The following is a 72089-nucleotide window of genomic DNA, read 5'->3' as shown; positions in this document are numbered from 1 at the left end:
AGCCCTGAAGTTCACCACGGTTTGCGATCTGGTCCTTCCCTCAGCGACGTCGTTTTAAGGGTTTGGGTAAATTGCCCTTTTGGCCCCCGTATGTTATTCGCGTATTCAAATAGGTGCCCCTTTTTATATTTCCTTTCGAATTGGCCCCAAAATTCTGTTTTAGTTTCAAATCTGGTCCCTTCTTTGAGATTTAATCTGATTTTTATATTATTTTTACTCTATTTTTATTTTTAGCATTATTTTAACTGTTATTATTATTATTATTATCATATTCATTAACATATTATTATTATTTTTGCTATACTATTGTTATTATTATATATATACATACCTTTTATTATTTTTATGTATATTTTAAATATTATTATCGTTATTATTATCACCTATATGGTTATTATTATTACTATTAATATATATTACTGCATATGTACGTATATACATTTTCTATATGTATAGTATTATTTTAATTACTTTATTTTAATATTACTATCATATTATATTTACTTTTGCATTTTAACATTATTATTATTATCACTATTATCACTATATATTAGTGTACATTTTATATGTACATATACACATTTATATATGTAGTTTTCTATATATATATATATTATTACTTTAATTTAATACTTTTATTGCTTTTTCTTTTGTATTTCTATTATTATTAGATAGTAGTATGTATTTTCATTATATATGTATATGTATGTATATATGTTATATAGCATTATTAATAGCTTAATATTATTATTTTAGGTATTTGTATGTCACATATGTTTTCATTAAATATATATACATTATATTCCCTATTACGCACATATCTTAATATTATATTACGTACATTTTACATACATGTATATATTTTTATGTATACCTGTCTATACTTTTAATATACTACACATATTTTTATGTATATATATGTCATTAATATCGCATTTTATATATTTTAATACTACGTACACATTTTATTTCTATTATTACGTATAAGTTTTAATACATATATTTATATATTTATATATCGTTATTATTAGTCTTTTTATTATTATTACTATTTTTAATAAATATTATGTATATATTTGTAATCTGGTATTATATGTTTTACATACATATGCTCCCTACTACTTCATATTCACATTATTACTATCATGTTTAAATACCATGCATTATTATCGTTTCGCACTATTGTTATTTACATTATTATTATTTTCGTTTTCGTTTTCGTTATCATTGTCATTTTTATTTTTGCCATGTTTAACATTTGTTTATATTTGCATACTATTAGCCTTGATATTACTTCACCTTTTACGGTTGCTCATGTTATTGTTTTGACACCGTCGCACTATTATTATATTCTTATACATGTCAATGCTATATTTTGCTTTTACATTTTACTATAAATCGCGTTCCTTTTTGCTCAATATATTAAAACAATTCTTTCATAAAAGCAATATCCGTTATTAGGTAATTCGAGATAATCGCGCCCTAACTTACTGGGTTTCGACTTTTCTCATTTAACCTAAATAACGGAATATTCTTTTTAAATCACGATACAAGTCTTAAAAATGCTTATTTTCGGAGATACGAAGCGTGGTGCCCTAACTTACCGGGTATGACACTTTGAAACTTCGAAATAAGATCTTTTACAAGTAAAGGCAATGTTCGGTGTTCGTGAATTCGAGGAAACGTGCCCTAACTTACTGGGTCTCGATCTTCCTCGTTCACCCTAACTAACCGAATATCCTTTAAAAGAGGTCAAAATATATTTATTTTAAATACAAGGCAAGCTCATTCTCAAAAGTTTGAGATGCCGTATCCTAACTCACTGGATATAACATGTCGTTGCCTTGAGACGAGAATGTCTTTGACATTTCAATGTTCACTTTACAAAAAAGGATCGTATCTTAAATTCTTTCAAGTCTTCAATCTTCGACACTAAGACACTAATTAATCAACTAGGTACCAGTTTTGGGCGTATCGAAGGTGCTAATCCTTCCTCGTGCGTAACCGACTCCCGAACCTATTTTCTTGATTTGCGTAGACCAAAATTGTTGTTTAAATAAATCAAGCTATTTATTTAAAACAACCACTTTAACGAGGTGACCCGATCACACCTAGTCAAAAATGATCGGTGGCTACTCCCGTTTTTTTGTTTTCATTTTCAAAAACCAAGTCGATTCCTGTTTTACCAAAAAATGGTTACGACATGAAATATGTAGGAGATTTGAGAGTGTAATGTTTTTTTTTTAGAATTCCACATTTTTTTGGTTAAGCCCTTTGAATTTTATTTATGAAGTATTACATGTTAATGAGCTTGTAAGAGACAAAATGAGGGAATGGGCTCGCGCACACAATAACGTCTAAAGAAGCGTAGTCGAGTGCAAATCGATCGACATCCTTCTTACGCGCACCTACGATAGTACCCTCACTTTGAACCCCTTCAATACAATTCGCCCACCTACAATAGTTCCCTTACTCTGTGTAGCGACGTAAAATTTTTTAACTTGGTCGCTAATTGTGGCGATTTAGTGAAAACTTGAAAGCTGAAGTTTGATTTGACATAAATGAAAAAGGGAGTCGCCACTGATCCTTTTATAGGTGTGATCGGACACCTAATGAATTTATTTTTTTGAAAAAAGAAGGCCGAGTTTAGGTCTACGTCAAAATCCAGAGAAAAAATTAGGGTTCGAGAGTCGGTTATGCGCGAGGAAGGTATTAGCACCGTCGCGACGCCCAAAATTGGTATATTATAAAACACGTGTTGTCTTGATTTTCAAAAATACGAGTTCAATATAACATTTAGCCGTGATCCGATTGAAACATAAGAATTTTCAATTTTTGAGTTTTGAGAAGGACATACCGTTTTAACACGAGTCACTTGATATTCACCCAACATAGCGATGAAATCGATGACATAGTGTTTATATCGGTACGTTGCCTTGCGCATTGAAATAAATAAAAACACGAATAAACATTTTAAAATAATGAACAACGAGGTAATATATATAAATGGGCAGGAATCGAAAGATAATAGTTGGGAATACATCAAGGCACATAATACATACGACAATAATATTAAAGACAATGATAATGCACGCGATATTAAATGTAACAATAGTATCAAATACGAGATATAAAACAATGAATAAATATATAATAATAATGATATTAACAATATGTATGCCAAAATATATATACATATATAAATAGTAATAGTGTCAGAATATACTATATATGATAGTAAAAACATAACTTGTAATGTTAAAATATATACATAATATAAAATAAATATTGAAAAATGTATGCACATAATAAATATATACACCAATATAATAATATAAATAAAAGGAACAAACAATACAAAATATTGAAATGAAATGATGAAAACTACTATATATACATATACATCTATAAAATAATAGTATTAATAACAATAATAAGGATTATAAAAATACATACATGAGATAGCGTGAGAAATATACACATAAATTAGTATATAAAACTAACTAATAGAGTATAGACATATACATATATAATATAAAAATGTATGTACATAATATATAAAAGGGAATATATGCGTAAATATATATACATAAGATCGTATAAAAATATATAACAATGATACTAAAGTGTATATGTAATATATATGAAAACATAACATAATATTAGAAATATACATGCATAATATGGGATTATTTACATAATATAAAAATATATATAATGTAGTATTAAAATATATGCACAATATGTACATATTAAAGATAAAAAGAACTATTGATACTACTTCACAAATATATATACATATACTAAAATATACATAATAATATATAAAATATAATATTAAAACACATGTATATGATATATGAAAATATATATAATATAATATTAATAAAAATACATATATATGTAATACATATTAAAAGAATACATATAATATACATATATTTCAAAAAGATAATAATAATATTAAAAGAGTAACTATTAATTATGTTACATAAAGTATATATATATATATATATATATATATATATATATATATATATATATATATATATAATAATGGTGTTAGGAATATACTATAATAGTAGAAAGATACATAACTAATAATATTAATGCATGTTCATAATAATAAAATACGGTATTAAAAGCTTATATACATAATAGTATATATACATACATATAATATAGTGGTAAGATAGTTATGTAATACATACATAATAATAAAAATATATACTTAACATAGTATAAAATTTGTATATATACAATATATATATTATGAATAACAGTATTATTAAAAACTATAAATGTATAAAAGTGTATATATATGTGAATATTAATTGAAATTAAAATAATGTTAATTATCGTAGGAATATATTAATAATGATAAGAATAATAGTAATAATATAATAATAATAAATATAAAAACAGAATGATGAAATTAATTATTAAAGTATCAAAAATACAAAAAAAGGGACTAAATTGAAAACAAAATATAAAGCACGGGATAGATTCTAAAATAAAAACAAAAGAGAAGGACTTATTTGAACACAGGCAAAACTAAGGGGGATCAATAGCGCAAAATTTCAAATTTTCCAAAACGCTGCGCAACACGGGGGACCAAATTACAAAACACGACGTATTCTTAGGCCAAATTAAAAATTCTTTGAAACCTAATTGCAAAACCCCTGAAAAGAGGAAGGGCTAAAAGCGCAATTATCCCTTCCGTTTAAAAAAACACTCGGATCCTAGATGGTCGGGTCGGGTCGGTCTGACCCAGGGCAAAACGACGTCGTTTTGTGCCCTGGGTTTTAATTCCAAAACGACGCCGTTTTTAAGGGCTATAAATAGCCTAAAAATAAGAAAAAAAATTATTCTGAGCTGGGAAAGAAAAAAAAGAGGGAGAGTGAGTGCATGGGGCGATTTTCGGTAGGGAGTCTGGTCACCGGTCCGTCATTGGACCACCGTCGGCGTCGGCGCCGGCCACCATACACGGTGGCCGGAAATGTAATTTTTTTATTATATTTTTTTGCTTAATAATATAGTATATATATATTTGAATATATTAGAATATAGAAGGAAAAAAGAAAAGCAAAAGAAGAAAAACAGATTCGGTAATAGGAAAGAAAATAGATTTTAATCACCTCTTTTGATGCCGATCTTGATTTGAACAATCTTTTTTATTGATCTATTGTTGTTCTTTTTTTTTTAAACTAATGCATGTGTTGTATTTTTTCTTCCTCAATTGTTGAAAAAAAAGACCCCCCCCACTTTTTACAAATTTCATTCGGATTTATAGCCTATTTGGTCACATTGTCTGCTTTCCTTCTTGTTGTCATTGCGTGTCCTTCTTGTTTTGCGGTGGAGCGGTGGTGGATGTAGCGACGGCATGGGGTGTTGCGATGGGACGTTGTCGTTGGCCGGGCAAGTGGGGGCTGATTAGGGTTAGGGTGGTTAGGGTATTGGGTATGGGTTAGTGGGCTAGGTTGGTTTAGGCTAGTGGGTATGGGTTAGTGGGCTTCTGAATTGGGTTTAAATGAGTTAAGGGGTTTAGGGCATTGTTATGTATTTGGGCCCGGGTCATTTATAAAGTAAATGGGTCAGGGGTATTGGGTTTAATTTGTAAAGGTTTAACATCGAGCCCGGACAATTTGGGCTTATACACTCTGAACCCCTCCAATATTACCCTCATAAAAGGGAATCCAGTTCCATGATATACACCAATTAACCACACAACACATAACATTTATAGTTAGAAATGTGTTCACATCAAAGGTGGGGATGGAATTAACAATATGGCAGGCAATATTGGGACCAACTGACTTTATCAACAATGACAATAAATATGAACAATAATTTCAATCCCTCTCCACGTTAATTTTCAACGAATTTGAAGATTCGAAAATGGAGTCTCGGTTAGGGTTTCCAATAGGAAGAAAAAGTTTTATATTTAATTATAAATATTTAATAGTTATATTTATATATTTAAAATATAGTTTATATGTTGTAATTAAATTTTGTAAATAATTAATATTAAATGCTTAAAATATTCAAAATTTATATTTCTTATATTAAAATATTAATGAGTTATAATAAATTATTTTTATATTCTTGCTAAAATATCATAATATTAATTAATTTAAACTTTATTTAAATGCGTATTTGTTAATTTATAATATCATGTCTAAGATAGAAATTTTATTTCTCAAAAATACTTTTGGTAACAATATTAAACGCTTAAATCTTAAATTAAAATTTCCAAAAGTACTTTTGATCACAACGCTTTTGTTTAAAAGCACTTTTCAAAAGCAATGTTAAATTAGCCCTAATTAGATTTTTAGTAAGTAATATCTGAAAATGATAAATTAACATGGCATTACACATAAGATAATATGCTTGACACATCAGATTTTGAAAATAATAAAACTTTACTTAATTAATTTAATAATTACTGTTTGTATAAAACTGAAATTTTAACATTTGAAATCTACATGAATTAAATCCATAAGTTTTTGCTAAGTATGAGTAGTAATAGCAGAAATTAACTTAAAATTAATATTAATATCAATTCATCACTGAATTATACAAAATCGACGTATTTAATACGTTTATGTTTTATTTTAATTTTTAAAAATAAAATTTGAATTTACAACTCATAGCCCTTTTGTGCTATATATATAAGCATCACTATCTCAAAGATTTGAATGCAAAACTCTTTATTGCTTGTTTAAATTGACATTTATACGTTAATGGCTACTTGCTTTTTATCATCATATTGGTTAAAGCAACAGTTCATCATTGTTGTCTTTCTTTTTACCGTAATATCCAGCATCAGTTAACCGGTGAATGGATGTTTCACATCGATTTTCAGCTTCGGGGATTCCATGTCGGATACCGGCAACTCAATTGAGATTTCAGTTTTGGAAACCGGCAAGCTTCCTCACGGTGCTTTTCCTCCAAATGGCCGCACCTTCTTCCACCGTCCAACTGGCCGCGCTTGCGATGGCCGCTTGGTTATCGATTTCCTTGGTACATGTTTTTTCTCTTCTTCTTTTTCTTTGATTTTCTTTACTTACCAGCTCTTGAATCTTGTCCAAGTCACCCAATCGAACCGCTTGGTTATCGATTTCCTTGGTACATGTTTTTTCTCTTCTTCTTCTTCTTCTTTTTTTTTTTTTTTTCTTTACTTACCAGCTCTTGAATCTTGTCCAAGTCACACAATCGAAGGTAGGGAGAGTGAGTGCATGGGGCGATTTTCGGTAGGGAGTCTGGTCACCGGTCCGTCATCGGACCACCGTCGGGCTTGGCCTGGCGCGCCGGCCACCATACACGGTGGCCGGAAATGTAATTTTTTTATTATATTTTTTTGCTTAATAATATAGTATATATATATTTGAATATATTAGAATATAGAAGGAAAAAAGAAAAGCAAAAGAAGAAAAACAGATTCGGTAATAGGAAAGAAAATAGATTTTAATCACCTCTCTTGATGCCGATCTTGATTTGAACAATCTTTTTTATTGATCTATTGTTGTTCTTTTTTTTTAAAACTAATGCATGTGTTGTATTTTTTCTTCCTCAATTGTTGAAAAAAAAGACCCCCCCCACTTTTTACAAATTTCATTCGGCTTTATAGCCTATTTGGTCACATTGTCTGTTTCCTTCTTGTTGCTGTTGCGTGTCCTTCTTGTTTTGCAGGTGGAGCAGGTGGTGGATGTAGCAGACGGCATGGGGTGTTGCGATGGGACGTTGTCGGCGCTGAGGGCAAGTGGGGGCTGATTAGGGTTAGGGTGGTTAGGGTATTGGGTATGGGTTAGTGGGCTAGGTTGGTTTAGGCTAGTGGGTATGGGTTAGTGGGCTTCTGAATTGGGTTTAAATGAGTTAAGGGGTTTAGGGCATTGTTATGTATTTGGGCCCGGGTCATTTATAAAGTAAATGGGTCAGGGGTATTGGGTTTAATTTGTAAAGGTTTAACATTGAGCCAGGACAATTTGGGCTTATACACTCTGAACCCCTCCAATATTACCCTCATAAAAGGGAATCCAGTTCCATGTCAGTTGTCTCATGTCTGATGCCAAGAGTAGGGTCCTTAATCACCAATGGCCCGCCTTGTGCAAGAAGAGAAAAATATTGAGCCACATCTTCATTTTCAATTGCCAATAAATATGAATGTCCAAATATAAATGGTCATTACCCACCTTTTTTATATGGCATAATAATTTTTTATTTCGATTTCATAGAAAAATATTTTAACTATTTATATAATTTTTTTGCTTTTTTAACTCTTAAACTTATATTTTTGTCCAATTACCTTAAAATAAATGAAAAAATTAACATTTATTAATTTTACATGTGGATGTCCATGTAAATATTTAGTTAAATTTTAAAAATTTAAAATATTATATATATTTTATACTTTTAAATAACTTTAATAATTTTTAATTTTTTGAATTTTTAAAATTAAAAATTTAATTAAATTTTAATATGCCATTCACGTGACAATTCATATCTATTTAAAAATGTTAATTTTTCTATTCATTTTATGTGATTTGCTAAAAACCCAAGTTTAAGAATTTAAAAAAATTAAATAAAGCGTTAAAATTATTTTTTATAAAGCTGGAATACTAAATAAGTATTATTTTTACATTACCCACTTGACCCATGTTTTGGAATTTCACCATTAATATTAGATGGATAAAGTCTACATGGGTATACATGGTTTGTTTTCTTGGACTCGTATCCATATTATCATAATTATTAAATTAAATTATTAAATCTAATTAATAATTTTAAAACTTATGTTTACATATAAATATATTAATAAATATATAATTTAGATATATTTATATGTATGTATATTATAAAATTTACTTTGATCAAAATAATATATAATTTATTAAGAACAAATAAATTAAACTCTATATATGTGAAAATTTTGTTAGGTTCTCCTTTAGTCTCAAAATCCGCCATTGCGATTGCGATATCAAATGCATATTTATATATCCATTAATATATTTGATAATATTTGTCTATGGTTTTGCAGCTGAAGCTTTGGGATTGCCATTTCTTCCACCATATTATCGATATAAAAATGGAACATCAGATAAATTTGAAAGTGGTGTGAATTTTGCAGTTGGGGGTGCTGGTGCACTCAATTCTTCATTTCCTGGAATCTATAATCCCAACACCAACGTATCTTTAGTAGATGAAGTGAATTCCTTCATACAGTTTCTTAATTTACGTACAGATTTCAAACAGCTCCTACGGAACTCCTTGATTGTGATGGGAGAAATTGGGGGAAATGATTACACTCATGCCTTCAAGCAAGGAAAAAGCATTGAGGATGTTCGAAACTTTGTTCTTCCTATTGTTGATTCTATAACTTCATCAATCAATGTAAGAATCACCAGTTTTTTAAGGCAATTCTTGATCGGTACTGTGTTTCAGATTGTTATAACATTTGAATGTGATATGTAGGAGTTGATCGAGTTAGGTGCAGTGACATTTCTGGTCCCTGGAAACTTCCCAATTGGATGCTTTGCCTCTTATTTGACACTGTTTCAAGGTTCAGACAAGGATCAATATGATCCCTTAACTGGTTGTCTAACATGGTTGAACCAATTCTCTCAACACCACAATCAATTACTTCGAAAAGAACTGGAAAAAATCCGAAACCTTCATCCCGACACCAACATTGTTTATGCCGATTATTACAGCACTACATTGAGGATTTACAATTCTCCAAACAAATTTGGTAGGGTTTGGTTTGATCACTTTCTTTGAAACAAGAAACATAATCTGTCATCAACTTTAATCGATTTTTTCTCGAATGGTTCCAGGGTTTAAAGAAACATTGAAGGCTTGCTGTGGAACTGGAGGTCTTTACAATTACAATCTTTCGAGAACTTGTGGTTATCCGCCATTAAGACGATGTTGCAATGACCCTTCTTCGTATATGAGCTGGGATGGAATCCATTATACAGAAGCAGTCAACAGATTGATTGCCAATGTTGTATTTGAGGAATTGATGAACAGCATTCATAGTTTAAATAACTTGTGTCCTGCATCAACTATAAACGAATTGAGAATGATATATCCAAAGTCAGAGATGTAAATCGTAAGGAGTCTTCGGCTCGTATTTGGTGTAACTCGACTAAGTAATATAGATGTATCCAAATAAACTTAGAAATATGTTCGTAAACTATCCCAGCTTTGAGTGTTCATTCTTATCCTCTCTCCAAACAGAAACTCTTCCATCCCTTGTGCCTTTAGCTAGGTGGTTCTTAATCTGTTATTCCTACTCCTTGTTTTCTTCCAATAACAGAAGTGCTTGTTTAGATCTTGGAAATACCCTATCCATGAAATATTCTAGATAGTGTCAGTCACACCTTAAGAAGTAAAACCATCTTCTAAATTTGATCTTTCATCCAACCTTTTAAAATAGTTTCATGAACTTGTTGTTCAAACTTATGAGGTATTAAAATTGATTAATTTAATTTTGAGTTCATTTAACACTCATAATATCTTTTGATTTTATTTGTCATGCTTGATTTATTTTTAGTTTCGATAATTTTTTTAATATTAATTTGAGTTGTATTGACAATAAATATAACATTTTGTATCTGATCAATTTTTGGGTCAAATATAAAGTGTTACACTAAACCCTCTAAACTAATTTCTTCACTCACTAAGTCATCTTTCCTAGTAAAATTGGCCCACCTATTACAGTACCCTCACTCTGAACCCCTTCTTTACTACCCTCATTAGCTCCTGTTATATCCTCCAATGTAAGGCAACATCGAGGACAACTTTCTCACTAACATGTCTAAAATTCCTCTGATAATGTTGTCATCATGTATAAGGATTAAATATTTAGTATAAATTTCAACATTCGAGACCTTACAGTAGACAAATGGTTTAGCACTATAGTCATCTAGCAATTTGACATTTTCAACTATATCCCAGTGACAGAAAAGGTGGTGTGTTCACATGAAAGGTGGGGATGAAATTAGCAATATGACAAACAACATTGGTACTGAATATATTTATTAGCAATATGATTGACAACAATCGGACCGACTGACTTTATCAACAATGACAATAAATATGTTCATAAATTCCAATTACTCCTTTCCACGTAATGGGACCAATTATAGAGGTGCTTTTAAGAACCCCAACACAGCGTGACCCACGTAAAAGAAAAGAACAATTCAATCACGTTGGAAAATAAGCATTAAAGACAACCTCACAAATTTAGTTGGCTTAATTCATTATTTCACTTTGTGAGATATGTTAATATCTAAATTTTACTGATTGATATTGACATTGTTATTAATGTAAAAGGATATGGGTTCGAGTACGCTAAAATATATTGTCCTCTTATTTATAAATTGAGAAGAAACTATAAATAATTCTAAATATTATGTTGGACCTACATAACCTATACTTCTACATATAAAAGTAATGCCCAAATGCATCTTACACTTTCACACTTGTGTTCTATTTTTCTTTGTCTTTTGTGTTGTTTTTCCCTAGAAATGGTCAAAATTTAACTTTTAGCTTCTATACTATATACTAATTCAAGTTATAATTTTTATACTTTAATTTTAACATATTTTGATTCAGTTGTTTTTATAGTGTCATTAGTTAGTCTAAGTCGTTAATATTATTAACTAATTCAATTAAAATTTTGACATCAATATTTCTTAAGAACACTGCTCTATCAAAAAAAATCATTTTATGATAATTAGTTTGATTCTCAACATTTTGACTAGCTAATGCCATTATAATAGTATAGATACCAAATTTTACCAAACAAAAATATAAGAGCAAAATCTCAAAATTAAACATAATAAAGGGATCAAAACCAAAATATAATTGAAGACAATTTATACCTAACACAAATTATACCAAATAAAAATATAAGGACTAAATCTCAAACCCATAAATAGTAGAGAGATCCGGACCCTAATATGACCTAAAATAATGTATACCTACCACATTTATAATATCCGACACCATTCTGTTGTAGGCCAATTTTAGCCCATTTACATCAAAACCCAATTTAGCCTTACCTAACCCACCAAAATTAAACCCAAAACCCAAAATCTTAACTATCCAAAGCCCAATTTACATCAAAACCCCAATGGCCCAAACCCTAAGCCCAAATCAAAATAAAAAAACCTAGCCCACAACTTAAACTTTTCTCAACTAGCTACTCCTTTTCCACCACCAACTCCACTAGCCACTCTTTTTCCACCACCAACTCCACTAGCCACACCTTCTCCACCACCACTTGTACCTACAAATGAAGACATAAACAATAAAAATATTTTGTAAATGGCTATATAAGCCTTCTCATATTTTGTATATGAAGGGGGATTTTTTTTGGAGAGTTTTGGGAGAAAGTTATTGTAAAGGATTTTGGAGAGGTTTCTTTTAAAGTAATTAAGGAGAAGAGTTATTGTGAAGGCTAGTTTTTGGAGAAGCTAGTTTTTTTGAAGATTAATCAAAGATCAAAGCAAAAGAGGTTTCTTTGTCTATTCTCATTTTAAGTTCTTTGTTTACTTATTGTTTTCCTTTCAATCTTATTTTGTTTTTTATACGAAAGTAAAAAAAATAAAAGGAGGAAGCTTACCCATTTTTACCGAAAAAGTTTTTTGAGGTCCCATTGTCGTGTCTTGGTGGCTGGCGTGCATGTCCGTGACAGGACAATGGCCGATCTTGTGGTAGAAAATCATCCACCCTCTCCTCTCTCTCCTTTTTGTTATTATTATATTTCTTAATATTATATTATATATATTCTTTTAATATATTAGGTATATTTTAAATTCTATATTACGTATATATATATATTTTATACTATTTTATGTATATATCTTTAATATTATATGATTTATATATATATATATATATATATATTTTTTTTACATGTTATCTTATGTATATATCTTAACTATATTATGTATGTATTTTTAACACTATATTATGTACATATTTTAATATTATCACGTATTTATTTTTTTATATATGTATATATTGATGTAGTATTATTAATAGTATTGATTTTTAAACATCATTATTATTTCTAATATATATATTATGTACATTTTTTTTATTTCTATTTTATTTTTTATTTGTCAATATTAATTATTATTATTCTAATATTTTGATATTTTAATATTTTATATTTTATATATTTTATTATTCACATCATTATTCGCATTTTTTGACAATAATATTCTTGGATTTTTTTTACTATCATTTTAAAAACTTTTTACATTTTAATTTTAAGAATAAGGCAATGTACCGATTTTAACATTAAGTCATCGATTTCATCGCTATGTTGGGTGAAATTAATCGGCTCGTGTTAAAAACGGGACGTCCTTCTAAAAAACAAAAAAACTTGCAACTTCTCATTTCCTTCAATCGGATCACACTTAAATGTCAAATTGAATTCGTATTTTTGAAAATCAAGACAACATGTGTTTAATAAGATACCAATTTTGGGCGTCGCGAGGGTGCTAATACCTTCCTCGCGCGTAACCGACTCCCGAACCCTAAATTTTCTCTGGATTTTAACATGGACCTAAACTTAGCCTTTTATTTGTTTTAATAGGAGATCTAATAGGTGTCCGATCACACCTAGGAAAAAGGATCGGTGGCGACTCCCTGTTTATTTCAAAAATCAAACGTCAAATTTCAAAAAAAAATTCAATAAATCGCCACAATTAGCGACCAAGCAAAACTAAATTTTTTTACGTCGCTACAGCTGGCGACTCCACTGGGGACCCTTTTTGAGAGTCGAGTCGAATTAAACTCGCGTTGTCAAAATTTTCAAAGTTCCTTGTTCAAATTAACATTTAGTCGTGATCCTCAAATTTTTTGTTTTCAAAAAATCATGCATTTGCATCGTGTTGTATATATTCTAACTTGTTTTATCCGGTTGTTTTTCAACTTTAAATTTTTGTGATTTTAGTTTTGGTTTAGTTTTTTTAAATAAAACGTAAAGGTTTGCAAGTTTCTCCCCACACACCGTGCACGTACATTTTGTTGCATAACATGAGCTCTATACCCGGCTCAGTCCCCGTTAAGTGAAAGTAAACGCCACGCCTTCGTGAGTTAACTCGTTCCGCATACAGAGCTAGTGAATACTTTTGGCTTACATATGACTTATGCTTTCGTGAGTTAACTTGTCCCTCCGCATAGGCATAAGTAAATGTAATCCCTCGAATTGATCTCGTAAGCCTATGATGGGCCATGACCGAGGCTCTGTACTAATCTTAGTAGATGACAGTGTAGACGATTCGAGTACCTATCTAGAACCAAAATTGCATATAGTGAACCATACGAGCCACCCAACTAGAGCCATGCCGAACCTCCGCTCGTTTAGTAGTCACCGAAATAAGTACACGGGAAAAGCACATCTTACCTTCTATTTCTTTTACATTTATGCTTTCTAAGCAAGGGAATCGAGTCCACTGGACCAAGTAGCTTAATTTGTTAGATTTTCCACAGTTTTTCTCTGTTTATATGTGTTGCGCTAACCAAAGTCGTTTGTCTGTATTTCTATTTTTCATCATGCATCGAAGGCATCTTGTTAGGAAGGTGTTGATTAGAGATTGGTTGCCAAAAATGGGTTTCTAATGGAGGAGTCAATTATACGAGTGACCGAAACGTTGTGTAATAGACTCCTTTGATTAAGGAAATGCCTAAATAGGGGCTATCTTGAAATTAACACCAATTTCTTGCATTTCTTTTATGACTAACATCATTTGACATTCATGCATTCATTTATGCATTCATTCATTCATTGCATATTCCATACTCGTTCACGAGGTTAAAACATACAATTAAGCTAGTTGTGCATATCATACGGAAACCGAGGACATTCCACGGAAAGCGCCTAGCCTTTAAGAGAAGAGTTCAACGACTCATTGATGCGGTATCCTATGATTCGATAGTGCCGAGAATGCAACTGGGAACCCATTCCCTAACCATACCGAAAGGGATGTGAGCATAGTGGGGAAAGTGGACGAATGGAAAGTCGGAAGATGTGTTTGAAATAAGGACGCCTCTGCGAGAAAATCTGGAGGTCTTGGTTAAGAAAGGATTACTTTGTCACCCGATAGAATTCTCGGAGAAGAAGGTCAAAGTTTTGCAATTTCCATGGATTGTGGGACACGACATTCGATCGTGTGAGGAATTTAAAAGGTTGCTTCAAGACCGGATGGATAATAAAGAGATTAAGGTTTTAACAAAAGGAAGAGACTAATGAAAGAGAAGTATCGCCTCGATAACCAATCATCGAGTCCCCTTATAGCGCTGATCGACTGTTAGTAATTTATTACGATGCGACGAAAGAGCCGTGAAACCAAAATGATAATCAATACTGTCTCCTTTCCTTTACAAGGACAATAAAGCAGTACCATGGAAATATGACGTTCATATTGTCACACCTGAAGATGAAAAACCCAAAGCCATGACTGGAAGCATCGGGGAAGTAGGTCATTTCACTCGTAGTGGAAGATGTTATTCGAATGAGATAAAGAATAACAGTGACTTAAAACAGAAAGGAAAAGCACCGATGCACGTGATCGATGATGAGCATGAAACTGCGCTTGAACAAGAAGCTAAAAATCCTGTGGACGAGGAGGAAGCACAGGAATTCTTAAAATTTATCAAGAAAAGTGAGTACAATGTGGTAGAACAATTGAGTAAGCAGCCAGCGCGAATCTCGGTATTATCTCTGCTGTTGAATTTAGAACCACACAGGAACGCTCTGCTGAAAGTGTTAAATCAAGCTTATGTGGCAAACAATGTATCCGTTGAAAAACTGGATAGATGGATGAACAACTTGAATGCGGATAATTTCATTTCTTTTAGTGATGATGAAATACCGCCCAATGGTAGAGGCTCAGTGAAAGCATTGCATATCACAACCCGTTGTAAGGGCTATATAATACCGAATGTGCTCATCGACAATGGATCGGCACTCAATGTCATGCCTTTGGCCACACTTTCCAGGATGCCGATGGATTTGTCCTATCTAAAGCCTTGCCATTCTGAAAGGGCATTCGATGGAACAAGACGAAGTTATGGGAAAAAATCGAGATCCCTCTAGAAGTGGGTCCCTACATATACGATGTTGAGTTTCAAGTCATGGACATTACACCATCATACAATTTTCTATTGGGAAGACCTTGGATCCATTCTGCTGGAGCAGTCCCATCATCACTCCATCAAAAGGTGAAATTTATCATGGATGGTCGTTTGGTCATTTGTCGAGGAGAAGAAGACATTGTAGCATCTATTTCGCGACGCACCATATATTGAAGTGAGTAAAGACGCTATGGAATGTTCCTTCCGATCTCTTAAATTTGTCAATGCCACATTCGTCGCCGAGGGAAACAGAATTCCCGGGCCAAAATTGTCAAGAAATACCAGGATGGGTGTCAAACTGACTGTAGGAAGGGGAGCTCGAGGGAGAAAAGGTTTAGGGAGATATTTGCAAAGAATAGTCAGGGCTCTAAATCCAGTGCACCACAAGGCCCGATACGGTTTGGGGTTCCAGCCGGACATGCGTCAAAGAAGAAAACAGTGGGAAAAAGATCAGGAGAGAAGGATTGCGAGAACTTTGGGCCGAGAAGTAGAATAGGAGCCCATAACATACCCTCCTTTGTCAAAAACATTTACATCTGTGGGAATGATATACCCTGGACAGGATAATATACAAAGCACGCTGTTATTAATTGAAAGGGGTCTTCAGAATGTCAGTATAAATGTTATTGACAAAGGAAGTGAGGCTATTAAAGATGTTTCAACGATACGCCATTGTCCTCCGGGTTTTATGTTGAACAATTGGACTGCCGATGACCTTCTTGTAGTTTATAAGTCTTCAGAGTAATGCTCAAACATTAACATTCTATTGTGTCCTTAGATATAATATAATTCTTTTGTAAGAGCTTGCATTCACTCTTTATCATTTAAATGAATATCAATGAAGATGCATTTTATCACGATCTTTCGCATTATCACTAATTTCATAATCATCTCCTCATTTCATAGCCTATCTATACATTTGCCTCATACCATGCCATAACATTTCGTTTGTTGGTTCCAATACTTGGATGCCCTCTATAGTTTCCTTTTCCATTCAACTTTCGGTGCTCGGATATTGACGACATGAATAAGCCCGTTCTGAATCTTGAAATTGATTTTGAGAAGGTCATTTGCTTAAGAGAATTTGAAGTCAAGAAAATGTCAAGATTATGTCTCGTCTCTGAATTGTTAAGAATGGTGGAACAAGAGGATAAACAGATTTTGCCTTATGAAGAATCATGGAAATAATAAATTTGGGCAATCAAGAGAGGAAACAAGAAGTGAAGATTGGGACTTCTATTTCAAAGAGTACCAGGCATAGTTTGATCACTTTACTCCGTGAGTACAAAGATGTTTTCGCATGGTCATATCAGGACATGCCAGGGCTAGATGAAGATTTAGTGGTCCATAAGCTCCCATTAAAGCGAATGCAAGCCCATCCAAAGAAAAATTAAGATGGATGAGACCAAATCTTTGTTGAAAATAAAGAGGAAGTCAAGAAGCAATTTGACGCGGCTTCCTACAACCCTCCAAATATCCGAATGGGTGGCTAACATAGTCCGGTACCAAAGAAAGATGGCAAAGTACGAATGTGCGTGGATTACCGTGACTGAATCGAGCAAGCCCAAAAGATAATTTTCCTTGCCACATATTGACACGTTGGTGGACAACACAAAAAACATTCATTGTTTTCTTTCATGGATGGATTCTCGGGGTATAATCGGATCAAGATGGCCCCGAGGATATGGAGAAAACTACCTTCATAACAATGTGGGGCGCTCGCTACAAGGTGATGCCATTCGGTTAAAGAATCTTTGGGGCAACATATCGTAGAGCTATGGTAACGTTATTCCATGACATGATGCATAAAGAAATAGAGGTCTACGTCGACGACATGATTGCTAAATCCCGAGGGGAAGAAGAGCATGTAGTGAACCTCAGAAAGTTGTTCGAAAGGCTGAGAAAGTTTCAGCTAAAGCTTAATCCAGCCAAATGTACATTTGGGGCTACCTCGGGAAAGTTGCTAGGCTTCATTGTCAGTGAAAGAGGTATAGAAGTTGATCCAGATAAAATAAAAGCCATCCAAGAATTACCACCTCCGTGTACGCAAAAGGAAGTTAGAGGATTTTTAGGGAGATTAAACTACATCGCCCGATTTATCGCTCAACTTACCAACCAATACGACCTAATCTTTCGGCTTCTTCGAAAACATAACCCGGGAGAATGGAACGAGGAATGCCAGGTGGCTTTTGATAAGATAAAACAATATTTATCCAGTCCTCCAGTGCTAGTACCGCCAACTCCTAGAAGACCATTGATAATGTATTTGACTGTGTTCGAAAGTTTAATGGATTACGTACTGGGGCAACACGACGAGTCAGGAAAGAAAGAAAAAGTGATCTACTACCTCAGCAAAAAGTTCACTGAATATGAGGCAAAATATTCGTCCATTGAGAAATATTGTTGTGCTCTGGTTTGGGTAGCTTGGAGACTCAGACAATATATGTTGTATCACACGACATGGCTAATTTCAAAGCTGGACCCAATAAAATACATGATGGAATCGCCGGCACTATCAGGAATAATGGCACGATGGCAAATCCTCCTTTCGAAATATGACATTGCCTATGTAAGTCAGAAGTCGATAAAAGGGAGCGCAATAGCTGATTTCTTAGTAACTCGAACGACAGAGGAATATGAGCCTTTAAGATTCGATTTTCCAGACGAAGACTTAATGTGCATCACAAAAATAGAATCCGAGTCATCAAAAGAGAAGTCATGGAAGATGTGCTTTGATGGTGCGTCAAATGCTTTAGGGCATGGAATTGGAGCAATCCTGGTATCACCAGACGGGAATCATTATCCGCTTCTCGCAAGACCGAACTTCTTCGTACCAATAATATCGCAGAATATGAGGCTCAGATCATGGGGCTTCGTGCACTATCAAACGAAACATCGAGATCTTGGAGGTGTACGGGGACTCAGCCCTAGTGATTTACCAAATCCATGGAGAGTGGGAAGTGAGGGACTCAAAATTGATTAAGTACAGCGATTTAGTGGCTGGATTGATCAATGAATTCAAAGAAATAACTTTTCACTACTTCCCACGAGAAGAGAACCAATCTGGTGATGCCACAGCCACTTTGGCTTCAATGTTCAAAGCAAGTAGAGAAGCGAAATAATGCCCTCAAAATGAGCATATACGAGGTCCCCATTAATTGTTGTAGCATTGAGAAAGAAGTAGACGGACGGCCTTGGTTCCATGATATCTTAGAATATATCAAGAATCAAAGGTATCTCGAACAAGCGAATTAGAACGATAAAAGAACAATTAGAAGAATGGCAGCGGGATTTGTTTTTGATGGGGATATCCTGTATAAAAGAGGAAAAGATCGATGCTTTTGAGATGTGTGGATGATGTTGAAGCGAAAAATACTTGAAGAGGTCCATGAGGAATTTGCGAACGCATGCCAATGGTTTCAATATGGCGAAAAGATCATGAGACTCGGTTATTATTGGTGACAATGGAAAGTGATCGCATCAATTTTGCCGAAAATGCCACAAATGTCAAATCTACAACGATAAAATTCATGTAGCCCCTTCACCCCTTCATGTCATGACTTCTCCGTGGCCTTTTTCTATGTGGGGCATGGATGTCATAGGGCCAATTTCTCCAAAAGCTTCAAATGGACATCAATTCATTTTTGTGGTTATTGATTACTTCACAAAATGGATTGAAGCCGCTTCATTTGCCAATGTGACGAAGACTGCAGTGTGCAAGTTTTTAAAAAAGGAAATCATTTGCCGATATGGTTTGCCTGAAAGAATCATTTCAGATAATGCCATGAATCTGAACAATAAGATGATGGAAGAAGTGTGCAAGAAATTCCAAATAAAGCATCATAACTCCTCACCCTATCGCCCAAAGATGAACGGGGCTGTGGAAGCAGCCAACAAAAATATTAAGAGGATCATTGGGAAAATGACTGAGACATATAAAGATTGGCACGAGAAACTACCATTTGCTTTGTATGCATATCACACATCTGTGCGAACATCTACAGGAGCAACTCCTTTCTCTCTGGTTTATAGAATGGAAGCTGTGCTACCTATTGAGGTTGAGATCCCCTCTCTGCGAGTCTTAATGGAATCAAAGTTAGAAGAAGCAGAATGGGTACAAGCTCGATATGATCAACTGAACCTCATTGAAGAAAAACGTCTCAGGGCAATTTGTAATGGACAAATGTACCAGAAAAGAATGATCACAGCCCATGACAAGAAGGTACGGCCAAGAGAATTTCATGAAGGAGAACTCGTGCTGAGGAAAATTCTCCCAATACAAAAAGACCTGCGAGGAAAATGGGCACCAAATTAGGAAGGACCATATGTCGTAAAGAAGGCATTCTCAGGAGGAGCTTTGATCCTTACCGAGATGATGGGAAAGAGTTGTCGAATCCAGTGAACTCAGATGCTGTGAAGAAATATTATGCTTAAGATGAAAACCCGAAAAGGGTATCCTAAAAAAAAAAAAGGGATCAAGGCGAAAACCCGAAAAGGCGTCTTGATTAGTACAAAAGATTAGGATGAAAACCCGAGAGGCGTCCTAATGAAACAAACTGGCGGTCGAACGATAGGTCAAGCGGTGAGGCTCTGATTTGAAGCATTTCTGAAAGCTCGAAATCTTCTACGCAAGAAGTCGCGCTCGAAAAGATTTTTGATTGAGGAACGAGGAAGAGTTCATGTGTTGAATATCTAGAGCATTTGTATCCATTGAATACGATCCTTTCTTTCTTTTTGACATTTTTTACTCTCATTGTTTAACTTGCTTTGTTTGCCACATTTGAAATAGATGAATATGAAATATCATTTTTGTCCCTATCTGACCTTTTTCATGCATCTCATTATGGGTTCATTTACATGATAAATAGTGAAATGACATACTCTAAACAAAAGAAATGTTAAGCATTACCCGGGTAAGAATTTGATAAGTACAAGAGCCTCAATGCAAAGACAAAGCTCAACCAGGGGCCAAAGAGTGATATCTGAGAAATACAGATTATTCATGAAGCTTGAAGACGGGTACATAGCCTGAAGAGAAAGTCAAGAATCAAAGCAATGAACACAGATCATCAAAAATCGTGACGAAAAAGGGATATATGACAAACATGCCTAAAGCTCATATCATAATCATGTAGGCATAAATGCATTTAAGACAAACATGTGCATATCATGATAACATCATACATGGCATATACAGGTACTCCAGCAGAGCAAGAAATCTTGAATGAAAGTCGACCGAATCAAAGGAAAAGACACCGAGTTCTACCTAAGGACGTGTTTTGGTATTTTGATGTTTTAATTCATACTTTTCAAGGAAATCAACTCATATTAAGAGAGATGAGTTGAGCTTCAAGACACGTTGAGGTATTTTTAATTTTGTTTTCAAAATCAACTCATATTATGAGAAGTGAGTTGAGCCTCGGGGCACACCGAGGTATTTTTAGTTTATGTTTTAAATTGACTCATATTGCGAAAGGTGAGTTAAGCCTTTTAATTTTTGTTTTTCAAAATCAACTCATATTGCTAGAGGTGAGTTGAGCCTCGGGGCACGCTGAGGTATTTTCAATTTTTGTGTTTTAATTTCAACTCATATTGCGAGAGGTGAGTTGAACCTTTTAATTTCTACTTTTTCAAAATCAGCTCATATTACAAGAGGTGAGTTGAGCCTCAGGTCACGCTGAGGTATTTTCAATTTCTGTTTTCGATTTACGTTGTTTAAGAATCAACTCATATTGCGAGAGGTGGGTTGAACCTTTTAATTTCTACTTTTTCAAAGTCAACTCATATTGCGAGAGGTGAGTTGAGCCTCAGGTCACGCTAAGGTATTTTCAATTTCTGTTTTCAATTTACGTTGTTCAAGAATCAACTCATATTGTGAGAAGTGGGTTGAACCTTTTAATTTCTACTTTTTCAAAATCAGCTCATATTGCGAGAGGTGAGTTGAACCTCGAGTCACGCCGAGGTATTTTCAATTCTGCTTTCAATTTATGTTGTTCAAGAATCAACTCATATTATGCGAGAGGTGGGTTGAACTTTTTAATTTCTACTTTTCAAAATCAGCTCATATTAAGAGGGTGAGTTGAGCCTCGGTTCACATGCCGAGGTATTTTTAATTTCTATCTTTCAAAAAAATTCAACTCATATTGCGAGAAATGAGTTGAGCCTCAAGACACGTTGAGGTAATTTCAATTTCTTTTCAAAATTCAACTCATATTGCGAGAAATGAGTTGAGCCTCAAGACACGTTGAGGTAATTTCAATTTCTGCTCAAAATGAGTTGAGCCTCAAGACACGCTGAGGTAATTTCAATTTCTTTTCAAAATTCAACTCATATTGCGAGAAATTAGTTGAGCCTCAAGACATGCCGAGGTATTTTCAATTTCTTTTTTCAAAAAAAATCAACTCATATTGTGAGAAATGAGTTGAGCCTCAAGACATCTTGAGGTATTTTCAATTTCTTTTTCAAAAAATCAACTCATATTGCTAGAGGTGAGTTGAGCCTCGTGACACGCCGAGGTAATTTCAATTCTGTTGTCAAAAAATCAACTCAGATTGAGAGGCGAGTTGAGCCTCGAGTCACACGCCGAGGTATTTTCAATTTCCATTTTCAATTTCGCCTTTCAAAAAAAAAATCAACTCATATTGCGAGAGGTGAGTTGAGCCTTGGCTCACGCTAATGAGCTATTTTCAATTCGTCTTTCAAAAAATCAACTCATATTGCGAGAGGTGAGTTGAGCTTGAGATCACACACTGAGGTATTTTTTCAATTTATATTTTTCAAAAAATCAACTCACATTGTGAAATGTGAGTTGAGCCTCGAGTCACATGTCGAGGTATTTTCAAAATATGTTTTTGATTCTGTTTTCAAAAATCAACTCATATTATGCAGAAGTGAGTTGAGCCTTGGCTCACGTCTTTGAGCTATTTTCAATTTTTTTCTTCAAAAAATTCAACTCATATTGCGAGAGGTGAGTTGAGCTTTTAATTTCTACGAGAGTTGAGTTGAGTCTTTTAATTTCATTTTTCAAAAATCAACTCATATTGCGAGAGGTGAGTTGAACCTTCATCACATATCAAGGTATTTTCAAAATCGCTTTTCAAGTTAAGTTTCAAAAAATCAACTCATATTGCGAGAGGTGAGTTGAGCCTTTGCTCACGTGCTGAGCTATTTTCAATTTCTGCTTTTCAAAAATCAATTCATATTGCGAGAGGTGAGTTGAGTCTCGGGCCACACACTGAGGTCTTTTCAAATTCATTTTTAATTTCGCTTCTCAATTTCATTTTTTCAATTTATATTTTTCAAAAATCAACTCATATTGCGAGATGTGAGTTGAGCCTTGGGTTCACATGTCGAGGTATTTTCAAAATCTACTTTTGCGAGAGGTGAGTTGAGCCTTTTAATTTCTGTTTTTCAAAACTCAACTCATATTGCGAGAAGTGAGTTGAGCCTTGGCTCACGTGCTGAGCTATTTTCAATTTCTGTTTTTAATGTCTAGTTTTACAGAGTCAATTTATATTGCGAGAAATGAGTTGAGCTCAGGATCACATGCCGAGTAAAGAATCAATATTAGAGCTGATTGAAGACACCAGATTTTGTCTCCCTGAAGTTGCAGTGGAGTTAATCGAGGATATCAGATCTTGCCTTTCTAAAGTGGCAGAAGAGAAGACCCAAAACCTTATCTCACTGAAGCGATAGAAGAGCATATTGAATTACATTGGAACAGATTGAAGCTACAAGGCATATCTCCGAATTTGCAGTGGATTGAACCAAAGCTACAAGATGCGATGGACTGGAAAGAGACTACCTGGATGAGAAGAGCACCAAAGAAGTCCATACTTAGCAAGACCGGGCAAAATTGGCCTTTCTTTATATCTTTGCTCTATCTCGTTACACGATAATAAGCAAAGAGGGGCAGTTGTTGTAGGCCAATTTTAGCCCATTTACATCAAAACCCAATTTAGCCTTACCTAACCCACCAAAATTAAACCCAAAACCCAAAATCTTAACTATCCAAAGCCCAATTTACATCAAAACCCCAATGGCCCAAACCCTAAGCCCAAATCAAAATAAAAAAACCTAGCCCACAACTTAAACTTTTCTCAACTAGCTACTCCTTTTCCACCACCAACTCCACTAGCCACTCTTTTTCCACCACCAACTCCACTAGCCACACCTTCTCCACCACCACTTGTACCTACAAATGAAGACATAAACAATAAAAAATATTTTGTAAATGGCTATATAAGCCTTCTCATATTTTGTATATGAAGGGGGGGATTTTTTTTTTGGAGAGTTTTTGGGAGAGAAAGTTATTGTAAAGGATTTTTGGAGAGGTTTCTTTTTAAAGTAATTAAGGAGAAGAGTTATTGTGAAGGCTAGTTTTGGAGAAGCTAGTTTTTTTGAAGATTAATCAAAGATCAAAGCAAAAGAGGTTTCTTTGTCTATTCTCATTTTAAGTTCTTTGTTTACTTATTGTTTTCCTTTCAATCTTATTTTGTTTTTTATACGAAAGTAAAAAAAATAAAAGGAGGAAGCTTACCCATTTTTACCGAAAAAGTTTTTTGAGGTCCCATTGTCGTGTGCTGGTATGGCGTGGCATGTCCCATGACAGATTAATGGCGATCTTGTGGTGAAAATCATCCACCCTCTCCTCTCTCTCTTTTTTGTTATTATTATATTTCTTAATATTATATTATATATATTCTTTTAATATATTAGGTATATTTTAAATTCTATATTACGTATATATATATATTTTATACTATTTTATGTATATATCTTTAATATTATATGATTTATATATATATATATATATTTTTTTTTTTTACATGTTATCTTATGTATATATCTTAACTATATTATGTATGTATTTTTAACACTATATTATGTACATATTTTAATATTATCACGTATTTATTTTTTTTATATATGTATATATTGATGTAGTATTATTAATAGTATTGATTTTTAAACATCATTATTATTTCTAATATATATATTATGTACATTTTTTATTTCTATTTTATTTTTATTTGTCAATATTAATTATTATTATTCTAATATTTTGATATTTTAATATTTTATATTTTATATATTTTATTATTCACATCATTATTCGCATTTTTTTGACAATAATATTCTTGGATTTTTTTACTATCATTTTAAAACTTTTTACATTTTAATTTTAAGAATAAGGCAATGTACCGATTTTAACATTAAGTCATCGATTTCATCGCTATGTTGGGTGAAATTAATCGGCTCGTGTTAAAAACGGACGCCCTTCTAAAAACAAAAAACTTGCAACTTCTCATTTCCTTCAATCGGATCACACTTAAATGTCAAATTGAATTCGTATTTTTGAAAATCAAGACAACATGTGTTTAATAAGATACCAATTTTGGGCGTCGCGAGGGTGCTAATACCTTCCTCGCGTGTAACCGACTCCCGAACCCTAAATTTTCTCTGGATTTTAACATAGACCTAAACTTAGCCTTTTATTTGTTTTAATAGGAGATCTAATAGGTGTCCGATCACACCTAGGAAAAAGGATCGGTGGCGACCCTGTTTATTTCAAAAATCAAACGTCAAATTTCAAAAAAAAATTCAATAAATCGCCACAATTAGCGACCAAGCAAAACTAAATTTTTTTTACGTCGCTACACATTCAAACTACTCTTTATGAATTTATATGTTGAAGATTACATTTATTATTCGATAATGAATAAGCTCAACAATATTCACTACCCAAATTCACTTTGATTTTGATACAAATTCATTACCAATGGTCATAAAAATAGCACTTTCCTTGTTTATGTTTTATCTGTTATCTACAATGCCTATAAAACAAGAGAAATATCTTTTGAAATATCTACAAATACTTAAAATTTCAAAAAAAAAAAAAAAGAAAAAGAAAAAAGAAGAAGAATAGAAACCTTAAAATTTTGGTTTGCAAAAATTCAAATAATCTTCCACATATTCTTTAAAAAAGGTAAACTAGAATCCCATGTATCGGCCATTGGTGAGGTTTTCAATGGAAGCTTGTTGGGTGTTTTGATGATTTCGTTTCGCTATGTTGAATTGTGAATTTGATAGGACTCAATAAAAGATTATGATTAATATCGTTTTCGACATCATGTTGAAGCAAGACGGCTCATGATGACTTTCAATTTTTGAATGATATTGATGGTGTTGGCCTAAGAATTGTAGTTCATTGAGGAGCATAGTCAACCGAAAACATTTTTCCATGGATCCACCTTCCCCTAGGGGGATGAAGTTCAATGTCGTAAGTCTTGTAATGGATGTTGAAGCGGGTTGTCGTGGGTTTTGAGAGACGATAAAGGAGCGGCCTACGTGATGTGTATTGGGCCGATAGAAGTTACGAAATTGGGAATGGCTGAGGTAAGAGCCACAAAAACAATCGTGAAGATATTTTATAGTAAGGGATGGCATGAAAAAGTTCCTCCAGTTATTGAGTTTGACTTGTGTGCTATTCTAAAGTGGTTGTTAGTTTGGAGTTATAAAACGTGGATATCTTGGAATCTAGTCATTGGTGTTTTTAATAAACTATTGCAGGCTCAACTTATAATTTTACTTCGTCAAGGAAAAGGTATGGCAAAAGGAAGTTTTAGGAGGCCTGGTGGCAATTTTTGTGATTGTTTGAGATGTAGTTGGTTGCTTCATGTCGGGTTGTTCTTTAGTGTGCAAGGCTTTTATGGGTGTTTTGTAATCGGGTTGTCTTTGAAAGAGGTTGGATTTCTCCAATGTCTTTCATTTTTTGTTATCTTTGTATTGATTGAGCAAAAAAGAAAAAGAAAAAGAAAAAAAAAAGAAGAGTCGAATTACAATGACATGTAACATGCCACGTCTACTTTATGCCGGCGTACTGGGAGCAAATTTTAATAACATAAATGGATAAAAATTTTTATAGAAGGATCAGTTTGTTCTTTGATTTAATATACATGGACTAATTTACCTTTTTTTGAATAAAGAAAATAAAATACAATCGGACTCTTAGTACAAGGACCTCTATAATAAATTTACCACAAAAGCACCAAATTCAAAAATAAAATAACTCCCATAAATAAACAAACAAAAAGAATAAGAAAAAAAAAATGGATTTGACACCTTACCAGCTGAAGAAGACACACAAATTTCACATCTTACATCCATCTTCCACTTGGATTTTAGCATTTGATGTCTGTTTTCACTGGTTTTTAGCATAAGAAGACTCACTAAAACAAATCCCTTCTCAATTAAAGTGTTACTTTGCCAGGTGAAAAAGAAACTCAAAGAAGCTTTATGGGATTTCACTAATGTTGTTCGTCCTAACATATCGGATTCTGCTATTGAATTTTTTTTATTTACTTTTCTTTCATACGAGTGTCCAAGGTCTTAGTGAACAAGCTGGTGTATCATAAGCACATAATCGGGATGTTCTCAAAAACGTATGAAATGCTTATTTGTTTAGTACAACAATGCAATGGAAGTGCTAGTATGCAACAACCACTATGGCTTGACATTAGGAAGTTGTGCAAATAAAATAACAAACAACACCAATGATTTGTTTATGCAGCTCGATTTCTTTACGTCTACGGGGCCTAACTGTTAGGAATCGACCCGATTAAGCAACGAACAAGAAAATAGCGGAATAATTTGAGAAATTGAACACACAAATTTAACGTGGAAAAGCCTCTCCAAAGAGGATAAAAAACCACAGGCAAAGATAATTTTACTATAATGACAAAAGAATGAAGAGTACAAAAGATGGAGATCAAGACTAAACCTCGAAAACCTGAAAACAAAGAACCCTCAAAACGTAAACACAAAATTCTCTAAATGTGTTATGAGTTCTAATCTCTAATGGGTGTATTTTCTAATGTTGTAAAAGAGCCTATTTATAGGCTAAATTCATAGATCAAATAATAATAAAATAATCTAAACTAATTAGTGTTTGATTGAAACAAGTAAACAGAGTTTAATTGAAAGATTATTTTTCAAATTTGACTGAAAATAGGAGTCATATTTAACAAATCTCCACCTTGACTCATATTTCCACAACGCCATCTTTGCCAAAGCCCATCACGAGCCTATCTTGAACTATGCAAGGAATTAACTGAGTCGAATTTGTGCTTAGAAACTGGAAGACTTCTAGCTTTCGACTTGTACACTGCCAAATCAAAACTAACCCGGGTCTGATTTTCACGAACACAGTGCCCTAACTTTTTAAAACCTACATCCAAAAGAGAACCTCTCTTCAACGAAATAGTCCTACCTTTTTCCCTCATATGACCAAGTTGCCTCCGCTCCAAACAAGTTGACTTCAACTCCGTAACGGACAAGGGATGTCCTATTTCACCGGTCACTGTATAACCTTCCAAAATATAAAGACTGCCGGTTCTTTTACCTTTTAACAAAATGAGAACTGCACGAGATCTTTTAATGCCGCTTGACTCAATGTTGATTTTGCATCCTTTCAAGTCTAAAATGATTAAGGAGATGAGATTCTTTCGTAAATCAGGTACATACCTGACATCTTAGAGTGTCCTAATTGTCCCATCGTGCATTTTAATTTTAACAGTACCAATACCAATTACCTTACTAGATGAATTGTTTCCCATGCGCACAACTCCACCTTCAATAGAATTGTATGTGGAGAACCATTCCCTATTGGGACACATGTGGAAAGAACATCCTGAATCTAGGATCCACTCGGACGTGAGCTTGGTGTTATCGCTTGTTGACACTAACAAGAAATCATCACCGTCTTCATCGGCCAAATTAGCACAAGCTACATCTTCTTCGTTACTCTCAGTAGCTTTTTTATTTCGCAGTTTATAACAATCTACTTTTACGTGACCTAACTTTTTACAATAGCGACACCTTTTATCTCATTTCTTTGATGCTACCAAAATGGAAGCTTGCCTATCTGTCTTGCTATTCAAATGAAGCTCATTGTTGAGTTTTTCTCTACTCAAAAAATGACCCTTCACATCTTCGAACGAGAGTTTATCTCTGCCATAAATCAGGGTCTCCCTGAAAGACTTGTATGAAGGGGGTAAAGAGCACAATAATAGCATAGCCTGATCTTCATCGTCAATATGAACCTCAACATCCTTTAAATTATTTAAAAGAGTAATAAATTGACTGATGTGATCTCTAAGAAGCTCACCTTCGTTCATGCGAAACGTAAATAGACGTTGTTTCAACACTAAACGATTAGCTAGAGACTTAGTCGCATAAAGAGTTTCTAACCTTTTCCACAAAGCGGATGACGTCTTCTCCATCAATACCTCCTACAATATCGTATTCGTGAGGCACAATTAGATTGCAGACAAAGCCTTTTCATCAAGCTCTTCACATTCTGTTTTATTTAGATTATCAGGCTTTTTCCCAGTAACAACCTTTTTCAAACCGGATTGAACTAGAATTGCCACCATCCGAACTTGCCACAGATTGAAATTTGTCTCACTATCAAACTTCTCAATTTCAAACCTTGTTGTTGCCATCTCTGAACGGGCTGATATATGAAAATTGAACTAGCTCTGATACCACTTGTTAGGAATCGACCCGATTAAGCAACGACCAAGAAAATAGCGGAATAATTTGAGAAATTAAACACACAAATTTAACGTGGAAAAACCCCTACAAAGAGGATAAAAAACCACGGGCAAAGATAATTTTATTATAATGGCAAAAGAATAAATAGTACAAAAGATGGAGATTAAGACTAAACCCCGAAAACCCGAAAACAAAAAACCTTCAAAACGTAAACACAAAATTCTCTAAATGTGTTATGAGTTCTAATCTCTAATGGGTGTATTTTCGAATGTTGTAAAAGAGCCTATTTATAGGCTAAATTCATAGATCAAATAATAATAAAATAATCTAAACTAATCAGTGTTTGATTGAAACAAGTAAATAGAGTTTAATTGAAAGACTATTTTTCAAATTTGACTAAAAATAGGAGCCATATTTAACACTAACTCAGTGAGAAATTTCACTATCTTTAGTTAATAGTACAACAAGTTACTCACACTCTATCACTCTCTAATTATAGAGACATCACCCTTGTACCTCAAAATCCTCTTCTTGAGAACTTGGGCAATAAACACTCCACAATGTTTACAATAATAGGTTGCACTTTTTCACAAAAACGTTTCTCGATAAACAAATTAAAATGCACTCAATAAGCTTTCATAAAAAACCTAGACAAGCCTTAAAGCATATATCAATTTAGGCTTGCTACATAGATCACTCGAATCCAATCTAATCTTCAATTGTCAAGAATTAATTTTTCATAGATGGACCATAATATCTTCAATAAAATAACACATAACCAGGTCCAAAGATTTTCTTATTAAATTATCAAATCAAATAAAACAAGGATCAAAAGTACCTCAGTGACAGTCTGCAGTTGGCACTGCCAAGTGGCAGTCTACTACTCTTAGCTCAATCTATCTTAACAAAATGATTATCTTCTTGTGGAAAATTCTTAATGAAGCCCTATCATGTAAAGTGACCATCAATAGAAGAATTAACAATGTGGACACTACGTGTGTCCTATGATGAATGGGAGGATGAAAAACACCTTTTTTTGGGAATGCTCTTTTGCTAGAGCAGTGTGGTTCGGGTCGAAACATTGTATTCGAACCTTGGACATCAACTTGCAATCAATAAAGAATTGGTTAATCCAATTAGACATAGCCAGATTGGGGAGCCTTGAAATGAAGGAAAATTTTGTTGAGACGTTCATTTTGCTTTAGAAAATATAAACTCACGGGAACAAAGTAATGTATGAGGGCATCAAATCAAACCCGATAGCAGTAATTAAGGAGGCGTAAGTGTACAGACAACAAATTCACGAAGTGTTAAAAGATTACGAAAGTAATCCACCTCAGAGAGGGAGCAGAGAAGTAGGTGCAGAATCCCAGCAAATCAATAGACATCACCTTATTACAGTTGGTTGTCCTAGAAGAGATGATAACATTGCATGGGCCTTGCATATTAGGAATCCAAGAATGCTCTATTGGAATTAAGGATAGGCTTATTGAGAGTATCATCAGAAAGAAAACCATATCAGTGCATTAGGAGCAGAATCCAATCCTGGATGACATTCACTTAGTGAGAGAATTAAGATCGACTTAATACAGGAACTAGGTGGCATTCTCAAAAGCTTGGCGTTTGAGAAATAATGTTTAGAAATATTGTAGTTCTTTCCTTACATCCAACTTTTTTATTAGTTTTGATACCTCAATATTTTGATATAGTAATGTTTATTAAGAAAAGTTTTATTACTAAGTTATTTAGTGTCTAAACATTTTTAAGACTTGGAAAGTATTAAAAATATGTTCTAAATGTGTTTCAGCTTATTTAAACATTTTTGAGTCAATACTAAAGTATTTCAAAATGTTTAAAATACTTTTAAGGCATTTTAATAATTAAGTGTCGATATTAGGTATCTAGGTACCGATACATTGCAAATTAGTAGCTCTATAACTCATTTGGAGGGCAAAGTGTCGAGACTTTACATGAATCGATACTTGACTAAAAAGTATTGAGACTTGGCTTTGTAACAGCTATGAATTACTACATTTATGAGAGGTACTGATATCCTTTAAGTCGACTTAGGTTGCAGTCACACTTTTTCAACCCGAAATTAATACTTGCAAATATTCTAATTCACCCCCAATGACTTCAAACATCCAAAAACTTATTCTTTACACATCCGTGTTAAACACACACCAAGACATATCCAAACTAGACCTGCTCATGGGTTGGGCCACTCGCCCAAGCTCGAAGGTCCACTCGAAAAATAGGAGGGTTTGGATAAAAATACAAGACCTGAAAAAAAGGCTTAGGTAAAATTTAGGGCTCGTTTTCTATATGGGGCAGGCATTGTGCAAAAAATTGTCTGAGCCCGACCCGAATATATTATGTTATAAAAACATTATATTAATTATATATGTTAAATAATATTTGTCGAAACCATTTTTTTGAAAACGGGAATCGACTTTGATTGAGAATGAAAATTAAAACGGGAGTCGCCACCGATCTTTATTAGGTGTGATCAGATCACCCTTGCTTTAATAAAACTTTTTAGTTTATTAAAACGATGTTTTTGGTCTACAAAACTCGAGAGAATGGGTTCGGGAGTCGGTTACGTGCGAGGAAAGATTAGCACCCTCGACACGCCCAAAAATTGGTACCAAATTAATTAGTTAGTGTCTTAATGTCGAAAGTTGAAAATCAGGAATGAATTTAAAATACGATCCTTCTTTATTAACTTCGATTTAAAAAAAACACTTGAATTAGCTCAAAACAATTGTTAAAGATTTCCTTATCTCGAGATATCAGAGTATCACATCCCGTAAGTTAGGATACAATACCATGAACTCCCGAGCGCAAGGTCGTCTTTAATTTTAATTGGAATTCCGTGTATTTTAAACTCAAAAGGATATTTAGCTATTTAGAATCAACGAGAGAATTGAAACCCCGTAAGTTAAGGCACAATTCTTCGATGCTCTAAAACGCGAAACATTGCCTTATTTTGAAATTTTTGTTTTTGAATAGTAGCGAATACGGTATTTAAACGACGATGTTATTTGTTTAGGTTAAAATAAAGCGATTTATTGGATAAATGCAACGAGGCTTGATTCATGAGGTGATCATATGAAAATATAGTAATGAATATAAGACAAATATACATGGACACTACATTATACAAATGAATAACAATAATGCAAACTTGCTAAATAAACGAATCAAAATTCACATAATGACAATAATCACACAAGGTACATCATTTAAATATTAACATTAACAATTAAAGACAAATGAATTTAATAAAATTTAAAAGGTATAAAGCAAATAAAATGAATGAGATGTAAAACAATTTTAAAATGATAATAAATGAGATTAAAATAATGTGAAAAAGGAGATTTAAAATCGATAATATACAAAACAATTTAAAATAGAGGATATATATATATATATATATATATAATAAATAGTATTATATGGAAAAAATCTAAAATGAACAATAATAAAACAATTTAAAACAAATAAGAGAGTTTAAAATAAGTTGTATAAGAAAATTTTAAATAAATATAAGACAAGTTTAAAATAATATATATAAAGAAATTTAAAATAAATATTAAGAGGCTCAAAATAATAATATGTAAAAAGAAATTTAAAATCAATAATATATAAAATTTTTAAAGTAAATAACATATAAAGCAGTTTAAATTAAATATTATACATGAAAATTTAGAATAGAACATATATAAAATAATCTAAAGTAAAGAATATATTAAAATAAATAATATGTGGGAAATTAAAAAATGAATTTTAAACTATTAGAATAGTGTAACCAAATAAAAAGAAACTTAAAATAGATAATACAAATATAACAGTTTAAAACAAATAACGATAAAAATATTTCAAAATAAGTAATATGTATAGGAGTTAAAACAAATAATATATGTAAAATATATTTAAAATCTATAACAATTTACAATACATAAGACGTAAAAGGATTACAATAACTAATAATAAAATGATCTAATATAAATAATGTAAGATAAACAAACTTAAAATAACTAACAATAAAATAGCTCCTAAAAAGTTGAAATAATAAATAAATGAACAAATTAAATAGATTTGGACTAAGTTGAAATTTAATCAAAATTTAATATGCAAATTATAAATAAAAAATAGGCCACTAAGGACCGAAGTGAAACGCGCATAAAGAACGAGGGGCTGATTGGGAAAATATTCCCAGCCCTCTATGCACAGTGTTTCATCTATCCAGGCCAAGGATCAAATCAAAAATAAAATAAAATAAAAGGGTGAGATTTAAAAAAAAAGAAACAAAGCAATATGGGATTAAATGAAAAGAACAGAAAAGGCGGAGAGACCAAATCGGGTATTTCCCCCTTTTAAAGAAACGCGCGGACCCCCTAGAGCGGGTCAGGTCGCGCACGGGCATGGTCCAAACGACGCCGTTTCGGCGTTGATGTTCCAGGTGCAAAACGGCACCGTTTCGCTTTATTACTTAAGTAAAAAAAAAATTCATTTTGTTTCATTTTCTCTCAAAAATTTCAGAACACCCCCTTTTCTCCTCATGCTTCTTCTCTGCTAGGGTTAGAGAACCCATCACTGCCGCCGCCGTCATGCCACCGTAGATGGAGATCGGGGTCGCGCGATAAGGGGTGTAACAGCCCAAAATTGGGTCTAGTCGGAACAGTGGTTTCGGGACCACAAACCCGACGAGAAAAATTTTTATTTTTATTATATTTTTATAGTCTATAAATTTATGAAAATATTTCGTAAAAATTTCATTCAAAAATTTTGACGTTTGAGCACTCAATTTAGTCAAAAAGGACTAAATTGTAAAAAGTGCAAAAGTTGAGTTCTTTATTTATGAGGTGCCTAATTGTTATGAGTTTTAAATTGAAAGTCCTTATGTGATAATTATTCCTTTAATAAGTTAGTGAATGGATATTTGTTTGGTATTTTTGAAATTTGGTTGAAATAAAAAGGGTAATTTTGTAAATTAATTAAAATAACCTAATAAGACAAAAATGATAAAAGCTATCATTTTTTTTCCATTCTTTCTTCTTCAACCATGGGAAAGAACCGAAAATGGCAGCCATGGATGAGCTCCATTCGGCCAAGCTTCTATGGCTTATATAGGTACGGTTTTTGTCCCGTTTTTAATGATTTTCGTATTTTTGAGATCCCCGAAGCTTAAATTTTCTATTTCTACCAATTGATTGAAGAGTAATTAGAGTTTAAAATTTTACCCATTCATGATATGGTTGTGTTTTGATGATTTATCTTGGATAATGAATGTTTGATGTGTTAAATATGAGTTTTATTCAATGAATTTCGGTAAAAATGTCAAAAAGGGGTTAAATTGTAAAAGTAATAAATTGGTCATAAGTGTGTGAATTAGTGAAAATTTGGAGTTTCCATAGAAGAGAAAATGTTCAGCATGTCTTAAACCTTATAGAATTGAATAAAAAATTATTTTACGAGCCTAGGGGTAAAAGTAATTTTTAAAAGTTAGGGGCATAATTGTAAATTTTCCAAATTTTGATATATGAATTGAATTGGTTAGTGTGTTGATAAAATGTGTTAAATAAGTGTTATTTGACATGTTAGATCAAGAAAACATGAAATTTTGGATTAAGATCGGGGAAGAACAAAGTCGTGTGCTAAGTCGGAAAGTTAGCCGTTTGAAGATTTGAGGTAAGTTGGTATGATAATAATATGCAATAATGTTATTGCCTTGATATTAAATGAGATGTAATTTTATATGTAAGTAATACATCAATTTTACTTGTATTATGATATTTTATAATAATATTGGAAATATGTTTGTTGATAATTACTTGATTGGTGAAATTGTTGGAAAAGAGAGAGAAATCCCGGTTGAACCTTCGGAAAGATTGAATGATACAAATGGTACGTAGCTAGGTCACATGTATGGTGCTGAGTGCACATCATGTGTACAAGAAAGTTACGAGACATTATAATGTAGCTAGGTCGCATGGGTGATACTATGTGTACACCATGTAGACAAGAGAGCTACGGGATATATGTAGCTAGGTCGCATGCGTGGTTCCAGGTGAAGGACACCATGTAGACAAGAGAGCTACGAGATAAACTGGCTAGGTCACATGGGTGGTACTAAGTGTTCACCATGTGTACAAGAGAGTCGAACTATATGATGGGTGGAGCTATGTGCTGAAACCACCAAGTATCGAGTATTGATCCGAAGTGTTCAACAGGAAACTTACTATGTACTGCTTTGTGAGTTTGTCAGGAATAAGTGCAGGAACTTGGTTATGTGAATGATGTGTTCATTAAGTGATTGGGATGTGGCAAGGTTATAAACAAGTAAGTTCGTACGTATTAAGTATTATTATATTGAGCATTTAATGCGTTGGAATCATATAAATGGAATATTTATGAGTATTTTAATGATTAATGATTTATCGACCAAACGAAAGGCACTTAGTGTGCGAAGTATTGAGGATGGCACTTAGTGTGCAAGACATCCGAAATGACACAGTTATGAAGTATTGATGATGACACTTAGTGTGCGAAACATCCGAAATGACACTTAGTGTGCGAAGTATCGAGGATGACACTTAGTGTGCGAAACATCCGGTATAGCACTTAGCGTGCAAGACATTGATTGTGCAGCGACATTTCGTGTAAGTATGATTTTGTTATGGATCGGTACAGGTATGTACATGTATGTATGAGCTTGTTAATAAGCATTATTATAATTGAGATTTAATGCTGTATAATTGAATTGTTGATGATTATGATTGTACGAAAGTATTTTATGAAAATTTGGCATTGGAAATTCCTGTTGAACCTTAGGAATAAATTAGGATACAAAGGGCATGTCATTAAAGTTACATTGATTTGGCTTCAGGCCATGATATTGGCACTTAGTGTGCGAGATTCCCGAGTATCCAATTTTTATTCCAAATAGTTCAACGGGTATATCGAAAATATGAATGAGTAATTTAGCCTTGACAGAATTGAGTTACTGCAGTAGTGTAACTTTGAAAATACACTAAAAATAGTGGAAAATGAGTTAGAGGCAGAATAAAATATGGGATTAAAGCTTAATGAGTCTATATTCACATGAAAGAAACAGGAGAAGAAAAAGAATTCATATTGTGTGATATTTGAATTCTTGTGAAACAGGGTCTGAATGAATTCGAGATCCCCTATTCTGACTTTAGAAATTCACCAAAAATTTTAAAAAAATTATTAAGAGTCATACCTTACATTAATGGATTCCTTATTGAGTCTATTTTTATGGGAAATAAACGGCATGGTCGTTGGAATTCTGTACAGGAAGAAATTCGGTTCGTAGTGTACAGGGGTCAGAGTGGTCATACCCTGAAACAGGGGAGATTTTAACTAATAAACTGTACTAATTGACCCAACCAAAAATTCTAGAAAAAAATTTGTAAGTAGACATATGAGTATAGTTTCAAGAGAAATAGACGAGAACATTATTCAAGTCTTGTACTATGATATAATTGAACTTTAGTACAGAAGGGTCGGAACTGTCAGACAATGAATCAGGGGTAACTTTGAGGAATAAACTGTACTATTTGGCTTAACCAAAAATTCTGGAAATTTTATGGAAGAAAGGAAAATAAGTTTAGTTTCATGGAAAATTAATAGAACTTAATTCGGAGTTTCGTAGCTCCAGATATAAATAATTTAGTGACTATGATTCAGGAAAACAGCCTTAGCTGATCCTGTGTAAAAAGATGAAATCATGTGATTAATGATTCTATTTTCTTGAGCATATTTATTGAGGAATGGGATAATATTGTTAATTAAATTGCTTATTATTATTAATATTCCAACTTACTAAGCTTTTAAGCTTACACCATTTTCCCATTTCTCTTAGTGTTGTCAGGTTGGCTCGGGGTTGGAGATCGTCGGAAGTATCATCACACTATTAGTTTATCAAATTAGAATAATGGTAATTCTTATTTATTGTCAAATAAGTGGCATGTATAGATAATAAGTTATTGATATTAGGTAATATTATGATTTAGCCAAATGTATAGGCTCATTTTGCTTCATTGTATATAGCCATAAGATTTGGCTCATAATGGTTAAAGTTATGTAAACCTATTTTATGTATGCATAGATAAATATCTTGGTGTGGCTAAGTTAAGAACACAAAAAGGGCTTGGAAAATAGCATATGATACACATGGGCTTGAGACACGGCCGTGTGTCTCAGCCGTGTGAAGAACACGGCGACCACACGGGTGTGTAGTCTAACCGTGTGAGCAAGTCATAGCTAGCTAATTTTTACACGGGGTCTAGACACGGGCGTGTGACCCTGCTTTGGTAAAAAAAAAGTTACTAAGTGTCTAAAAGATTTCGGTTTGTTTCCAAACCAATTTCAATGATTGTTTTGGGCCTTGTAGGCTCTTTTAAGGGACAAATTATATATGTTTGAAAAGTTTAAAATTTGATGAAATTTTATGTCTTAGTTTTAAATGATTACAAGTACTTAAGTCCGGTAATACCTCGGATCCTGTTCCGGCGTCAGATACGGGTAAGGGGTGTTACAAGGGGTTTTTAACATTGATTTTCAAAGCGCCCGAAGGCCATGTTCTTTTAACCCCAAAAGCATGAGAGAAGGGACCCCCGTTTTCCCTTTTGGAAATCGATTCCAACGACGAAGCAAGGGCTCCGACGTCGCGACTTCGAGGTTCAGGTGAGTCCTCTTTCTTTCCTCTTAGTTTTTTTGTTTCAAAACTGATTTAAAAAGAAAAAAATAAATGATATAAAAAATAAAGAAACGAAAATAAAAAGACGAGAGAATCAAGTTCAACCTTTTTTTTTTGATTGCTTAGATCGTGTCCTTTACAATATTTAGTGTTTGTGGCTATATAGCCGAATACAAAAATGCTTTAGTCTATTCCTTACTACTGTTTTGCTTTGTTTCTGCTTTTTGCTTTCTTTTTGTTTCTGTTTTTGCAGGCTTAGAGGGTCAACGAGGGTGAAAACATGCTGTTTTGGTGCAAGGAAGTAGCCATCGGGCGGAGGGTACGCTGACGGAGGCACGTGGGATGCGGGGCAACTGAGGCTGCGGCGCTGGAGTGGATAGGAACCCTAGGGTTTCCTGAAAATTTCAAATATTTTGGCCAATCGGGCCTTGTGATGTTGGGCTTGTGTTTGGGTTAAATTTTTTGTAAATGGGCTGTTTATTATTTTTTGGGTTTTTATTTAGTGGGCCGCGCGAATTTGGGCCTATACAATATTTATATATATTTATATTAAATCACTAATCTAATAACAATTAAATCCATTACTCAAAACCTTAGAAAAAACTAAACAACCCAACTCAAAATATAAAATTTTAAAAATTATATTTAATACAATAAAATATTTATTATATTTATTTGTGTTTTTAATATTATAGAACATTTGTTATATTTATAGTAGTGTTTTTTACCATAAATACTAATCTAAAAATCAACTATGAGTAGGTTGGATCGGGCCTGATATTATTTCTTAAATTGGATCGGACTTGGACAAAAAAAGTAAATCCATTTTCGGGCCAGGTCGAACCCTAACTTGAAAATTTGGTTTAGATACATTGCATGAAACTAGATTAGTTCAACCTAAACCCGGCACATGAACACCTCTAACTTAAACATTAAGAGAATCAGTAAAAAAAAATAAGAGAATGAACACTAGTTCTTCATTTTTTTAATTTTTTTTTAGTGAGCAATTTTTAAATACGTACTTCCCTAGATATTTGGAAGTCATATTTCTTTACTTATACCCATTTAAAATTCGTTGGGTTAACCACAAAAATCAAGGAGAAATATTTTATGTTTATAGATCCTTACTGATACTGGATATTAATCTTCTATTTGATTACAAATATAAAAGTTTTAAGACTGAGAATTGTAGGGCTTTACCCCAAAGGGAGCCCTTCCAGAAATTCTCCAAGGCCAAGGCTGAACCCAGGCCTAAGAGGGGGTTTGGAAATAGTTTTCAACCAGCAATAGACGCGCCTCGGTTAGAACCTCACTAGCTGCGTCATTGCCCCAAGCGCAAAGATGCTTAAACCCTTGTGTTTGCCCGACCTTTATAAGCGAGGCGAGCGGTCGTTATCTGTATTCAGCAATGATGTGGGATACCCGCAATTAGATTAGCTTGGAGACAAATACCAAGTACTCCTAGTATCTTTGCGCTTAACGACAAAATCACTCAGTCTTGGCGGTAGAATGAATGATAGATTTTTAATTTCATTGATGGAGATTCCATTCATAATAATTTCAATAATAAAAAGGTTAAATTCTGCTATTAATCCTTATAATTTATGAAAGTTGGTAGTTTTAATCTCTGTATTTTAATTTGATCAATTTTAGTCCATATACTTTAAATTCTACTTTTAATCCCTATAATTTAAGATGCTTTAATCTGAGTAGTAAATGCATACGGTTGAATCGATTACCAGTTCTATTTTATGATGCTTTGACATTGAATAGAAACATGTGGCTTCGATGGCTAAGAAAGAGGTGTTTTAACAGTGCATTGCAAGTAAATTTTCAAGGTTCAGACAAGGATGAATATGAATTCTCTGAACGCCTCAATGATTTACTTCGAAAAGAACTCGAAAAATTCCGAAACCTTCATCCCTACGTTAATGCTAAATTTGTCCAATTTTGACTATTATTATTATGTTTAAGGCGTAAACTGTAATAAGTTTATATATGTTAAACTCGACTTAATTTGACAACTGACAAAAGCAAATCAGTGCCAACACATGCACACACCACAAGCAGGTAATCCTTACAATTCGAACTTATGATATAAGTTATAGAGTAAACGTGATTAGTCAATGGACCAACTAAGAAGTTCAAAACATGGTTAATTTGATAAATAGTAGATATTAGCATTAAACATAATGTTTCAATTATTTATTTGTATATACATACTATAGATATTTAAAAAAATAAAATATTGATTAAGCTTGTAAATCTCTCGAGTTGGGCATGTAATCACTCGAACTCCTCTCAACTTTTTAGTCAAATTGCTCGAACTTACTTAACAAGATAATGTATGTGAGAAGCTCCACATTTTACCAAATTGAGATTGAATAGCTTAACTTGTTTACACTCTATCTATTGGGATTTTATGCATTAATTTGACTTTTTAATATAACATTCAATTTCTTCATATTATTTAATTTGAACTTAGGTGACATTTCATTGTCATAAACATGGAGTTTGGGTGTATTTTGGGACTATGAATGTTAGTTAATGGATACGTGGCATGTGATTCGTCATCATAAATTAAATATATAAGTTTATCTCTTACTTGTGATGCAGGATAAGGTATCCGATTATCACCCACCAAGACACACCTGTTAGCTGCCCGGGTGTCACACCTTACAGATTGAGCAAACTGCAAAAAAAGGGATGAAGAGGAAGATGGGACCCAGCTTCGAGGAAGTATAGGGGGAGGTAAAATCCTCGCCCCCTCTGCCATATCGAGGCCCAGAGGTGATTGGTATGAAATCAACAGTTGATTCGTCAATGAGGACATTACTAAGGGTAAGCTTAGACTACACATTTAGTTACATCATCATATCGATTTTCTACATCAAATATTAGGAAAAAAAATTGCTGACATATTGAACAAAGCATACTAACATTTTACAAACAACAAATCATAATGTCAACATCCTAATAAATACTCTTATATAGTTACATTTGACTCTTCCAATTTAAATTATTTTCATGAGCATCATAGATGGTTAGGTTCGTGTTCAAGTATTATCTTCCGCAAGTGTTTAAGCATTGTATATGGAATCGCTTTCAAAGTTATAGGGATGAAGTCAAGACCTTTGTCCTACTCAATGTCAATATCATAAACTTGGTTTAAATAATATTTGGCATGACACCTTTTAAACTTTAATTGTGAAGTCTAAAAATATCACTAGAACTTAATCAACTAATTTTAATTTTCTTAATATGTTATATTCCACTAAAATAACTTTTGTCTTATTTTATTTTTTAAAGATATACTTCAAATTAATATTTTTGTTTGAATCAAAATAAGTCTTTATTTTATTTGAATATAAATTCTAAGTATTTAGATTTATTTTTAAAAATATTAAGATTTTTTATTATTTTAACATATATATGATATTTTAAGAATTAAGAAAACCTTTTCCTTAAAAAAGATTTAATGATAAATTTAGCCACTAACGTTTACATATTTTGTCAAAATGGTCCTCATTGTATTTTTTAGCCTTTTTGACCATCAACCTTTAATTTTTTTCAAACAAATTTAATGAATAAATTTAGTATTTCAATATTTCTTCCTTTTTTTAAAAGGTTTCAATTTTTCATATGTTTGTTTGCTAAGAGGTATTTTTACTGAGTTAAATTTTTAGATAATTACGTATATTTTCTTTAAATTAAGAGTTACTTTTTTAAAAAAAACATTATGTGTTATGTATTTATTTTATTATTTTCTACATGTAATTATCTTATAGGTTTATTTAAGTAATAAATTATATCTCATTAAAAATATTTCACATTATCCCGTTAACTTTTTAATCATACTTTCATTAAATCAGTTTGAAAAAGGAACAAAAATTAATGACTAAAAAAGCTACAAAGTACAATCAAAGTTATTTTGACAAAAGATGCAAATGTTGTGTAAACCATATAAAAAACACTATTGAATATGTGTAGAGATTACTTAATGGTTTACTATTTTGAATATCATCGAAAGCTACTTTTCATCTAATTCTCCAATTAACCAATATTATTTATCTTATTTATATCTACTTCGCTTTAACTCTGTCATTCATCCATTGATCCACGTTTTGTAATCTTTACAACTTTCTTAAATTCTTTGTAGGAAGAAACTATAAACTTATACTTAGTACAATGAACTATAAACTTAGGTTATTCATGTTCAAGATTGAGTGTTAAATATGACTATATGTTAAATACGAAGAATCATAGTACTCTCTCTATATATACATGTCGAGTATTTTATTAAGGAAGTAGCAGTATAAACAAACATAAACATTTTGTTGTTAAATTTACAAGTGCTCTCAATGGCTACTTGTTCATCATGTTGGGTGTTGAAACAATGTTTGATTGTTGGCTTTCTCTTCGTCATAATAGTTAGCATTATTCAACCAGTAAATGGATGTTTCACATCGATTTTCAGCTTCGGTGATTCCTTAACAGATACCGGCAACTTACTTGAGATTTCATTATTGGAATCCAACAAGCTTCCGCCATCGGCTTTTCCTCCGAATGGTCGGACTTTCTTTCATCATCCAAGCGGGCGACGTTGCGATGGCCGCTTGGTTATTGATTTCCTTGGTATGTGTATACATGTTCTAATTTAGGCGAACTGATGATCCATATTTATGTAAGTACTGAGATAACATCATGGAATAGTATTAGTTAGTGAGGACACATATAATTATGGATATCTGATTTGCTATTTATAGATTTAGATATTATAAATTCGAATAATATTTGGTTTATATATTCCAATTACTTTCCATAATGGATTCATGGAGGATGTGGATAGTAGCTCTCTAAAATTTATTATTCAAACCTGCTTTACTTTTGGATAACATAATATGTTATCTAAATTTGAATAAACTATTCAAATTTGTTTTATTAAATTTTTTTAAATGGACATATAAACTCAAGAATGGGCAAAGTCAGAACATTTTTATAAATGGGGTTGAGATTAAGTTATACATTTCTATGAGAATTAAAATGTAATTACACCATTGTATTGACTTTTATCTTTATAGTTCTAGAAGGATTCGATTAAACATTTTCATTTATTTTGGTGAATTACAAGAAGAGGGCAAAGCCAAAACAACTACTCCATTAGCACGACTTGAACTCAGGCCACATCTTGGGTAGTGAACAGCCTAACTATCAGACCAGCACACGGTGTTAAAAAATTTTAATTTTTGAGTTCAAACTATAATGATATTCAAATTAAATGTTGATAATAAATAGATTTAGATTTTAAAGCATGTGGATTCAAATTCAAATATTATAGAAATTACAAGTTACAAGTTACAACAACTGTTTGCAATTTGGCATGGTTTTTGGCAGCTGAAGCTTTGGGGATTCCCTTTTTACAGCCATCTTACACAACTAAAGTAGGGAGATTACAGAAGTTCCAAAAGGGAATGAATTTTGCAGTGGCGGGTGCTACTGCACTGAATTCATCGTTTCTCCAAGAAAATGGAATCTATAATCGCTCCACCAACATTTCTTTGGGAGATGAATTGAATTCCTTCAAACATTTGTTGCCATCTCTTTGCTCATCTTCTGCAGGTAAAACTTTTTTATATATTTTTCTAGTTTGTGTTTGGTAGGAAAGAAAATCTTCATTCATGTTTATTTTTCTTGCAAGCTTAGTTACCATATCTCTGTTTCATGCTATGATTTGCAGATTGCAAAAAGCTCCTCCGGAATTCCTTGATTGTGATGGGAGTGATTGGGGGAAATGATTACAGTCATGCATTCAGGGAAAAAAACAATGAAGCAGCTCGAAAATTTGTTCCTCTTGTTGTTCATACTATAGCATCAGCAATCCATGTAAGAAACACTAATTTTAACGGAAAAATTTTCCCAAGAAATTTAACGGATGCCTTTCCTATGCAGGAGTTGATTGAGTTAGGTGCAATGACATTTTTGGTCCCTGGAAACTTCCCAATTGGATGCTCCCCAGAATTATTGACAAATTATCAGGGCTCAAACAAGGATAAATACGATCCTTTAACTGGTTGTCTAACATGGTTGAACCAGTTCTCTCAACACCACAACGAATTGCTTCGAACGGAACTCGAAAAACTCCGAAACCGTCATCCAGACATCAACATTGTTTATGCTGATTATTACAACATTGCAATGCGTTTTTACCATTCTCCAAAACAATTTGGTAAGCTTTCACTTCGTTTTTAAACAAAGAGAAGTTAATCTGTGATCAAAATTTTTGGATTGTTTAGATGAAAGTTTGTTGGATGATGGCAGGATTTAAAGAAACTTTGAAGGCATGCTGTGGAATTGGGGGTCTTTACAATTATAATTCGTCCAGATCTTGTGGTTATCCACCATTAAAAAGCTCTTGCAATGACCCTTCTTCGTATATAAGTTGGGATGGCATCCATTATACAGAAGCGGCCAACAAATGGCTTGCTAATGTTGTATTTGAAGATTTGATGAAATCCATAACCTGTGTCTCCCATTAACTGTAAACCCCCAGTAACTTCTGTTCCCCATCCAAAGTTCCTTCCAAATCAATAAAAGGATCAAATTGATGCTTGCCAATATCTCACAAAGCTAATCCTAAATGCACACCTCCTATACTACTCTAAGCATGGGTTTGGATGAACAGTACGGTGCGATGTGTTTAGTTTACTTTTTATTTCACGTTACAGTATTTAATTTCACCGTCACTATTATTTTTACACTAACAACAAATAAATACACCATCCATCCAAACCCATCCTAATTCTTTAGCGAATAGTATAAAGTTAGACTTGAAATTATTCTTTTAAGCCATGATGCGAAATTTTGATTAAATTATTGAAAAAAAAAGCAACAATTTGATTAAATATTCAATCAAGGTACATATGTCAACCATAATTTGTTTTGATAAGATATATTTGTGATCCAATATATATATATATATCTAACTATTCAAATTTAATCCTACTTAAAATATTTTCAATTTTTGTTTTAATTTCCTCATAGTTATAAATGATTAATTTAAACTTATTTAAAGCTATGATACTAAATTAACATTTAGTTCTTAATTAATGTTTATTTATTTTGTTATTTTGATATTTATTCTTTTTGGGTTATTTTGGCCTCAATTTTAAAATTTAATCAAATTACTTGCTTTTTATGGAAAAATTGATTGAACTATTTAAATTTTAATGGTATTGATGTGGCAGCTCACATGGCATTTTACATATGGATAAATTTTCTAAAAGTTCTTATCAACCTTTTTGAAATTGTTTGATATTTTAAAAAATATTTTCATTATTTTTTTGAATTTTTATGAATTACAAGTGGAGTGACACTCTAGTGGCCACATCAATACCAATAAAATTTTAACAGTTCAATAAGTTTTTCTCTTAAAAAAGCAAATAATTTGACTAAATTTTAAAATTTGAGGGTCAAAATGACCCTCCAAAAAGAATAAAAGCCAAAATGATAAAATGAGTAAACATTAAGGACTAAATTATCATTATTCCTATTAAATTTTAATATATGCTTTCTATTAAGGCAAAATAACTTATTTAGCCCCAACTTTACAAAAAAAAATCATTTTAGTCCTCCAATTTTTTTAATCATTTTTAACTCTTCGTGTTTGTCATATCCCAAAATGAATGCAAAAAGGTAAACTATCGTTAAATATATGAACAATAATAGAATAATGTGACATTCCATGCGTGAAAAAAATGTGTTTAATTTATGTATATTTCCTTGTATGAAAAAAAAAGTGATTTAAGAAAATTAAACTCAAAACATGAAAACCTAATATTTTTTTTTAAAAAAATCCCCAAATCGATTATAACAATGGGGGTTAATAGAAAAGAAAAAAGTAGAAAAAATCCCTTCACCTTGAATTGAATCAAGAAACCAAAAAACAAAACTATAAAAAAAAACGATTTGAGACAATTCTTTTATCAAATATATCATTCAAACCATCTCAACGAATTTGTTGATTAGAATTAGGTCTCTCTAGTTTTTAATATTTTCAGTAAGTTAAAAATTGAGCGTTGAGTTACAAGGTTATTTATTGGTTAGAAAAATAACCTCAAACGAGTTGTCTCTTAATTACTGAACAGGTAAGAAGAGATTAGTTGTCTGACGTTGAGTCAACAACTAAAACTAATCTACTAAAGGCATCGAAGTTATATTTGTGCCCATGATCAAATTCATTATCCAATGAAGATTTACCTTTGGCTATAGGTTTTTTCCCATAAACTTTTATAAAACTTTTAATTATTGATTTCTTCGACTTAAATTTTCAATTTAAATTTAGTTTTTGATTACGTAAGAAAAAAACCCTTTCCAATTTACTTTTATTACTTTTATTTAAAGAATTAAAATTATTATTGGTCTTTGTAGATACGCCCCTACTTGCTCATTCTATTATTCATTTGATAAAAATAAAGTTGTTATACCGATGTAACCTCCAATCGCCTAGAAAATATGTTCATACTTAAAAGCAGGTGTCTCTACCTTTCTAGTGAGAGGAGGTGGGTTGATGCTCCTTTGACTATGGTGGGTGGGTCTTGAAACAACATCTCAACAAGAGGGTCCACATTGCCAGTGTTGCTAACACGTGTGTCAATGGTAATGGGAAATAACAATACATATAATAAGAATTGCGAGATTTGAATCCAATGTATCATGATCTTATTAAGTGAAATTTATCATTTCAACCAAAACTGTATTTAATTTTTATATTAACCAAATAATGTAGTATACATAAAAACTATTGAAAGTTAACCATAAAAAAGAAACATATTTGAGTTCAGCAACAATTTGCTTCAGCAACAATTTGATTAAATTGTTGGAAAATAGAGCAACAATAATCGGTCCACATGTCAACCAAGTTGGAAATATGGGCAACAATATCTTCAATCGTTGTCCAAATGCCAACCAAGTTGGAAAAATAATATTCAATCGTGGTTCACATATTAACCATAATTTATTTTGATTTGAGATATTCATGACTCAAAATAGATTAGGCTCACTATATATAGTTATTCAAATTTAATCATTAATTTAAATTTATTTAAGGTCATTATATTAAATATTTTTATTTAAGGTAGATTGACTTACTTTTCCTTTCAATTTCGTAAAAAAAGTTAGCCCTTGAAATAATCATATTTGTCATTCTCCTCAAAATGGATGAAAAAAAGTTAACCTACTATTAAATATTTGATGCGGCACTAATAATTTTATGGGCTCTTCGCACCACATCATCTATGGTCCCTTTTCATTTATTTAATAACATTTCAATACTTTTTTCCATGTCATTGACATGTAATTTTGTTAATATTTTTACCCTGAACCTTGAACCTTAAACTCTAAACCCAAAACCCGAACCACGAATCAAGAACCTTGAAAAGGTTTAGGGTTTGGGATTTGGAGTTGAGGTTCAAGATTTGAGGTTCAACTTTAGATTTAGGGTTCAAGATTTTGTATTTAAGATTTAGGGTTCAGGGTTCAAGGTTTTGTGTAAAAAAAATACTAAAATTATGTGTCAATGACATGAAAATGAAAGAATGCCGAAATGCCATTGAATAATTGAAAATGGACCATGGATGATGTGGTAGGTATTAGCAACTACCCATATCTTTAAAAAGTCAAAGGTATGAGTGTCAGAAAGTTGGAACCGAAAATAAGAGTATTTATGGCACCGAAATTTGGTTTGAAATTTAGCATGGGATAATTGCAATTTTGGTCCCTAATTGTATAGGGACTTTGCAAGTTGATCCCTGAACCTCAATTATAAATAGGCCTAACCATTTCTCATTTTCTTAATCCCATATTTGTCATTCTCTACTTAAGGCATTGTTCTCTCTCTCCCTATTTGTAAGTTTCACTTGTATTTTTGGAGTGAAATATATTTGATAGTGCCCGAGGACATAGGCAAAATTTGCCGAACCATATTAAAATTTTGGTGTTCTTTATTATTTATTTTTGCTTATTTTGTGAGTGTGATTGTAGTGATTTATTGTGCTATTTAATTACGATAGAGGGATATTCTAGCTAGGAAATACTTGGTACTTAAGTGATCCTCGTGATCCACCTTTCTTTCTTGGAAATTGAACTTAGTGTGATTTTTCAGTACAATAATTTTACTCTTTTACACGCTTTTGCACGATAATTGGTATCAGAGCTAGATTCGTACTTGGGGAATACCACCGTTTATGACACTATTCACGTATATGACACTATTCACGTATACAATAGTTGGGATTGAGGAGAAAAATGGCAGAGGCATCGTCATCAGCAAGGACTACTGTGACCAATGCAAAATTTGAAGTAGAGAAATTTGATGGTACCAAAAATTTTGGTATGTGGCAATGTGAGATCCTGGATGTCTTATGTCAGCAAGAGCTGGATATAGCCCTTAAAGAAAAACCTGACAAGATGGATGATAAAGAGTAGGCCAAAATTAATAGACAGGCATGTGGTACAATCCGTCTATGTTTGGCCAAAGAGCAGAAGTACTCTGTCATGAGGGAGACATCAGCGAAGAAGTTATGGGATACGCTGGAAGAAAAGTTTCTAACAAAAAGTCTTGAAAATAGGCTTTATATGAAAAATAAACTTTTTCGATTCACGTATGCTCCCTGTATGTCAATGAATGACCATGTGAACTCATTCAATAAAATTTTAGTAGACTTGCTTAATTTGGATGAGAAATTTGAAGATGAAGACAAGGCATTATCGTTATTGAATTCCTTTCCTGATGAATATGATCATCTTACCACCACATTGCTTCTTGGGAAGGACACAATCACATTTGATGCAGTCTGTAGTGCGTTGTATAGATCTAAGACTCGAAAGAAAGATAAAAGAGATCACAGAAATAAAATTGTAGAAGTCTTAATAGTAAGAGGTTATTCACGCAGCATCAAACCTGATAGAAGGGGAAAGTCCAAAGGGAGACCTGCCAAAGATTAATGTGCCTTTTGTCGTGAGAAAGGGCATTGGAAAAAGAATTGTCCTAAGTTACAAAAGGGCAAGGCTATTTCTAATGCATGTGTAGCGGGGCATGATGAGGAGTCAGACTTTAGCTTGGTTGGTATGGCAATGACATGTCATACGGATGAGTGGTTTTTGGATTCGGGATGTACTTACCATATGTGTCCTAATAAGGTTTGGTTTTCTAGTCTTAAAGAACTAGAATGTGGAGTTGTTCTTATGGGAAATGATAGTGCTTGTAAGAAAATGGGAATGTGATTAATGTTTAAATTATACATTATTTCATGGTTGATTACTCCTTTATTAGCTATTTTGAGTTGCTAACTTGGCATTTTTCATTCCTTTTTGATTCAGGACATTGAATTGCAGAAATTGAGCTTAAGTCGACGAAATTGAGCAATTTTTGATTTTCTGGATACATGGCCGAATTACTGGGCGTGACTTGGAGCATGATGTCACTGATGTGGCATCCAGTTAGCAATTTCTAGAAGGTCTAGTCAGCAATTTCTAAAAGGCATTTGGCATGGAGAAAGAGACTTAACCGCCCATTTAAATTCAAATTAGGATTAAGATTTATATTTATTTGTTTATTTAGGATTTTTCTCTTAATTTTGAATACTACTTTTTAGGATTTTTAAAGACTATAAATACCCCATTAGGGTAAGCCTCAAAGGGGGGGACCGATCCATTGAGCATTCTTCACTTTGCATTTATTAAACTCTTTATTTCTTTCTAGTTTTAATAAATTTCTCTTTTTGATTTAGTATTTACTTTATTTTCTTAAAATGCTAAGTATGGTCTCTACCATGCTTAGCTAAGTTTTCCATAGCTAAAGGCTAAAGTGATGACTCGATTCTAAGTCGTGAGAATCGAAAAGCACTTCATACCCTTGAGGGTTACATTTTTAGTTTTCGGGATTGGTAATAGACCATCCTTTTATAATCAAATCGGTTTGATTTCAAAAAGTGCACATTGGAATAAAATTCAGTTTCGATTAATAGTTGGGAGGAAGGATCGGCCTGTGGCACTTCGACTTCCTGTGAACACACTTAGCGGCGGTCCGCTAAGGGAAACTGAAATCGGGTTAGATTCTTATTTGAGATGACAGAATCTGAGTCAGGTTTTTCCAGATTTTCAAAGCATTGAATTAATAAGCGATTGACGCTATTAGCTTATAAAGAATTAAGATCTAAAAATTGATTTTAGATTCTCGATTCACTTGAGAGAAAAACAAGTTATAGGGGTTGGGCCCTATAGGCTATAACCGGCATGTGCCTAGAGGTAAAATCCCATTCGAGGATCAATTTAAATCGAGGCAAGGTCTTTAGCCCAAGGCTAACTTTTATCTCTTGATTTCAATTTCAATCTTTTTAATTTACTTGTTTAATTTCAATCATTTACTTCACTTCAAACAAACCCCCCTTCTACTCCTCCCTTTACTTATCATGCCTAAGCAAAGTTAAAAGCAAGAAAATCATCAAACTCCTAGTCCCTGTGGAATCGACCCTTACTCTCCCTATTCTACTTATTCCAATCATTGTATCGAGATTAAGGCTATTCATTTTTGACATCATAACGACAACATGTCAAAATTAGCGCCGTTGCCGGGGACTTCGGCAAGTTACTGATTTATTTTTCTTGTTTCTGATTTATGACCAGGCAAAATCTGGGCACACTTTTAGAATTTGATCCAGAAATCGAAGCGCGAGCAAGAAGAATTGACGGTCAAACACTTCGGGATAAAAAGAAACAACAACAACAAACAAATTCTGAAGAATCAACTAGCGCTACCAATGAAGAATCAACGGATTCCACCAATCTGATCGACGTCGGTAACACTCCCATTGCTGATCCAACACCTGAGGCACAACAAACGAAAGCGATGGGCGATCAAACAATTTACGAGTTAGCCGCTGCTCCTGCGGAACAACAACCCCTTTACATTACATTTCCTCAAGGCACCACCCCTTTTACTCTAAAAACGGGGTTAATTCATCTCCTTCCTACCTTCAATGGCTTTCCAAGCGAGATTCCACACACACACTTAGCCGAATTTCATTTGGTTTATTCAAGTATGAAACCTCAGGGAGTATCCGAAGACCAAATTAAATTACAAGCGTTTCCTTTTTCTTTATCCGGCATAGCAAAAGAATGGTTGTTTTATTTACCGCCAAATTCCATTACTACTTGGGCTGATTTGAATCGTATTTTTCTTGACAGGTTTTTCCCAGCAGCAAAAACAAGCGAACTAAGGCGAAGCATCCTTGGAATTAAACAAAAGTATGACGAGTCGCTTTATGAATATAGGGAGCGATTTAAGAAGCTATGTGCAAGCTGTCCTCAACACGGATTGAGCGAACTAACGCTTCTGCAATATTTCTATAAAGGTTTACTTCCGATGGAGATGAAAATGATTGACGCCGCCAGTGGAGGAACGCTTGTCAACATGACCCCCACTCAAGCAAGGGAATTAATTTCGACAATGGCAGCCAACTCTCAACAGTTTGGCGTCACGAATAAACCTAGCCGAAGGGTTCACGAGGTAAGTACCGTTTCACTTGAAAATAAAATCGATAAATTAACTAACGTTGTTAATTCTCTAATTGCAGGAAAGAACGGATCAGCCAGAGTATGCGAAATTTGTATGATGCCAAACCACCCAACCGATTGTTGCCCGACACTCCAAGAGGGGATAGGCGAACAGGTGAATACCGTGGGGAGTTTTTCGGGGCCACCTCAAAGACCTTATAACCCCCATAGTAATACCTACAATCTGGGATGGTGAGACCACCCAAATTTTAGCTACGGTCAAAACCAGAGGTCGAACCAATCTTACCAACCAAGGCCGCCTCCACCACAACCATATCAGCCGCCAAAAAGTTCACTCGAGTCTCTCGTAGAGCGATTAGCGCAATCCCAAGAGAAATTTCAAGACCGAACAGAGTCACATTTGCAAGAAATTGACAAACAAATAAGTCAATTGGCGAAAATTGTGGGCCGCTTAGAATCGCAAGGCAAGATTCCCTCACAAACCGAATCGAACCCACAGGAGAACGTGAGTGCCATCACTCTTAGGAGTGGAACAATTGTTGAACAGCAAATGATGCCAATTCGAGAGAAAAATGATGCTGAAACAAGCAAAAATGATAAGGCAATTGTCAAAAAATCCACAAGTACCGAAGAAGCAAATGACGCCAATCCCTAAGAGGAAAATGATGCCACAACCCGAAGAAAAATAATGAATCCAATATCCAAACCAGCACCATCTCCTTACGCCACACAACCTCCTTTTCCATCGAGATTTATAAAAAAAGATAAGCAAGCTGAGGAAAAGGAAATCCTAGACGTTTTCCAAAAAGTCGAGATCAACATTCCTCTTTTAGAGGTAATCCAGAAGGTGCCAAGGTACGCTCGTTTCCTTAAAGAACTTTGTACTAATAAAAGAAGACTAATCGGGCATGAGAAGGTAAATCTCAGAGAACACGTTTCTGCGATTTTGACCCGATGACTTCCACCGAAGTTGAATGACCAAGGCATGTTTGCCATACCTTGCAAAATCGGCAAAGTGGGCATAAAGAGGGTGATGTGTGACTTGGGAGCCTCCATTAACGTGATGCCTCTATCCGTGTACAATACTCTTTCAGCTGACCCATTGAAGGAAACAAATGTCACTATTCAATTGGCGGATCGTTCAATTATTTACCCGGAGGGAGTCTTGGAGAATGTCTTGGTAAAGGTAAACGAATTAATCTTTCTGGCCAATTTCTATGTAATTGACATGAAAAACGACCGCTCAAACACTTCATCCGAAATTCTCCTTGGGCAACCTTTTCTTAGCACCGCCAACACTAAAATCGATGTTCGAAGTGGAATCCTCACAATGGAGTTCGATGGTGAGGTCGTTAAATTTAATGTTTACAAAGCGATGCGGTATCCTGATGATGTTTAAAGCATTAATTTTGTCGATATAATTGAGCCTGTGATTGATGAGTTTGTTGAGACTAATTTTGTTAATAAAATTTGTAGGAAATTTGATGATTTCGATGATGAATTCAGGGAGTTGAAATAAACTTTCTCTATTGATTCCATTAATTTGAAACAAACTTTCTCTATTGATTCCATTAATTCTAACGAAATCACTACACCTTCAAAAACTAAATTATTACCTTCAATTTTACAGGCTCCTTGGATTGAACTAAAGGAATTACCGGATCACTTCAAGTACGTTTTTTGGGAAACGATGATACGTTGCCAGTTATTGTGTCGAACAAGCTAAGTAAAGACGAGGAAAATGACCTTGTGGAAATACTACGTGTGCACAAAGAAGCCATTGGGTGGACAATTGCTGACATCAAAGGGTTAAGTCCCTCAACGTGTATGCATAAGAAAAAGATCGAGGAAGGAGCGAAACCATCACGTGAAGGACAACGTCGACTAAATCCGCCTATGATGAAAGTGGTAAAAAAGGAAATTCAAAAGCTACTTGATGCCGATATTATCTATCTCATCTCGGATAGTAATTAGGTAAGTCCGATACATGTTGTGCCTAAGAAGACTGGTGTAACAGTAATTAAAAACTCGGAAGGTGAGTTAATTCCGAATAGAGTGCAAAATGGATGGCGAGTTTGTATCGATTACAGGAATTTGAACTCTTTAACTCGCAAAGATTATTTTCCGTTACGTTTTATTGATCAATTAATAGAAAGATTAGCCGGTAAAACTCACTACTGCTGTCTTGATGGATTTTCAGGTTTCTTCGAAATTTCGATGGCACTTGAAGATCAAGAAAAGACGATGTTCACATGCCCTTTTGGAACGTTCGCCTATAGACGAATGCCCTTCGGTCTATGCAATGCGCCAGCCACATTTCAACGTTGCATGCTTAGTATCTTTTCTGATTTTATCGAGAAGGGTATAGAGGTATTCATGGACGACTTCACTGTTTATGGTAACACCTTTACCGAATGCCTCTTTAATTTATCAAATGTTTTGAAGCGATGCCTAGAATACAACCTTGTTTTAAACTATGAAAAATGTCATTTTATGGTCGATAAAGGGTTGATTCTAGGACATATAGTTTCTTCTAACGGTATTGCAGTCGATGAAGCCAAGACTAATGTTATTCGCTCACTTCCTTACCCGACTACGGTTAGGGAAGTACGTTCTTTTCTTGGTCATGCAGGATTTTACCGACGATTTATCAAGGACTTCTCAAAGATTGTACAATCGTTATGCAGTCTTCTTCACAAGGACCAAATCTTTGATTTCAATCCAGAATGCAAAAAGTCGTGGAACAGCTTAAAGGAAAAGCTAATTACGGCTCCAATTGTACAACCACCGAATTGGGAATATCCATTCGAGTTGATGTGTGATGCCTCCGACACTAGCGTTGGCGCTGTTCTCTGTCAGAAAATCGACAAAGAGCCGCACGTCATTGCCTATGCGTCTCGAACTTTAGACTCGGCTCAGAGAAATTATTCCAGTACTGAAAAAGAGCTTCTTGCTATAGTATTTGCTTTAGAAAAATTTCGTTTGTGTTTATTAGGTACTAATATTATCATTTTTTGTGATCATACAACATTACGGTACCTGATGAGCAAGAAAGAAATGAAGCCGAGGCTAATTCGTTGGATTCTACTTCTCCAAGAATTTAATTTGGAAATAAATGATAAGAAGGGACGAGAAAATCTGGTGGCCGATCACTTGAGCCGAATTCCCATCACTTCGTCTGATCCGCCGATCAAAGAGGAGTTTCCTGAAGAGCACTTAATGTTAGCGCAACAAGGGAATTTACTATGGTTTGCTGACATGGTAAATTACTTAGCTACGGGTAAAATTTCGATGCACCTACTAAGAGCGGTAATTAATAAAATTAAGACGGAGTCTCGATATTACATTTGGGATGACCCTTATCTTTGGAAACACTGCTCCTATCAGGTAATTCGGTAATGTGTAGCTGAAGAAGAGGTAAATTCGATCCTTAATTTCTATCATTCGTATGCATGTGGCGGTCACTTTGGACCAAAGCGAGCTGCTCATAAAATATTAGAATACGATTTCTTTTGGCCGAATATATTTAGAGATGCTTATTTTTATTGTAAATTATGCGAAAAGTGTCAAAGAGTAGGTAATTTAAGTCGTAGGAATGAAATGCCTATGAATCCAATCTATGTATGCGAAATTTTTGATGTGTGGGGTCTTGATTATATGGGACCTTTTGTGTCATCTTACGGTAACACTTATATAATTCTTGCAGTCGATTATGTTTCAAAGTGGGTCAAAGTGAAAGCAACCCATAATAATGATGTGAGAACTACTGTTAATTTTATAAAGAATTTTATTTTTTCCAGGTTTGGCACACCAAGGGCGATCGTTAGCGATAGAGGAACCCATTTCATCAATCAAATTATTGAAGCACTCATGAAAAAATTTGGTGTGACACAAAGAATTGCCACGGCTTACCATCCGCAAACAAATGGGCAAGTGGAGGTGTCAAATCGTGAAATTAAGGCGATTCTGGGAAAGATTGTCAAACCAGACCGCAAGGATTGGAGTTTAAAGTTATCCGAAGCACTTTGGGCGTATAGAACGGCTTACAAAGGGCCGATCTGAATGTCTCCATACCGTCTAGTTTTTGGTAAACCGTGCCACTTACCGGTTGAACTTGAGCATCATGCTTATTGGACGGTAAAGCAATATAACATGGAGATGGAAGCGATCGGAGAAGCATGCAAATTACACGTTCAAGAGTTAGAAGAAATCCGACGAAATGCTTACGATAATGCTGAAATCTATAAAGAAAAGACGAAAGAACTCCACGATCGAAAGATATCCTTTAAATCATTTAATGTTAATCAAAAGGTTTTGCTATTCAATTCTAAAATTAAGCTTTTTGCAGGAAAACTTCGATCAAAGTGGCTCGGACCATTCAAGGTAACTTAAATTTTTCCTTATGGCGCTGTGGAAATAGAAGATGACTCAGGATTTCGATTCAAGGTTAACGGGCAAAGATTGAAGCCATATTATGAGAACGCCCCTGTCGGATTGGTTGAAGAGATTGAATTGGAAGAACCTAAGCTTTGAAATCAGGTCGTCGAGCTAACGACGTTAAACAATGGCGCTTAATGGGAGGCAACCCATTTCGTTTTCATTTCTTATTTTCAATCTTTAGTTTTTTTATTTATTAATTTTGCTTAATTATTTTTAATTCTTTGATTTGAATTTTGTAGGTACACTGGGCATTTTAATTCGGACAAAGCCGAAGCAAAGAATTGGTTCAATTAAAGCATAAATTAACTGAATTCAAGGCCAATTTCAAAAATATCCCGAAAGGCGTGGCGAGGGTCCCCATGTTCTAGACGCACCATAACATTAAGTGGGGGGGAGCATTCGGCGTACATTAGAAGCAAGAATAGGGCCGGTGCAAGATAGCACAACCCAAACCCACCTTTTGTCCCCTTGCTGCCAACACCCCGACATTAATCAGGGAGTACTTTTACCCTCTCTTGTGCATTTTAATTTTTATTGTTCATATTGGGGCAATATGATCTTAAGTGCGGGGGGGAGGGGGGGTGGGATTAGACTCAAGTTAACTCTTGTTTGTTCGTTGATTTGAAATTGAGCATTTCTTGATTATGACTGTTGACTTATCTTGGTTGCCAATCTCTAATTTATTGAGTTTCTTTATGTTTCTTTGTGAATTCAAGCATGTTCTTGTTGAATTTAGGATTCAAGATAGCATGGCATGATTAATTTGAGTAAATTTTTCTTGGTAATTTCATGCTTTCATTGATCGAATTGGATGCATGACTTAGTTCACAAGCCTTTCATGTGAGTTTTTGAACCTATTGAGGATATCTTTTATTCTTGCTCTTTGTTTTAATTGAGTATGTCGAACCAATTGATTCCATTCTAGAACTTGTGACTCGATGCTTGTTGAGATTACATTGTTGATTATGATGCTATGATGTGATAGAGGCATTAGGATCTAACCTATTTCTTTTCCCAAATAAAACAGCCTACCCTCTTTGTTTTACCTCTTAGTGAACCAATTTGAGCCTTATCCTTTTATTTGATTCACTACACTTAAAACCCGAGGCTATTTTATTTTTACCATCTTGTTGCTACCCTTTTTCATGACAAGGTAAGATCGTTTCAGGAAAGAAAAAATAGGAAGAAGCTGTTTAAAATAACAGTCCAGATTCGAACAAAACCATCAGAGTTAACCTGTTCGAGCGAAGTTACATCAAACAAAGCGATTTTTCATGCGATTTTTTAACAAAGGCAGTTTTGATTCGAATGAGTAGGAAAATAGTTTGGTTCGAGCAGAAAAGAAGAAAAAAAAAGAATGTTTCGAAAAAAAAGGGAAGAAAGAAAAAGAAGAAAAGAGAGTGAATTGTGCTCTGAATGAATTTCTTATTTCTCCTACCTTCAATTTTTCTTTGAATAATTTTCGGAATAATTTTTTCATTGTCTTGGAATTTTGAAACCTTATTTTTCATCCTTTATCCTACCCGAACTTAGCCCCATTACAACCCGTTTGAAGTCCTCTTGATTGTTGCATCATTTTCATACTAAGTAGTGGAGATGAGATTTAGTTACAAGCCTATGGTAATGCATTGGTTAGTTCAGGCTTGAGCGATTCTTTCACCCGAAACACTTGAGCGAAATAAGTGAACCCATGAGAGGAACTAAGTCTTGAATTCTTTGGAATTGATGATTGATTGAAATGCCATGGTTGATTTGCACTTAATTGATTATATCTTACTTGATTGAGCTTGAATTTCGACATTTGCTTGGTTGGGTTTGCTTAGAAACCTTGGAAATTTTCTGAAATTGGAATTGGCAATTTTGAGTTTTTGCATGATAATTGAGAAATGCTTGAGGGCAAGCATTGAATAAGTGAAGGGGAATTTGATTAGTGTTTAAATTATACATTATTTCATGGTTGATTACTCCTTTATTAGCTATTTTGAGTTGCTAACTTGGCATTTTTCATTCCTTTTTGATTCAGGACATTGAATTGCAGAAATTGAGCTTAAGTCGACGAAATTGAGCAATTTTGGATTTTCTGGATACATGGCTGAATTACTGGGCGTGACTTGGGGCATGATGTCACTGACGTGGCGTCCAGTCAGCAATTTCTAGAAGGTCTAGTCATCAATTTCTAAAAGGCATTTGGCAAGGAGAAAGAGACTTAACCGCCCATTTAAATTTAAATTAGGATTAAGATTTATATTTATTTGTTTATTTAGGATTTTTCTCTTAATTTTGAATACTACTTTTTAGAATTTTTGAGGACTATAAATACCCCATTAGGGTAAGCCTCAAAGAGGGGGACCGATCCATTGAGCATTCTTCACTTTGCATTTATTAAACTCTTTGCTTCTTTCTAGTTTTAATAAATTTCTCTTTTTGATTTAGTATTTACTTTATTTTCTTAAAATGCTAAGTATGGTCTCTACCATGCTTAGCTAAGTTTTCCATAGCCAAAGGCTAAAGCGATGACTCGATTCTAAGTCGTGAAATCGAAAAGCACTTCATACCCTTGAGGGTTACATTTTTAGTTTTCAGGAATCAAGGATTGGTAATCGACCATCCTTTTATAATCAAATTGGTTTGATTTCAAAAAATACACGTTGGAATAAAATTCGGTTTCGATTAACAGTTGGAGGAAGGATCGGCCTGTGGCACTTCGACTTCCTGTGAACACACTTAGCGGCGGTTCGCTAAGGGAAACTAAAAGCGGGTTAGATTCTTATTTGAGACGACAGAATCCGAGTCGGGTTTTTCCAAATTTTCAAAGCATTGAATTAATAAGCGATTGACGCTATTAGCTCATAAAGAATTAAGATCTAAAAATTGATTTTAGATTCTCGATTCACTTGAGAGAAAAACAAGTTATAGGGGTTGGGCCCTATAGGCTGTAACTGGCATGTGCCTAGAGGTAAAATCCCATTCGAGGATCGATTTAAATCGAGGCAAGGTCTTTAGCCCAAGGCTGACTTTTATCTCTTGATTTCAATTTCAATCTTTTTAATTTACTTGTTTAATTTCAATCATTTACTTCACTTCAAACAAACCCCCCTTCTACTCCTCCCTTTACTCATCACGCTTAAGCAAAGTTAAAAGCAAGAAAATCATCAAACTCCTGGTCCTTGTGGAATCGACCCTTACTCTCCCTATTCTACTTATTCTAATCATTGTATCGAGATTAAGGCTATTCATTTTTGACATCATAACGACAGCATGTCAGAGTGGGTACAATCCAATTGATGAATCACGACGACTCAATCCAAGTCTTGACAGATGTTCGCTACGTACCTAGCTTGAAGAAAAATCTCATCTCATTAGTGGCCCTAGAATCTCAAGGGCTCATAATCACTTTGAGAGATGGAGTACTAAAGGTAGTAGCCGGGGAATTGACGGTGATAAAAGGTACAAGAAGAAATAACTTGTACTTTTTAAAAGGAAGTACAGTTATTGGATCAACATCAAGTTTCTACGAAAGATGCAGATTCAGAGGTTACCAGGTTATGGCATATGTGATTGGGACATGCTGGTGAAAAAGCTTTGCAGTCTTTGGCGAAGCAAGGCTTGTTGAATGGTGCAAATTCTTGGAAATTGGAATTCTGTAAACATTGTGTTCTGGGCAAGCAGACGAGGGTAAAATTTGGTTCAACAATTCACAATACGAAAGGAATTCTAAACTACGTTCACAGTGATTTGTGGGGACCTACCAAAGTGGCTTCTTTGGGCGATATGCACTATTTTGTTACTTTTGTTGATGATTATTCAAGAAAAGTATGGGTGTATCTAATAAAAAGAAAAAGTGAAGTATTGGATACATTTCTGAAATGGAAGAAGATGGTGGAAACTCAGACTGGTCGAAAGGTCAAACGACATCGATCAGATAATGGTACTGAGTACAAAAATGATCCATTTCTACAAGTATGTCAAGATGAGGGCATTATGCGACACTTCACTGTTCGGGATACAACAGAGCAGAATGGGGTGGCAGAACGTATGAATCGGACTATATTGGTGAAAGTTCGATGTATGTTGTCCAATGTTGGATTGGGCAAGGAATTTTGGGCTGAGGCAGTTGCATTTGCGTGCCATTTAATAAACCGTTTGCCATCAGCTGCAATAAATGGAAAAACTCCTATGGAGATATGGACTGGTAAATCTGCTACTGATTATGATTCTTTACATGTTTTTGGTTCCACTGCATATTATCATGTAAAAGAATCTAAGTTAGACCCAAGAGCAAAGAAAGCATTATTCTTGGGAATAACTGATGGAGTAAAAGGATACCGTCTCTGGTGTCCAGATACAAGGAAGATTGTTTTCAGTAGAGATGTGACTTTTGATGAATCAACCATGTTAAAGTACAAGGATTCACAAAAGGATGACAAAACCAGTAGTACTTTGCAGCAGGTGGAGCTTGAAAAGGTTAATGATGATCCAGCTAATATTGGAAGGACAAATTATGAAGAAGTTTTGACCTAAGAACCTCTACAGCAACAAGATTCAATAACATATAGGAGGCCAAGAAGATAGATTCATAAGCCTGCTCGCTTTGATGATATAGTGGCCTATGCACTTCCAATTGTAGATGATAATGTTCCTTCTACTTACATAGAAGCAATAAGTAACCCTGATAGTGTAAAGTGGAAGCAAGCCATGAATGAAGAAATGTAGTCTCTTCATAAAAATAGGACTTGGGAATTGGTGACACTGCCCAAGGGAAAGAAGGCAATTGGATGCAAATGGGTATATGCAAAGAAGAAAGTTTTCCTAGTAAAAATGAAATTCGATACAAGGCTAGATTGGTAGCAAAAGGTTATGCTCAGAAAGAAGGAATAGACTACAATGAAGTGTTTTCTCCAGTTGTGAAGCATTTGTCTATTTGGATTTTGCTAGCCTTGGTTGCGCAATATGATCTTGAACTAGTTCAGATTGATATAAAGACCACGTTTTTACACGGTGATTTGGAAGAGGAAATCTATATGACTCAGCCAGATAGATTCAAGGTTGCTGGTAAAGAAAATTGGGTTTGCAAACTGACAAAGTTGCTTTATGGATTGAAGCAATCTTCGAGGCAGTGGTACAAGCGATTTGATCAGTTCATGAAAGGGCAAAGGTACATAAGAAGTAAATTTGATCATTGCATATATTTTCAGAAGCTATAAGTAAGAACTTTCATATACTTGCTTTTATATGTTGATGATATGCTGATAGCATCTAAGAGTAAAGTTGAAATTGAGAGATTGAAGACTCAACTCAATCTTGAGTTTGAGATGAAAGATCTAGGTGAAGCTAAGAAGATTCTTGGCATGGAAATATGTAGAGATAGAGCTCATGGCAGAGTTAGCTTGTCTCAGAAGCAGTATTTGGAGAAGGTACTACAGCAGTTTGGCATAAATGAGCAGACAAAACCTGTAAGTACCCCGTTGGCTTCTCATTTCAAGCTTTCTGCACTACTATCTCCTTCGACGAATACAAAACCAGAATACATGTTGCAAGTTCCGTATTCTAATGCAGTGGGTAGCTTGATGTATGCAATAGTGTGCACAAGACACGACATTTCACAGACAGTTAGTATAGTGAGCAGGTATATGCATAATCCTGGAAAAGGACATTGGCAAGCTGTGAAATGGATTTTACGGTATATTCAAAAAATTGTGGATGTTGGATTACTGTTCAAGCAGGATAATACACTTGGTAAAGGTGTTATTGGGTACATTGATTTTGACTATGCCAGTGATTTGGACAAACGAAGATCAACCACCGGTTATGTGTTTACACTTGCTGGAGGACCAATAAGTTGAAAGTCTACACTACAGTCTACAGTTGCGTTGTCGACCACGAAGTTTAATACATGGTCATGTAATAGAGGTCAAAGGAAGCTATTTGGTTACAAGGTATGGCTAAAACCTTGGGATTGGTTCAGGAGCATATTAACGTGTATTGTGATAGTCAAAGTGCAATTCATTTAGCAAAGAATCATGTCTATCATGCACGTACAAAACATATTGACGTACGATTCCATTTCGTGCGAAAAATTATTGATGAAGGGAAAATTCATCTTTAGAAGATTAAGACTGCAAATAATCCCGCAGATATGATGACCAATGTGGTAGCAGCAACCAAGTTCGAACATTGTTTGAACTTGATCAATATCCTGCAAGTTTAACAGTTGAAGAATGCACTATCAAGTATTGTTGTCAAAGACAGAAAGAATTGTGTGAAGATAAGATTATCCTAATCAAATCTTCAAGGTGGAGATTATTAGCAACTACCCATATCTTTGAAAAGTCAAAGATATGAGTGTCAGAAAGTTGGAACCGAAAATAAGAGTATTTATGGCACCGAAATTTGGTTTGAAATTTAGTATAGGATAATTGCAATTTTAGTCCCTAATTGTATAGGGACTTTGCAAGTTGATCCCTGAACCTCAACTATAAATAGGCCTAACCATTTCTCATTTTCTTAGCTCATATTTGTCATTCTCTACTTAATGCATTGTTCTCTCTCTCCCTATTTGTAAATTTCACTTGTATTTTTGGAGTGAAATATATTTGGTAGTGCCGAGGAAGTAGGCAAAATTTTCCGAACCACGTTAAAATTCTAGTGTTCTTTATTATTTATTTTTGCATATTTTGTGAATGTGATTGTAATGATTTATTGTGCTATTAAATTGCGATAGAGGGATATTCTGACTAGGAAAGACTTGGCACTTAAGTGATTCTCGTAATCTACCTCTTTTTCCTGGGAATTAAACTTAGTGTGATTTTTCAGTACAATAATTTTACTCTTTTACATGCTTCCGCGCAACAGTAGGGAGGATCCTTAAAATAATTTCTTCAATTATAACAATTGAGGTTAATAGATAAAAAAAGAACAGAAAAACAACACCCTTCACCATGAATTGAATCAAGAAACCCAAAAAACAGAAAAAAAACGATTTGAGACATTGATTCCCTATCAAAATTTCCATTCATAATGAATCATGTCAGTCAAGCTTTGCTTGTAGCAATGGATTCCTCCTAAATTTGAATCAGAAGTGAAGTTTTTATCCAAAGTTGTTATGGGATTTAATATTTACAGATATATATATATATATATATATATATATATATATTGTTTACGTTTGGTGTTTCGTTAGAGATGAAACTGTACATATTGTATTACTATATTTTTTAAACTCAAAAGTTAGAGCATGAAACACATGATGAGCCTTTATACCAAGTTCGGCTTCGGATACTTTAGTCAAATTTTGAAAAATCTTTCATAATTGCCATAGTTTCAAAGCATTGGCAGCTTCTGGTGGGGTTTGGGGAAAGAAAATAAGAGAGGGGAAAAGTGAAAGCAGAAGAAAGAAGACAAAGAAAGCTTGCTATTTACTCCAAACTATGTATTTTAAAGTAAAATTGTGGTCCCTCAATTAGTTTGGAATCTCACGTCATTCTATTATCCCCACATCCATTTTTGTGAAAATAACAAACACAATTATTTGAAGGGCTAAGGAGGGTTGAAAAAAAACTGAGGACTAAAATGATTTTTTATAAAGTTGGAGGAATAAAAAATAAAAATAATTATTAAATCAAAAAGTTAATAGCTTGATGAAAAAAATAAAACCAACTAAATAGTTAGATGACTATTCTTGCATTTTTATCTTATTTTTAATATTTATATTAACATAAATTTCATAATATATAAAATATATAAAAAATAACATATTATAAAAATTGAAATATGAGTCTAGTTTGGCTGAAATCAAGTCTTTAACTGTTGGAGTTCAAGCTCGATGTATATTTTTAATAAGTTTAATTTTTATTTAAATTTATTTTTCGAGGTTAATAGTCCAAAATCACTCTGATAGACCTTTTGATTTGAACCGATTATTTGACTCTAAAACATATCTAATATGGACTATTAGTTATACAATAAAATATAATATGATAAAATTGATTATTAATTTAATAAAAATATATGATATAGTTCCTCTGTTTTTATTGTTATTATTTAAGATATATATAGTTGCTTAAAGATAATATTTTTAAATAATTGAAAGCGGCTTTGCAGCTAACTAAATCTATTTATAGAAAGCGACTTTGCATCTAATTAATTTTCTCACTCATAATCATTTACAGAAAGCAGTTGCTGATCTTACATACATATATACATACTCTACATACAACTTCTGTCAGAGTCATGTATGAACATATAATATTAGGATTCAAAGATACACATAAGACGTAAGTTCGAATCTTAGAGATAAAATTGTTAAAAAAATAATAATAAATCTTGAGTATGGATAGTAAAATGAATATGAAAGGTAAAATAAAAGATAGATGTGGAATGTTAATGTTTACTAAAATTTATCATGCCCACGATGTTGGTCTAGTATTTGATTCCTGACAAATGTTTTTCATTTGAATATTTTATAGCAGGTAGTATAGTATAAATATGTATATATGTATGTTAATTTGTTGGTGAGAAAGTGGTAATATAAATACCCACATTTCAAAAGGTGTTGGTGCAAATTTTTTTATTTATTTTGCTTCCTTGAATATAGATATGCTTCAATGGCTACTTCTTCATCATGTTCCTCGTTGAAACAACACTTCCTTGTATTTCTCATTGTAATAATAAGAAGCATTATTAATTCACCAGTAAATGGATGTTTCACATCGATTTTCAGCTTTGGTGATTCATTAACTGATACAGGCAATTTACTTGAGATTTCAATTTCAGAATCCACCAAAACTCCTCATTCTGCTTTTCTTCCCTATGGCCGCACCTTCTTTCACCATCCCACCGGTCGATTCTGCGATGGCCGCTTGGTTATAGATTTCCTCGGTACGTAATCTAATGATTTTCTACCGATTCCTATGCTTGGCACCCTGATTTTTATCCTGGTTCTGTACCTGTTATCTACCGCAATATATGCTTATGTGGTTCCAATTGAACGTGTTTTGCAGCTGAAACTTTGGGATTTTCCTTTTTACCACCATTTTATGGATCTAAAAGTGGAAAATGGGAGAAATTCCAAAAGGGAGCGAATTTTGCAGTGGCGAGTGCTACTACACTGAATTCGTCGTTTCTTGCTGAACAAGGAATCCACAGTGTCTCCACCAACATTTCTTTGGGAGTTGAAGTGAATTCCTTCAAACATTTATTGCCATCTCTTTGCTCATCTTCTTCAAGTAAGCTTTAATGTTTCAAAGCCCTACCATGATTTCTTTTTTGTTTCAAATGCTAATAATAAGCTATGATCTACAGATTGCAAAGAGCTCCTAAGGAAGTCCTTGATTGTGATGGGAGAGATTGGAGGAAATGATTACAATCATGCATTCAAGCAAGGGAAAGACATTGATAATATCCAACGACTTCTCCCTCTTGTTGTTGACATCATATCTTCATCAATCAATGTAAGAACTAATGTATGCTGTCTTTGTTTTAAATTAGGTAAAATGACATCTTTGGTCCCTTTCAATTTTAATATTGAGAAAATTTATCCCTCTAAAAAGATAAGGATAATTTAATCTTATTAATTTCAAAAGCGAGCAACAATTAATCACAATGTTAATATTTTTCATCAATTATACATATTTTTATTGGTAACAAATCAAATTTAGAGGTCAATTTCATCTTAACATTTACGTATTATGACAATTTTATACTGATTTAATAAATTTAGACCACAATTTTTACACATTTTGTCAATCGATCTTAATTTAATAAATTTAGTTCAAAATATTTACATATTCCATCAACATTTACGCAAAATATATAAACATTTAGAGTTAAATTTATTATTATATAAATCAAAATTATTTCCAATTGTTGTAAGATATTATTGTCATGATTAACTGTCATTAGTTATCAAAATTGAGAGGGAAAGAAAAGGTATTTTAACCTTCAAATTATTAACATTTGCTATATATGCAGGAGTTGATCGAGTTAGGGGCAGTGACATTTTTGGTCCCCGGAAACTTTCCTATTGGATGCTCCCCATCTTTGCTGACAAAATTTCATGGTTCAGAAAAGGATCAATATGAACCCTTAACTGGTTGTCTAACATGGTTGAACCAATTCTCTCAACACCACAATGAATTACTTCGAAAAGAACTCGAAAACATCCGAAACGTTCATCCCCAAATCAACATTATTTATGTTGATTATTACAAAGCTGCAATACCGTTTTACCAGTCTCCAAAAAAATTTGGTACATTTTCAGATCCTTTAAAACAAGAATACTTAATAGCTAAATATACGTTTTGGTACTTGAATTTGGCTTTAAAGTTTAAATTAGCACTTAAGATTTTTTTTCTGTCCAATTGTTGAAATTAGTACGTGAACTTGGTTTTTGGTTCAAATAAGCCATTTACATAAGTACTAATTTGAACCAAGAAGGCAAGTTTAGGTATGTAGTTGGACCAAAATAAACTTTACCTACCAAATTGAACTTTAAAACCAAGTTCAAGAACCTAGCCAAGTTCAGGTGTCAAAATGTATATTTACCCAAATTTAATTTGTCATCAAAATTTTGCTTCTTTACATGGAATTTCCTCGAATGGTTTCAGGATTTAAAGAAACTTTGAAGGCATGTTGTGGAATTGGAGGTCTTTATAATTACGATCCGTTGATATATTGTGGTTATCCGCCATTAAAACAATGCTGCAACGACCCTTCTTCGTATATTAGCTGGGATGGGATTCATTATACAGAAGTTGTCAACAAACGGCTTGCCCATACTGTATTTGAAGAATTGATGAACACCATTCCTAGATTAAGGAGCTTGTGTCCCTCATCCACCGTAAACAAACTGAGAATTCTATATCCAATGTTTGGGGTCTAAACTGTAATAAGTATATAAATTGTTTGTCCAATTAATTCACTCAATCTTAACTCACTAAACTAAATTAAGTTTGATAAAATCATAGCATTTTATATTAAGCACTGTATTTTCCTATATTTAAAGAATTTTTTTAGGGTAAACTACATCATTATTCACTAAACTATGAGTAAGTTTTCATTTTGGTCACTTAACTAAAAAAGTTACAATTTGGTCATTAAATTATTTGAAAGTTTTATTGATGTAACATTCCAAACCCGACCTATAAGTTATGACCAGAAATTGAGGAAGTACATCAACTTATTCAAAGCTTTTAAATTTAATCCTATTTAAATTTTAAAACTTATAGTATGGACATTAAACATTATATATAATTATTCAAATTTAATCCTACTTAAATTTTAAATTTCATTTTAATTTACTCATATTTAAATTTATTAAAGGCTATTATATTAAATTAGTATAAATATAATTTTAGCTACTAAAGTTTATTTATTTTATCATTTTAGCCCTCAACTTTTAAAATTTAGTTAAATGGCTTTTTAACAAAAATTTGATTGAACTATTAAAATTTTAGTGGTATTGACGTGGTAGCTCGTGTGGCATTTTATGTATACTTCACTGCTAATATGGATTTTTAAAATTTTTATGAACCCTTTTAAAATTTTTATTTTTATATTTTCTTTAAAATTTTATGAATTATATGTGGATTGCACGCTAGTGGTCACTTCAATGCCAATAAAATTTTAATAATTCAGTTAGTTTTTCGTAAAAGAAAAAAAGAAGAAGAAGGAATTTGATTAAAATTTAAAGATTGAGGGTCAAAATGACTTAAAAAAAAATAAGAGTCAAAATAACAAAATGAGTAATTGTTATGAGCTAAATTTATCATTATTCATATTAAATTTTAATATATTTTTTATTTAAAGAAAAATAACTTATTTAGCCCTCAAATCTTATAAAAAAGTCATTTTAATCCTCCAATTTTTTTCAACCTTTTTTAGCTATTCAAATAATCATGTTTATCATTTCTCTAAAATGGATGAAAAAATTAACCCATCATTAAATATATGACATGGCGCCAAATATGAAAAAAATAGAACGACGTGATATTCCACGTGTCGAAAAAATTATTTTTAATTTATGTGTATCTCCACTAACTAAAAATGTGATTTAAGATAATTAAACCCGAAATATGAAAGCCTCATAAAACTAAAAAAAATCCCCAAATCTATTATAGTAATCGGGATTAATAGATAAACAAAAAAGTAGGAAAAAAAATCCCATTCACCCAAAAATTGAGGCTTTGAATACATGATGAGCTTTTATGCTAGAATTGTAATGTTTAAAATTTTAGTTTTGAATTGTTAAAAATAGTCAAGTGAATTGATTTGATTTAATGGTTAAGTGTTGTGTTTGTGTGTGTGAGGTTTTGGGTTCAAATTCTTTCCTCTAAAATATTGTTAATTTTTTATTGAATCCCTATCTCTGAACTTTGGGCTTAAATATTATTTTCGCTGAATTAATGATAGAATAAGTTTATTGGTTTAGTGGTAATATTTTAGTTTACCTTTAGGTCCTTTGTTTGAATCCTTGCGTGTGCAAACATGAATTGTTTTTGCTAAATTCTGTGTACTGACACTATTTATATGGTGAGAGGTGTATCATCTATACAAATCATATCTTGGTAAGGCCAATGTTGTGGTTGATGCTCTTAGTCAGAGATCGATATCTGATTTAAGGGTCATGTTTACTCGCCTAAGTTTGTTTGAGGATAATAGCTTGTTGGCCAAGTTGCAAGTTAAGCCGACTTGGATTGATCAAATTCGGGATAAGAAAATACTAGATGATTCTTTGGTTTTTTGGCTTTAGCAAGTTGAGAAGGGTAGGACTTCTGATTTTAGGTTGAATAGTGAGGGTATTCTATGTTTCAAAGGTCGGTTTTGTGTGCTTGATGATACTGAGTTGAGGTAGTGTATTTTACGAGAAGCACATAGTAGCCCTTATACTATACATCTTGGTGGAAATAAGATGTATCGAGATCTCTGAGAGTTGTACTAGTTACTCGGCTTATGATTGTAAGTGCCAGACCCCTTTGTGTTGGATTGAGTTGGGTCAACATAGAGTTTATAGTAGGAGATCGGGTTTTCTTTAAGGTATCCCTGTGGAAGAAGGTCATTCGATTTGGACGTAAGGGCAAGTTGAGCCCTAGATTCATTGGGCTTTATTGGGTTTTGAAACGAGTTGGGTTGGTTTCATATCATCTAGAGTTGCCTTCAGAGTTGGACTGTATACATGATGTGTTCCACGTCTCTATGTTAAGGCGGTATAGATCTGATCCATCTCATATTGTTTCTATTGAAGAAATTGAGGTAAGGTCAGATTTGACTTTTGAGGAGCAGCCGTTATATATCCTAGACTGAGAGGTTAAGGTTTTGAGAAGGAAGATCATTTTGTTAGTTAAGGTCCTGTGGCGAAATCATGGTACAGAGGAAGTCACTTGGGAGCTTGAGGACTCGATTCAACAGCAATACCCACATTTGTTTGAATCAGGTAAATTTCGAGTCCAAAATTTCTTTGAAGGGGAGAGTTGTAACGCCCTAAAATTTTAGTCTTTGAATTGTTAAAAATAGTCATGTGAGTTGATCTAGTTCAATGGTTAAGTGTTGTATTTGTTTGTGTGTGGTTCTAGGTTCAAATCATTTCCCCTTAAATTTTGTTAATTTTTTATTAAACCTTTATCTCTGAACTTTGGGCTTAAATATTATTTTCACTCAACTAGTGATAGAATGAGTTTGTTGGTTCAGTGGTAAGGTTTTAACTTATCTTTTGGTCTTGTGTTCAAATCTCTACATGTGCAAATGAGAATTATTTTTTCTAAGTTCTCCGCGTGCCACCCATGTGGTAGTGTTTGGGCTAAATTTGAATTTTGATATGCTAATAAGTGGTTAGAAAATTGGTTTAGATAGAAACTTATCAGATTTATTTTTTTAAATAATGATTTTATAATCAAAATTTCCCCCAAAAATCTCCCATTTTCTGTGGCTAGAGTTTTAGCTTTCTTGGTATCCAACTTACGTTTTGGTGTGATACGAATTCTGTTGATTGATAGTATGGTTTTTTGATAGGAGAAGAACATTTGGCGATCCTCCAGTGAATTAAATTTGTTCCTCTAACGAATTAAGTGTGCTCGGTTGCTATTGCTTTCGGGGTAAGAGATGTTATGCCTTGTTGGGGGCTGAATTTTTAATGGTTTTAAGGTTGACTGTGGATGTTTGGAACAAATTAGGGATTTAGGAATTGGTAGCTTTCATTGGCTAATCTGTGTAAAATGTTGATTTAGGTATTGGAAATCTAGCTCTTGGATTTGCATAAGAAAACACCAAAGTGTGTAACGGAAAACTCAAAAACCAACAAACAACTAGATGTTGAAAAACTATTGTCGATGTCACACGACCATTTGGAACACACGATTTGGGCTATTTGGGCCATGTAGGCCACACGGACATGTGGGCCCATTTTCTGAAAATTTACCCTATGGTCGTTTTTGATGTGCGATTCAAATTTACCCTTTTATAGAGTCTGTTTTGTATGAATAAGATTGTAAAACATGAGATCTGATATTCTATTTTTGTTAAATGCGATTTCTGAAAACATGATATGTATAGCATGTATGTCATATGTAATAGCATGAAGTGATTTCTACCAAAGCGATTTAAAATTTGATGTGTACAGCATTTATGTCATACACGCATTTGTTATCTAATTAGTATTGCATGTGCATTGGGGTGGAAATATGTTTTATGAAGGAAATATTGGCAGTTTAATAATTTTCCTTATCTAGTGGCTTGATCACATTTTTCTGAATCTGGCGGGTTACCGTGTATTATTATCTAGCAACTTTACTACATAATTTCTAAAAAGTGACATACGCTCATTTATTGTTGTGTAGGGTTGGATGGATATTTGATATTTATTATTGTGTAGGGTTGGATGGATATTTGATATCCTATTTGGTGTGTAAGGATAGACGGAGATGGTGTGTAGCAGATGGGGGTAGGATATGATTATGATAATATATCCAATTCTGAATCTGATCATGCATCTGAAATGTATTTGTTAATTTATGTGCATTTGATTGTTGATTGGGATGTGTTACGCACTGAGCTTTTAAGCTCACTTTCTGTATGTTTTCCTCTCAGGTAGCTAGTAAACTTGGGTCGGATCGAGGTAGCAAAAGCTCGGTTTAAATTATTGTTTCTTTTAATTTGATTAAGTTTAAGTATTATTTTCAATTGGACTACTTTTGAACTTTTTGGAGTATGTTAACTATTTTGGATTTTATTTTTTGTTTTGAGCTACTTTATCGTATTTAGAATATTTTATTTCAAATTGCAATATGTTTGAGTTTCAAAATCAAACTACGATTTTCAAAACACTATTTAACTTAAGATTTCCGCTGCAAAACTAAGATCTTATAAGTGTTTTTTACAATTAAAATGAATAAATTTAATATGATGTTTTCCCTAAAATCTAGAAGTATCATTATCAATTTTTGTTTTATGTTACGTTTCTGAATTTTAAAAAACTAGTGTATGTAATTTTTCAGGATTTGATCATAATGGATATAAGGTGTTGCAAGGTTCGACTTTGAATACTTTATTCAAAATTTGAACAAGCCCTGGTACCAAACTAGTAAGAATTACTTTAATTACAAACAATTGCCTTTGGCATTTTCCGTTGCTGGTGGGGTTTGTGTTA

The 72089-nt window shown here is 33.4% G+C and overlaps 3 protein-coding genes, 1 long non-coding RNA gene and 1 other non-coding gene across 5 annotated transcripts; 4 read left to right on the top strand and 1 right to left on the bottom strand.

Annotated features, from left to right (window-relative positions):
* The first annotated feature begins 6693 nt into the window (after nucleotides 1–6693).
* Nucleotides 6694–10220, top strand: LOC108465588 (GDSL esterase/lipase At1g28610-like). Its single transcript, XM_053027658.1, has 5 exons — nucleotides 6694–7338; nucleotides 7693–7778; nucleotides 8920–9390; nucleotides 9472–9748; nucleotides 9834–10220. Exons 1-5 carry the CDS (start codon nucleotides 6879–6881, stop codon nucleotides 10106–10108), a joined length of 1569 nt encoding a protein of 522 aa, XP_052883618.1. The 5' UTR covers nucleotides 6694–6878; the 3' UTR covers nucleotides 10109–10220.
* A 25217-nt stretch (nucleotides 10221–35437) lies between these two features.
* LOC128293276 (uncharacterized) lies at nucleotides 35438–37871 on the top strand. Its single transcript, XR_008283431.1, has 2 exons — nucleotides 35438–36057; nucleotides 37604–37871. It is a non-coding gene; the product is annotated as an uncharacterized LOC128293276 (long non-coding RNA).
* Nucleotides 37872–39632: 1761 nt separating this feature from the next.
* On the bottom strand, nucleotides 39633–39783 carry LOC128293430 (U4 spliceosomal RNA). Its single transcript, XR_008283612.1, has one exon. It is a non-coding gene; the product is annotated as a U4 spliceosomal RNA (small nuclear RNA).
* Nucleotides 39784–42724: 2941 nt separating this feature from the next.
* Nucleotides 42725–45057, top strand: LOC108465587 (GDSL esterase/lipase At1g28610-like). Its single transcript, XM_017765948.2, has 5 exons — nucleotides 42725–43075; nucleotides 43835–44059; nucleotides 44178–44323; nucleotides 44390–44666; nucleotides 44759–45057. The coding sequence occupies exons 1-5, from the start codon at nucleotides 42802–42804 to the stop codon at nucleotides 44974–44976; spliced, it is 1140 nt and encodes a 379-aa protein (XP_017621437.1). The 5' UTR covers nucleotides 42725–42801; the 3' UTR covers nucleotides 44977–45057.
* Nucleotides 45058–64916: 19859 nt separating this feature from the next.
* On the top strand, nucleotides 64917–67491 carry LOC108454379 (GDSL esterase/lipase At1g28570-like). Its single transcript, XM_017752823.2, has 5 exons — nucleotides 64917–65329; nucleotides 65452–65676; nucleotides 65753–65901; nucleotides 66422–66698; nucleotides 67057–67491. Exons 1-5 carry the CDS (start codon nucleotides 65056–65058, stop codon nucleotides 67329–67331), a joined length of 1200 nt encoding a protein of 399 aa, XP_017608312.1. The 5' UTR covers nucleotides 64917–65055; the 3' UTR covers nucleotides 67332–67491.
* The last annotated feature ends 4598 nt before the right edge of the window (nucleotides 67492–72089 follow it).

The sequence above is a fragment of the Gossypium arboreum genome, chromosome 5, assembly GCF_025698485.1.
Source record: "Gossypium arboreum isolate Shixiya-1 chromosome 5, ASM2569848v2, whole genome shotgun sequence".
NCBI classification, from domain to species: Eukaryota; Viridiplantae; Streptophyta; class Magnoliopsida; order Malvales; family Malvaceae; genus Gossypium; species Gossypium arboreum.
This window is presented reverse-complemented; position numbering and strand designations above follow the sequence as displayed.

Excerpts from the sequence above, each read along its gene's own strand:
- LOC108454379 (XM_017752823.2), top strand. The coding sequence starts at position 65,056 with ATGGCTACTTCTTCATCATGTTCCTCGTTGAAACAACACTTCCTTGTA. Across the intron at positions 65,677-65,752 it reads TCTTTGCTCATCTTCTTCAA|ATTGCAAAGAGCTCCTAAGG; the intron begins GTAAGCTTTAAT and ends TATGATCTACAG. Across the intron at positions 66,699-67,056 it reads CCAGTCTCCAAAAAAATTTG|GATTTAAAGAAACTTTGAAG; the intron begins GTACATTTTCAG and ends GAATGGTTTCAG.
- LOC108465588 (XM_053027658.1), top strand. The coding sequence starts at position 6,879 with ATGTCGGATACCGGCAACTCAATTGAGATTTCAGTTTTGGAAACCGGC. Across the intron at positions 9,391-9,471 it reads CTATAACTTCATCAATCAAT|GAGTTGATCGAGTTAGGTGC; the intron begins GTAAGAATCACC and ends TGTGATATGTAG. Across the intron at positions 9,749-9,833 it reads CAATTCTCCAAACAAATTTG|GGTTTAAAGAAACATTGAAG; the intron begins GTAGGGTTTGGT and ends GAATGGTTCCAG.
- LOC108465587 (XM_017765948.2), top strand. The coding sequence starts at position 42,802 with ATGGCTACTTGTTCATCATGTTGGGTGTTGAAACAATGTTTGATTGTT. Across the intron at positions 44,060-44,177 it reads TCTTTGCTCATCTTCTGCAG|ATTGCAAAAAGCTCCTCCGG; the intron begins GTAAAACTTTTT and ends TATGATTTGCAG. Across the intron at positions 44,667-44,758 it reads CCATTCTCCAAAACAATTTG|GATTTAAAGAAACTTTGAAG; the intron begins GTAAGCTTTCAC and ends GGATGATGGCAG.